Here is a 72089-nt window from a genome sequence, read left to right on the forward strand (position 1 = left end):
GTTGATACGTATTGGAAAATCAGAACACTGCAGTAAGACAAATTTTGTTTAATTTCTAACCAGCATTGTTTATTAGCTCTGCTGGTAACAGTTGAGTGATTCCAAACACTAATAGAAACCTGTGAGAAAATCCCCTTTTCCTGCAGCAGGATGGTAGCAAAGACACTGTAGCAAAGTCAAAGATGCTGAAGGATCCTGTGAGCAACCAGACAGTGGAAGGTGCCCCTGCTCACGGCAGGGGGTGGAACAAGAGGATCTTTAATGTCCTTCCAAGCCAAACCACCCTGTTATTCTAAGATCCGTAGGCTGAGACAACACAGTTGACAAGATATATGCAATTACAGGACAAAAATGGAAAGGTGAACAGAGCTGGAACTGGTAACTGTTTCCTCAGATGCTCAAGGAGAGCAAACACTCTCTGACATCATTATCTGATAGTCTTTGCAACTCCTTGTTTCATGCCTGACTTGACAAGGCATGAAGCCTCACACAAGTTGTGAGGCTGTTTCTGTGAGGAAGGACTATTAATGAAAACAAAGATTATTCTTGTGCACACCTAGCAGCAATGTAGATACACATCGAGTCACTGGGGGCACAAGGGAGAGGGAGCACAAATATTTGACAACAGAAGACAAACCAACTGAGTGTCCTCAAAGGAAGGTGACATGTCCTTTATCACCACCACCAGTGTAGTACTGAGATTTCACCATTGAGCTTTGTTTCCTGAGAGAGAGTGACCTTTGATAAAATCCAGAATATAAATACTTGACCAAGCTTTGTCTTGAAAATTAGTGTAATCAGGCATACAAGGGAGAAAGATCTGATTTAAGTAACACTAACACTTTAAAAGCTCTCTCCAGTGCCAGTCACACACCTGTGTTTCCTGGGCTTCAGTCATACTCCTTGCACCAAATCTAGCACTGGTGTATTTATTTGTAGATGAGGTTAAGATGGAAGCTTGTGCCTCTGTTTTCTTCCACAAACACAGACAATAAAAGTTTTACTACATGGTAGTTAACTCAGAGTTCAAAGCTTCCATTTTATGCATAGTGCATATATTAAGCAGATAGGTTTAATAAAGCCTCTCTGGCATTAATTCTCTAGCAATAATCATGTAGTAAAGTGAATTGGATCCCCACTGCAATGCAATGATGGCTGGTTTGTATTAATGGCTGTGCAGTATTAATAGCTATGAACACTTTCCTGAAGGACATGCCTTCAAAGGCCCCAAGAAAGCAGATAATTAAATATATTTAAGTGTGAATTAGTTTGCTGCATTTCATAACTCAAGGCTGAAACTCTTTTGCACTGAAGATGTTCAAGATCCAGTCTCTCCATGCAGAGGAAGTTAAATGAACTCTGTGCAAAGGCAGGCTAAGGCAATACAAGGATTAGGGTGGTTCAGAGCCTGCCATTGGGAGGAAGGGAAGATGGATTGGAGGAAACACAGGAATAATTAATGCCAGGGTTGTTTTGCTGACTTTCTCCCATCACAGCAATTTGAGGTCATAACTACAACCTCTGCCCATTTGTTGAGCTGGACCCAGCTCTGGGAATGGACAGTGAACCATTGACATAATTAGGCCATAATATCACATATTGGGCAGAATCTGACCAAGTGACACAGGAGTGACCTGCTGGGTTATCTGCATTAACAATGAGAAATAGGGTTTAAAATGGCACAGATGTCTGAAGGGTGGACAGCCTGTTTTGGAAATACATGATGTAGAATGCGTTCAAACGTTGTTAATCCTTTATGCAAAGATAAAGTAAATGGGCCGGGCTCGGTGCCAGCACGGGTGGTCTGGTGCGTAATTGCCCGTGGCACGGCAGGATAAGTCTTCACGAACACCTGATATCACCTGTGCGCGGTGTGCTCCCTCCCCCCAGCCCCGTTTAATTTTTGTTTCTCCATCTTCTCGGAGCGCAGGGCTTCAGCAGGAGCCCGCGATGAAGAGCGGAACGCCTGCCCAGCCCGCCACCGGAGCCGGGCTGAAAGCCGGCTGTGCCGTGGGAGGCGATGGGGACCGATGGGCGACGGGTTAATGGCCCTCTAGCTAAGGATGGGCGAGCGCTGCGCTAAATGGGGCAGGGAAAAGCGCTCCCTACGCCCCACCGAGCTGCTTCCCGGCGTTAGGCGGGCACCGAGCCCGCAGTGCCCCCGCCGAGGGCATCGCAAAGGAGCCCCGAGGGGCGGGCGGGACGGCGCGGCTCCGGCGCCAGCTCCAGCTCCGGCTCGGCAGCGCCGCGGGGGCGGGGAAAGGGAGGAGGGGAGGGGAAATCCCCAGGATCCCCGGCCCCCGCACGGGGGGACACGGCGTTAGTCCCCGGGACCCTCCCCCGGTGCGGGCGCTCGGCAGTGCCCGCCCCGCACAGCGCGGCAGCCGCGGGATGGCGGGGCCGGGGCTGCGCCCGGCGGGGCTCTCCCTCTGCTTCTCCCTCTCCCTCTGGCTCTGCGCGGCCCCTCGGGGCACCGGGAGGGCGGCGTGAGGCGGCACAGCTGCCCCGGTGCCCCCATCGCCGGGCGGGGGATGAGAGGCGGCGCCGCGGGGGCTGCGGGAGCGCGCCGGGACCCACCATGCGGGAGCTGGCGATCGAGATCGGCATACGGGTGCTGCTCTTCGGGGTCTTCGTGTGAGTACCCGCAGCAACTTCGCTCCGGTGCCGCGCGGTGCCCGGGTCCCTCCTCGCAGCGGGGCGGGATGTGGGGCTGGGATGCCGTCCCGCATCCCCTGCATCCCGTAGCCCCTGCATCCCGCATTCCCTGACCAGCGCCGCCCCGGGGGGCTCCGATGCTCAGGCGGACCCCGCGGGGGATGCCCGAGCGAGGGGCAGCTGCCGCCGCTCTCCTCCCCGCGGTGCGGGGGTTTGGAATATTGCAGCCGGGAGCCTTCTCCGCCCCTTGGGGTTTTGCCGGAGACAAGCGTGCAAAAAGCTACCAACCAAAAAAACCCCAAAAACACCGCGACCCCCAAACGTGCTGCAGGTTTGGTTCGGGGGGTTGTGGTTTGCGCTGTGAGGTCTCAGCTGGCTCGGTGGTAAATGCGCCCCAAAAGCTGGCTTGGGAAGCAGCGGGAGCCCCGCGCTGGGAACCCTGTGCCGGGGAACTGCAGCGCTGGGGCTGGGGCTGGAGCTGGAGCTGAGCTCGGAGCTCGGGCTGAACGGGAGATGATGGAACGTGGCTGGCTGGCTCTGGGAATGCTTATCCGCGCCCTGGTGTGTGGGGAGGAAAGTCAGGGAGGTCTGGTTGCCGAATGATGTGCAGCTATCGCTGCAGGAACGCTCTCTGCCTTTTTTAGCAGAAAGCAGTTCCGTGCTGTTTTGCCGGGTGTACTTCAGGCAGGCTTCCCCCTTGCCTTTCAGAGCGGCGCCCGTTTCTTTCTCTCAGGCAGTTTGTGTTCTGCGTGCATTTGAGCAAAGAAAAGTTCCTCTCTGTGTAAGTTTGCATGTCCGTTGCTTAATGTTTTAAGGTGAGCGTTGTCAGTCTTTGTGGCCTCTCAGAAGTATCACGGAAATCAGATTTTGTTGTTTGCTTGTTTGTTTTCTTAACGGTGGGGGCTGTTGGTCTCAGCTGCAGATGATATATCTATTAAGCTGTGGTACTGACTTACAGCTGGGGAATCTGAATGCTTTGATGCGAGTCTTTTCTGAACCTCTCATGGTTAATTAAGAACTTGCCCAATTTACTTGTGCTTGATTTTTTCCTCGGTGCTCATTTCTCTGGAATATTGATGCTAATCCTTTGATTTGCAACATGTTTCGTTAAGTGGAATCATCTTCATTTTAGGGTAAACCTTGATACCCTGAAAATCCTGTAAGGTACCTTTGATATCTGTCAGTTCAGTTGCATCTTACTTTGAAAGTAGACCTGTTCCTCTCAACAGAACTCCTTTCTGGAATACATGGACTTACAGGGTGAGCCAAGACCTCAGGATCTGATGCTACATCAGAACCTTTCTCTTCATTATGATTGTGTGTGTAATTCATCACCTGAACCATCATAGTAATGCTTATTACTATGATATGTAACTCATACCCCATTTGAAGGATCCTTTCTTGGTTATGCTTCTCCTCTGTCTTTATTTCCTCTTTAAAAGGTTCTGTACTTCTCACTGCTCTTTATGCTGTGGTTCTAAAATGCATTGAGGGGTAGCTGATGGAAAAGCTTTTGGTAGAGTCACCAAGAATGGCAAATGCCTATGGAAAAACCTCCAGCATTTTCATGTAGCTCGGCTCTTCCTCCTTGGAATTCTGGGGAATAATTCTGATGTTTCAATAGGTCATTCAGAGCATTCATTAAAAGCACTAAGCACTGTAGTATTCTAAATTCAGGTTGGTGTTTAGTTCCATGAAGAACTTCACTTTATTTGCTTGCGATGGTTCCGAGAATATAATCTGTAGTAAACCAAAAGAATAGCTTTATAATTCAGGTAATCTTAACACCCAAGTAATCCTTTGCTGTTGAAATAGTACTCAATAGTTCTCTGTTTTCTTAACTGGCAATTATTCATGTTTTGAGGCTATTATGTTACAGAGGTTTAAAAATGGTATTTCCTGTGGCTTTATACACAGCCAGTGCAAGGATTTTTATGGAGCATTGAGTTCAGTGAAATATCTTTTCAAGAATGAACTTTTACTGGTGAATTTGGAAGCCCTGGGACTGGAATCCAGGCAGCAGCTCTCTGAGCTGTACTGCAGAAGAGATTTCTAGGAATGGAAAGGCTGCACATTTTCCACCTCCCTTGGAAAGGAATGCCATTAACATAAATGAGTTGGGGCTTGGTCTGAGCTCATCCCTGTTGTGATTGCCAGCTGGGACCCGGATATTTGTCCACGAGGAACTGGACAGAAGAGAATTAGCTCATTCTGATATGGTGTTGATGACTTTGGGCCGTGACCAACCTTTGTGGTGTTAGAAGGCTGACCTTGAAGGTAATGGTTCCACATCCATTTGACAGTCGTGAACCATCTGTGCCTCCCAGATGTCTTTTAGCTTCAGCCTAACAATTCATATAACTCAGAGTAAGATACTGGCGTGTTTTGTACCACAGAATGCAAAAGAATCAAGGTGCATATCCCATGTTGTAGCCTTGCTTGGTAATAAATGTCATTCCATAAAAACGGAGGTGTGGGAACTCCTGTTGATGATTGCTGAAATGGAATGTATTGCCAATTGGGATGTGTTTTACAGCAACAACAACCATGTTTTCTATACTAAAGACTGGCTTTTTTTTTTTCCTCCAGTTGCCACAATTACCAACTTTAATCCTTCCACCAAAGGCAGAAACCTACACTTATGATTTAAGATATCTTTCATCGTGCAAATGCACAGCTTGAGAAGTACTACACACTTTTGATGGCTGTGTGTTGATTTGGTTGAATTCTGCAGACATCTAGGGAGGATAATGATAACAACTGACTCGGTTCTAGACGTGTTCTTGGCAGTTGCTAAGTGTTCACTTAGCTGTTAAAGACCGGATTAGGCATTGAAATTTAGCAACTCGGGCTTCTGTGCATTTAGAGAGATCTGTGCTGAAGGGCATTTTAGCCCTCAGGATTTACTGGTATTGAAGGAGGGATTAGTTAGGAGAGATTTATTAGAAGAACTACAGCTGCCTGAAATTGAGAAGCAGGAGTTAAACAAAACTCCTGCCCCAAACAACAAACACCCAAAACCCAAACACAAGTGGCTGCAGTCAAAAATATGCTTAATGCACACTTGACTGGGAAGGTAAATAGGTAATTGGTTGAGTACCTTCAGCAAAATAGCTCTCAAGGTACACGTTACAAAGTGCAAGGAGAGATTTCTGTTCTGCCCCGCAGTTTTTCTCAGTTTCTTAACTGGGTTTCTTTCTTCCCAGTTTCTTAAAAAATAATTTTAAGTTTTCAAAATATGTAGCCTTGCACCTTTTGACTGGGCTGAAGTGATTTGATGGAAGGTGGATGGTTTGCTACTTCCTAGGTGAAGAAAATTCTCATCCTATAATTTGACCATTATGTTGTTATTTGAAACTGCATAACAGAATATTTTTCAATGAAACCTTGGCTTTAATCAATTCTCACTTCATATCTTTGTTTAGGTTTTTGTTTGTTAATAAATATATGTGAGTACAGAACTGAATTTTTTTTTAGAAGTGAAATTTTTGACGTAAGGTTTCAGAAGTAGAAATGGTCTATTGTTTAATATAATAACTATGAGGATGTACTCTGTTTACAGAAAATATCCAGTGCTAATTTGAAGAATGATTGAATTTGAGTCTTGCATCTCTGTTTTCTTAATTTCTGTACTTATTCCTATGACCTGGAGCATCTTAAGATGCTTGATTAATGCTAAAACATGGTAAACGTGGCCAGTCTTTCATCTGATCCACGTGCCCAGTGGCATTTGTCACTTAGAGGATGATTGAGGAAAGCAAATTGTTTTAACTGGGTTTTTTTAATTAAGATAAGCCAGTTGTAAAAGGATTTGTGAGCAAGTCTTGTATTTTTACACAGGAGTGATGCCCTTAAAATAATGTTTTTCATCTGTCCTAAAAAGAATTCCATGAGTGGTGGCTCAGAGTGAGCCTGAGGGATGTCTTTGTTTCTTAGCAAAATACACAATGGTCTCTTTTAGGTATCTCTTGCAAGGAAAACTTTGTGCATCTGTTTGAAAAGTTTTAGAAGGCCACACCATTGTCTCTTGGTAGGAAGCTGGAATTTGGGTGTGCTGTGGTATATTTAACCCAATGACTTGTCAACCTCATATTGCTGATGTTTTGAGAGCTAATTGATTAAAAAGACAGTGTTTCAGGGATTTCTTCATCCAACCTCGAGCTCTTCAGGGCATGTGATGTGATTAAAATATGAATGTCATTTAGAGTAATTGGATATCTTCCCTACAGCACAGTCTCATTAGCAGCCTCCCTTGGGAATAAATGTTTATCTGCAGGTAAACACATGTGTACACCACACACATGTGAGTTTGCAGGATTGACTGATGCTGACATGTTCTGTGTGTGTGCCATGGTCAGATTCCGGTGTAAGTAAATAAAAGCTGTTTCTCTGCATGTTTACAATGTTAAGATTTTAATCAGGTTATGAATATGCATGCAATAATTTAGCATGGAAGGTTCTTTTAGGTAGCTCTCTTTGTCCTGGAGTGGTGATCTGGATATTGTGGATACGTTGCCCTTATAAATGACACTAAATATTGTCTTGTTAACACAGACAGAAAATCAATCACCTGAGGAATTTCTACAATGCTGCAGTTTTGCTTTGCTCTTCTCACAGCCTGTGCTTGCCTTTTCTCTCTCATGTTGACTGGATGTTTGGAGGATAGACTGAGCTGAGAATCATGAGGAGCTGGAGATCTGTAGGGAACACACACAAAATAGATTGAGAAGAAATCACCAGTCTGAGACATTCAGATTTATTTCCTCACTCTGACTCAAACCCTGCGAAATTACACAAATCAGTTGGTCCAAGGATTGAAAGCACCTTTTAAGCCTGGGCTCTATAGCTGAAGGTTTCAAAGTGAAGTAGGTGTTTGGCCACCTGAGCTTCTTGGTCTTTTTGTGTCCTGCCTTCTCAATTTGAATATCTGATAATTCTGACTTGGTTTGGAACCTGAGTTTTGGCTTCTGATCCAAACAGTTTTGGACTTCATTTCTGTGTACCCTGATTTCTCACCAAGAAAGTGAGAGTAATACTTCTTTTGCTCACCCTTCCTTCACTTAATTGATAAATTCTGTGTTGGGAGGTAGCCAACACCCTTGAACAACTTCAGAGCTTTTTCAGTGTTGGTTTTGTGGGAAATATTCCTCTTTTTAAATTTAGAAAGATGGCATAAACTCAAGGAACAAAGAAACAAGGAAGAATATATTCAATGCATTGGGTCTTTCTCACACCAAGTTTCTGGGGAAAAAGACACTTTTGGTTTAATTTCCATACATTTTATAGTTTCACAAAATCCCCACCCTTTTCAGATAAGTTTGATATATTCATTTCTGCCTAAAAAGGTTTATTTTCTCTGAAAAGGGGCTTTCCCTTCTTTCCATTGGCCGCTGGACATCCTCTGTCAAAAATTATGGATCTTCCTTTGTTCTTAGCTGAAAGAGAGAAGAGAAACCCCCTGTGTACAGAATTCTCACATGGCCCCAAAAGATTTTAATTTTTAGGAATTTTTATATTTCTCTTATCTGGCCAAAAAAGTCCCTGACACCCAGTCCCAGTCTGGGACTTGAATTTCTTACAACTTCGCGATACACTTATAAAAATAATATTTTTATTTCTCATATTTCATAGCTAGTAATGATACTAAGAAATGAGAACACTCAGATGTTTGCTAACCTGTTTCAAAATAGGTGCACTGTTGCAAACCATAATTGACATGTTAAAATGAGGGAAAATTTAGTTTTGTGGCACAGGTTGAAGTCTAGTTCACTGACTAGGGTTAACAAACAGTTAAGGGAAAGACCTGCTATAAAAAAAGACAGCCTCTTTGGTGCTCAGGATCTGAGAACACGTATCAAAGGTTGCATATTGAGCTCCAGTGGCAAGCAACAGACTTGTTCCAGTGCTCAGCAGAGTCTGTGGTACCTTTGAAGTGATGGGAGAGTCAGACATGGAGCTTCTGAATGTAGCTGATATATCACAGAGTAACCTGAATTTTAACTGTGTTCAGCACTGTGTCCTTGACAGGTTACTGTAAAAACAAAAGGCCCTAAGTGTTTATTCTCCCTGGTGGAATGTATGAAGCACACAACCAAAGAACCCTGTGCCTGTCCTGATGTGGGAGGCAGATTTGCTGGCAGGGCTCGTGACCCTGGCTGGGGCAGCTCATGAGGAACTGCAGCCCTGGGCAAGGACTCACGGAGGAGTTCCTGGAGAACTGGCCCTGGGACAGGGACCTCAGGATGGAGCAGGGAAGGAGCGTGAGGAGCCCTCCCCTGAGGAGGAAGGAACTGCTGAGGCAACATGGGATGATCTGATCACAGCCCTCGTTCCCCTCGTTCTCTCTCTGAGAGAAAATCAGAGTAAAGTTGGGAGAAGGGAGGGGTGGGGGGAAGGTGTTTTGAGATTTAGATTTTATTTTCTCATTTTCCTACTGTGATTAGACTGGTTTCCCCCCCCCCCCAGGCTATTTTGCCCGGGGTGGTAACTGTGGAATGATCTGCATCTGTTCTTATCTCCTCCCAAGAGCCTTTCGATGTATTTTCTCTCCCCCATCCAGCTGAGGGGAGGGATGAAGTGGCTCTGGTGGGTGCTTGGCATCCACTCAGGGTCAACCTGGTGTTCAGATACTTTGTCAAAGCTTCTGTTTCCATCATTTTCCTATTGTATTTATTAGGGTAGGATTTCACTGACTTTGCTAACAGTTATTCAGGAGAAAATATGCTTGTCTTTTTGTGCAGATTTTGGTCAGTGCAGAGATAAACTGTTTTTACAGACTGTTGTATCAATACTTTCAGATTGTGGAACAAATTTATTTCATTTGTCTTCCCCGAGTCCCGTGGGAGGGGGGGAAGGGAAGCTGGAAGGGGATTTAATGGCAGGAATTCTAATTGTCCTGCTAATAGGCTGGGATCTCCATGGCTAAACTCACAGCTGAATACACGCTAAAAAAGGATGTTATTGTAAATGCCAAAGCATCTGCTCCAGATTTTTTGAGGAGTAAATGGTGACTTTGTGTCTCTTCTTGTTGAATCCTATTTACTCACAGACTTTGACATGTGTATTTATTTGCTTCTAGCCCGATTGAAGGTGTTTTATAGTGAGAATGCTACTGAGACTGATGGGGCTCTCATAGGGGAAATTTTTCTTTAATAAATTGATTTTTATATACTTTGACCTAAGCACAGTCAAGATAGGACACAACTGTGTTTCTGATGGGAAAGACTTTTAATAAAGGTATGATCTTTTTGCTGAGAATGCACTCATCTGGCACAGTAAATCAAGATCTTTATGGTCTCCCAGTCTGTCACTGACTTTGAAAAGTGAGTACTTGGAAAGAGCTGGCAGAATTCTTGATGCTAAAAGAGGATCAAGGATTATATTTAGTGTGTCTTGTAACTTTTTTTGCGCAGTAAGGGCCGTGCTGACACTGAACAGGGGAGGCTTGAGTGCCACATCCATATTGGCAAGGATTAAAGGACAGAGTCTGAAAGCTATGCAAGAAACTCTGTCAATGATTGAGATGATTCTGTAAAAAAAAAAATAGATTAAGACTATTTCTCTGTTGAAAATCAGATTGCTGCCATCACTGGGTATTGTATTTGTTCGTTTCTCTGCATTACAAAACAGTTTTACCATCCAAATGGCTAAATATTTTCCCTGTTAAAATACCACTGAATTCTAATTAAAAGTGCCTATAGATAAAATGCATAAGTGGAAATTGTTTTGCTGTAGGGTAGAGTAAGAGGGTTGACAACTGGTGTTTTCACAGTAAGTGGATGATTAAGATTAATTATGTAGGTGAAGTCCAGAGAGCTGGGGAGGAGTGAGGAAGATGGTAAGAGTGGTGTAGAAAACATGTTTTTCTGAGAAAATGTAGAAATAATTGAGCTGATTAATCTAGAAATCTGAGGGGACATGGCAGTAATTTTCACATGTAAGCAGCTCCATAAAGATGTGTGGAGAAGGCAAGCTGGGAATTGCACAGAAAGAAAAGATTTTTCAAATAGTAACAAGGGAAACTTGGGCTGAACGTGGGGAAATACCAACTAATTGTGAGGACTCCAGTGCTGTGATAGATTGCCTGAGGCATGTGTAGAATCCTCCACCAATGGAAATTTTAAAAAGCAAGTTACACTGAAGTGTCTTGGGTGTATTTTACACCAGGTTTTGCTTTGTTGAGAGGAGACAAGACTGGGTGGTCTTGTAAAAAAAAAAATCAGCTTAGTGGCCTGAGGTTTATACTGCCTGAAACTTTCCCAGTGTGCAGGGAAAAGTTTAAAGACATTATAGCAAAATGTCTTGATTTTTGACTCATCACGATGGGCAGAGGAGGAAACAGCAGCACCAATATGAAGTTATTTGGAGAAAAGTTCAGCAAACACTGAACAGAAGCTGAGTGATGCCAGGGTCTGTGTGCTAAATATTCTGCATTGATGAGACTGGGGGGAAAATGAAATCCTAGATTAGGTGAAATGTTTTGCTCTGCAGTCTTGGCAGGTCAACATTTTACCCTGTTTAGAGTGCAGAGTTTTTCTGCTTCTTCAGGTTGTGTGATGGAGGGTAAATGATATAATGGAGGTGCAGATGATAGCTCAGAAATAGTTCAGCTCTGAAGGGTTTGTGGCCTGTGTGGTGAGAGCCTGGCAAGTGGCAAACAGCAGAGGAGAGGATCATTTGATAGAAAGTGTTATATTTTCATTAGCTGCCAATTTTCACTAATGGGAGAACAGATCTAATAGCCTGTCTGTACTCTCACAGCCTGCAGAGAGAACATTAATAGTTTCCTTCATCTGCTGTCCAAGGTGCTTTCCAGGAGTGTAACTGTTGTTATTGGACTTCAGTGAGTGCTACAAAATGCAAAAAGTGATGTTCTTATTCCCCATTATTCTAATTTACTATTTTTTTTTTAATAATTACTAATACTCTGGAACATTTAGTACTCACACAAGTTTTTTTTGGGCTGAGTGGTTTTAATATAGTTGGATTTGATTGTGAATATCATTAAGCAGATCGTGGGTTTTTTTTTTTCCTCCAGAGAAAAAGGAAGTCATTGCCTACAGCAACTGTGAAGGAAAAACTGGAACAAACTTGTAAATTTGTATTACATTTACTAAATAACTTGGCCAAAAAAAGTGTCTCGGAATTAATACCGAAGTGTTTTATTTTAAAATGCATTTTTTTATTTAAGCAAGTTGAATGGATGCCCAAACAAAATATTTCATTTCAGTTTGGGTTGAGACGGTCTGCTTACGTTTGAACAAAAATGAATGTTTTAATTTCACACAAAGAAGCTCTTGCTGGAGCCTTCTAGACTGGGCCTCAGCATTTCTCCTCTCTCCTGCTTCCTTATGAGCTCCTGAGTTTTTAATCCAAAAAAATGGTCTGAAAATGTGTTTGGTCACTTTTTTTTGGACAATTTTTTTGATACTGCTTAATCCTCCCTTTTATTGAGATTGCATCCCTCGGGTGTTGGTTCATTATTCAGATACGTGCTTAGTTGATTGAAGCATGTAAGATGAATTCTGGTTTTCATTTTAAGATCATGTACAGCTGCCAACTTTGACACTTCTAACAGCTACACCAGTGCTCCTACACTGAGGATTTCCTTTCCTTCTGCTTTCTCCTCCCCAAACACACATTAAAATGGCTTTTGTGGAATATTTTGTATCGCAGAGTATATTTAATAAAAACAGAGCACAGAGGCAACAGTTGATACCATAAATCACGTTTTTTATTAACTAAAATGAGAGATAATGCAACGAAAGCAGGAACCAATAGTCTTCACTTTGTTGGTACCTGTTATTTGTGTAAAACTCTCTGTGTGACAGCACTGCAGCTGGGCTGGGCTGCCTGAAGTTTTGCACACTGACACAGTGAGGAGCAGCTCTGACCTGTTTGCCTTGTGCTGAAGTGCCCCAGTGCTCCCTGTGAGCAGGGATCACAAGGGCTGAGCTGCTTTTTCACCTCAGGAGCAGCCAAACGCCAAAACAAAGATGTTTTTTGTTTCAGAAGGGTTTCTTTTATATTCTGCTGACCGGAAAGCAAAGATCACTTTCAATCTCAGGTCACAGAAAGTTTTAAAAGTTAAAACCAAGCCAAAATATGTGACTTTGAGTCATTTTGCAGTGATTTTTTTTTTTCCCTGTTTCAGTATAGCCACCCGTGGTTCCTGCTCCTCTGTTCAAAGCTGCAATGCAGCATGACCAGCTCTCCCCTCTTTCCTCCTTTCACCTTGCTCATTCCCAAATATTCCTCTTCTTTTGGGAAGATAAGACGGTTAAAAGGAGTGTCTAAACAAGTTAAGTAGTTTACTGCCTGGAAAGCCATTTCTATTCTCACTGAATGTGAGAGTTTTCTAAAGTCAGTCACCTCACAGTGGCAATAAGGATGCTCAGTGATATTTGCTTTCAAAGTGCTCAGCCCCTAAGCAAGGAGAACATATGGATTGGAAGGTTAGGGATTCTTTCAGGTGCACAAACTCCTTGTTCTTGGGCTGTTCATGCATGCACAGATAGTCCTTTCCCTTTCCTCTTAGCTTTAAATTATGTCACAAGAAGGAAATTGTTTACTTAGAGGGAGTTCAAATGCCAGAGCTTGAGAAAACAGTAGAAATACAATTTAAGTACTACTAAGAAAACTAACATTAGGTTCTAAAACTCCAGGCTGTTCTTTGTTTTTCAGCTTTTCAAAGGACTGTTCGTTCACTATTTCATAGCAGGTATTCTGAGGACATATGAAATAACATATAAATGAGATGTATAAGCTGCAGGCCTCCTGTTGTGAATCTGTATTGTTTTTAGTTTAAGATCTGAGCTTTTAGCTGAGCCAGGACTCCTCAGCTGTTGCCTCCTTGCTGATTCTTGTAACTCATATTGTTTCTTGAATTCAGAAGGCACAAGAAGGAAGATAAAATGAGCAGAAGTTTTGGGTCAGGTTTTAACCTGTTTCTGTTCAGATATAGATTCAATGTGGGTACCTATGGCACGAGTCAGGTGCTCTAGCAGATTTATGAATAGTAATTCAGAGACCCTGACTGGCACAGACTCTGGTTAAACACATCCTGGTTGAAAAACCTGTCTTGCATCATGGTTGGTTTTGTTGGATCAGTAATAGCACAGGTCACCCTGACTGGGGTCAGAGTAAAGAGAGTGGCCATTCATCTTTGGGAGAGCTCATACCCTGATATATGTCTGTAAAATCAATGGGGGTGTGAGGCAAATCTGGGAAACCTGCTAGTGAAGATGAAGAAAAATACTAAAAACCCCTTTTTCAGCACAGCTGGGAATTATGACTGCTATGGTAATATCTGCATTTGTAAAACTGCATCAGAATTTAGTTTCAATCCCTTCTTAATCAAAATGATTTCTCATATATCTGAAGGGCTAACGTGGGCATATGTGCTAATTAAATGTCACACTGCAATTGGTAGCTAATTTAAAATATTCAGATATATTTTCCATTGAGTCATAGTGACTCATCTGAAGCCAAACCTGCCCTCAAGAACCAGTCATCTACTTGCCAGTGATCTTAAATAAGAAAACCAAAACAATTGCTCTTCCCCTTTGTCTTTATGAGTCCCAGGATTTAATTCCATTGATGTTTGGCTCCTCTCTGGATAAAAGTGCACCCACTGAATTAAAAGTGGGGGAAAGCTGTATACTTTCAGATCAGAGTATCAAATGTTATAGAAAGTGGTATAAAGATTTTGGTTTTGGCTTCTCAAAAGTACAGGAGTTAAAAAAGATCTATGAACCTGCTCTGTTCCCACAGGTGTACTGGGCACTGAATAGGGACTGAATGAAAAATGCCTCCTGCAACCTTTTTTCTTGCCAGGACTCCTCCCAGCCTTTGTAAATACTTGTACCTACAGACAGGAGGTTACTGCAAATTAAGAGGCATCAGATCTCATTTCTGTGGCAATAAAAACCCTTCTGAATTTTCTTTTTTGGCTGTTCCTGCTGAATATTAACTACTCTGTATCCTGCAGGACACTCAAACCCCATAAAACTCTATATCAGGATTGTACATTGTTAATCAGAAATAGTAGGTATATACACTGCATGGCTTTGTACTGGGAAACAAAAGTTTTTAGCTGTGAAGAAGGTAGAGATAATTTATTGATGCAGCTGCTTCCATGTCAGTGTGAGTGTACATTCCTTAATTGATTTTAGTACAGCTAAAATGATGTTTGCAATAGCACATTTCCATAAAAGCCTATGAAGAATAAAACTAATAAGACATTGGTTTCTGTTCTGATGTACACGCTTTTGCATTCAGCATCTGTTGCAATATAAATTCTAATATATTTTTTAAATAACTCTTTCCTTTGATTTCTGTGGAGAAGTTAAAGCTCTTCCTTTCCTACCTGAATGTTTGCCAGCCAGCAGGGTGTACTTGGCATCTCTAAGTACCAGTCCAGAGCAAACTGGAGCATTAGGAGTCTTGCTTTGATACTGGCACTGACACTTCCCACTGGGATGGTTTTCCCTACCTTTGGGAAACAGTGGCAGAAAACATCAAATCTCTTGATACCCAGTGTTGTGCCTTAACCACGGGGAAAGTTTCTTCTTCTATCCAACTAAAGTTTATGTTGTTGAAGTTATATTTTTAATTCATGGCAGCTTCTTCCTTGGTGAAAGTGCAGTTCTTCATTAATAACTGAGTCTTGGCCCTTTTTGTGTACCCCTTCTTCATGGCTGAGGAGCTGTGGATTTCCCAGATTACTTGAGATATTGAATGTCTCACATCTCTTTCCTTAAGGTAACCTCTGAGCTGGCACAAAGCTGTCTCATTGTGCTGATGTGCACAGACAGCAGCATTTCAGAATCTGAACTCCTCCAGCTCCGTGGGGAGCAGGATGATGGGGACAAACCACAGGCATTGTTTCTTATCTCACCTCATCACTCTCTTCTCTGCTTCAGTTCTGTGAATTCTGCATTCCAGCCACACACCACTTCAAGCTTTTCATATTTTGTCTGTCTTTGCAGGAGTTTGTGAAATAACCACCAAGAAGTTACATTTTTCTTCTTTAATATTACCTGTAGGGAATAAACAAGCCTAGGTTTTTCTCATGGCATGGAAATAAGTTGTTCTCTCCAGGTATATCAGATAGCATGACATGAAAGGCATTTCCCACTATAAGCATGTTTCAGAATGGATAAGCTGAAGTCCTGGATTTAAATGTGAGCAAAGAGGATGTGGATAAACAGTGTTCAATGCAATGTACACAGCTGATGGATGTTTAGGTTCTGTTTAGCCTAAATCACTTGTGGGAAACCCCTAAAGCAAATTCTGGCTTTGAGGATATAATTTTCTTATCTTCTCAGCTGTGGTGCCTTTATGATGTGTTGTGTTTTATGGCTCTTCCTTCAAAAGTTTGGGGCTGTGAATCTGTTGTGTGAGGATCCCTCACTGAGTTACGTGTTGTGTAAATACACTGTAAATAAGCCAAGCAATACAGAGCCCTGTTGACAACTCCAGCACCCCTGACACTGCTCACAACCACACAGTTTTCGTGTCAGAACAACCTGTTGCACAATTGAACACGGCAGGTACACCATAAGAGCTTTTACTGCTAGATTTGAGACCCACTTTGGGGAATACTCAAAGAAATACCCGTGTTAGAAAGTGCAAAGTGGAGTTCCAGTGGCACAGTCCCAGCTGACCTGGGTCTGTGGGACAGGCAGCAGTGGCTTTGCTCAAACAAGAGTTCTGCAGGCAGGGAGTGGTGGTCAGAGCCCAACTTTTTATTCCACAAGCCCTCAGAGGTGCTTTCTAAGAGAGGTTCATGACCCCCTGCTCTCTCTTCATTGCTTGCTCCAATAAGGACTTGCATGCAAAGGCACTGGAGGATCAGATGTGCTCATCAACAGGTGGAGCTTAGAAAAGATCATTGGGTGTCACAATCTGTGGTGCTTTGACAAACACAGGAATTTCAAAAAAGGCCAATTTAGAGGGGTTGTTACAATTTGTTCTAATGTGAAAGGGAAGAGGAAGTTTTCAGACACATACAACTTGGTATTAGGGGAAGGGAAATATTTACAAGGTTTATTTACACACACACATATATATATATATAACAACTTAATTATTTCTTCTGCAGTAAAATAATATATTACATCAGATTAAGTTTCTCCTTTCTTTCAAAAAGAGTCCAAGAAGAAAGGAGAAGTAGTCCTTTTTTTTACTTTCAAACTATAGTTCTTCTAAATTAATTTCTTGTGGCACTGTTAAATATCTCTTATCTTGTCTTTATCCCCTGTTTTTACTTCATGGAAATCCTGGCACCCTCGAGTTCATGTTCCTTCTCTTCTTGCCATCCCATATGTACTGCTCTGTCCTCTCAGGGATTGTCACTTGGGAAAAGCCTTGTCTGCAAGGGACAAAGTAAAAGGCAAAAATTCCCGGTTCCCACTCTCCCCCTGCCCACCAACTGTGGGCTGTGCTGCTGAGGGCCAGGCAGTGGTCCAGATATTTATGTAAGGTTTGATTCATGCACTTACCACTTATTAGTCCATATTATCATGAAACTTCTGTGCACTTTTACCTGGGTCTGGCTGTGATGTGGTGCTTGCATGAGATGATCTTACAAGGGCTCCGTGCTGTTAAATGGAAATGAAGCTAATGAACCTGGGAATTGTCCAAAGCAACCACAGAGACTCGGGCACCTGCTGCTCAGGGATGTTTTTAATGGAATTAGGGCTCCTGTTTCCCTTAGCTTGCTTTGAAAGTCACAGTTAAAGGCTCTTGAAGTTCATGGAAGTCCTTTTATGCCCGAAACATAAATATCATCAGGCTGAAGTGTTCAAAATCATGCCTGTTAAACTGTTAAAAATGTTGGACAAATAGGTAGATCTGAAGAAAATCCCAGGCCAAAAACCTAAGACTAAATTTTTATGCACTAATACAAAGTAAGGTGTTTTTTTTTTACCCACCTGCTACCAGGGGACGTTCCGTGGCTGGGTTTGTAATTCCAGCCATAATAGAAAATGTCTAGAAATCAGCTGTCTTTATCTGAGGAATACAATAATTTCTAGTAGCATCCAGTCATTTAAACAAGCTTGTGCTGGCTCAGGAGTAGTGATAGACTGTGCTTTGGGTTGGGATGAAGGGACATAAATCACCAAGTGTCAGGCAGCTTAGAAACCAGGGTGTCCTCATGACTGTTTAATAGAGTACAAGGGGAATTGCCTTCAAGCTACTGAAATCTCATATCCAGTCACCCATTGGTGAAGCTTTAAAAAAGAAGGGAATTGTTCTCTTATGAGTCTTGGCATAAAAATTTAATTAGCTGTTGAGCTCTTTCAGAAGATTAAAAAAAAAAAGTGATTTCTTTTTATACAGTCACTTTGCTTTAACTGTTTACTTTCTATTTCTGTGTTGTTCACACAGATGGGATCTGCAGCCTTCTGCATCTGTTTTTTTTCTCTCCTTCAATAGTGATTTTGAAATTATTTTACCCAGTTCCAGGAATTTTATTTTTTTTTTCATTTGTTTCAGCATATTTGAACACTGTTCTTGGAAGACATTCAGAACAAAAACCAAAGAGATAAATGAATACATAATCAGATTTATATATGTAGTGGATACAAAACTTGTTACATCAAATAATAATAATGATTACTGTCATTGATAGATCTGTTGAAATTACTCATTCTTTATATGAGTACAGATGAGTATGTATTAATCAGGAAATCAGTCCTCAACTGAAATCAGATATTATTTCTATTATTTATTATAGTTCCATCTCATTAGCACACCTGTTATTTTGCTCTCAAAGGCATTAAATCTTATGACAGTGCATCATATCCAGGCCTGTGACCCTACTCAGCAACTGAACCCTTTCAACCAGCAGTTAATTGCTTCTCTGTATTGCCATCAATATCTTTAAAGACTGAAACCAAAAATAATATACTTTAGGACTCAGTTGAAATTTAGAACCAAAGTTGCTTGCATGGTCTAGGAATTGACCTTTATTTTTCTAGTTGAAGAGAGAAGTGTAAAATGAATTTTTCATACATGAAGTTGTTTATTTCCTGGAACTGTTCTTTAGAAATGTCTTCCACTTTCATGTCTTGCACAAGCCATTGTTTTTTTAAACTTTAAAAAAAAAAAAATCAAGTTTTAAACTTAAAAAATTCAAGTTTTCTTTCTGAAAACCACCGAAACAAAGCATTTTGACACTTCTGAAGCTCCCCTTGCACCTTCTTTGGAGAGCGGGGTCAGACTCTGGATTTGAAGGAGCTGAGTATAACAGCAAATATTCTCCTTGCAGTACCGGGCTCTTTAAGCTTCCAGACTAATCTTGTTGTCCATGGAGGTCAGTGAAGGAAAAAAAACCATTGTTACAAGTGACAAGAGTGTGTTTGATGTGGTTGGTCCTCAGATTTGTTGTTTTCCTTTAGGAAAGGAAAGGAGAGGCCAGTTGGGCTCTTTTGTACACTGTCTGGTGGGAGTCTGGCTGTCCTCAGGTGAAGGGGGTCAGAAAATCATAGGAAATTTGGAGTTGGAAGAGACCTCTAAAGGTGAGCCAGTTGCAACCCCCCATGGGCAGGAGTGTGGCTGGGAACTGGAGCTGATGCTGAGATCTGAGACCACAGTGAGAAACAGAGAGCAGCAGGTCAGCCCTCAGAAGGGAGAGAAGGAGGATTTCCCAAGACCCAGAAGACTGGGTAAGACTGTTTTTTAGGAAATAGCTGACCTGGCTGGATTTGAGGACTCATCTTCACTGGGGAGAGTTGCATATATAAGTATGGTTTAATTTTACTCTGCTTTAAAAATTGCTCTGAGCTTTTTCTCCTTACAGAGGCAGTTGATGTGCCTGTTACTGGTATAAAACCTGGTATTACAGGAGAGCTTTAAAGCCCTTGGGCTTTGGAAAATTTACACTAAGAACAGCTTTGAGCTGCTGCATTTCTGTGTTCTGGCTGGGCTCACTGGGTGAGACCAGTCTGCAGAAAACTGGTCCCTGTGTCTTCTTTCCACAGCCTTTCTTTGAGTGCCAATAAACCAGACCTGAAATGAGCAATGCAGAACAAAGGCCAAACTTCCAGGATGTCTGTTATGACTTCAAAGCCTAAAAAACTTAAAGAACAGTGAAGGACTTGGTGGAAAAAGGAATATGGTTTAAATGAAGTGAGACAAATTATGCAGCCATAAAAGGGTTTTGAATCTTAATACAGTCAAAGATCACAATTCCTGCTTTCCCTCTCAGTGTATGCTGAAAGGTACCCACACAAATAATTTACTTTCTATAGAGCAATGTAACCTCAACATTTTATTTTGATGCTCTTCATTTCAAAATAATACAGTTACAAAACCATGGGGTTTTTGGCTTGTTTGGATGTTTTTGGTTTTTTTTTGCTTGCTTTGTAAGAGAGCTAAATGACATAATAATGGAATTAAAACCAGTCTGTTTTGGTAGAATGAGACTTTTCTGGTATAACTAGATTCTTCTGAAGCTTGACAGCCCATTCTGTTTTAGGAGTAAGTCTCTTTTGGAGATACCCTCTAAAGTTATCTCTTCTTTCCATCAGTAGAAGGAATTGTTTGGGCTGCTTCTTTATCCCTGCTTTGTGATCCTGCAAATACAACAGTCATGCTTCAAAGTCTGAATCTTGGCATTTGAAAGACATTTTGGATTTGATATCTGGTATAAAATTTCTTCAGGGTAAAAGACCTGCTACATGATTTATCTAATCCCACAATGTTATTTGCACACTTCTCCTACCAGAAAAAAACAAACAACAAAGAAGGCAATTTATTCTCCACAGCAGTGTTTATGGAACTTTTATAAAGTTGTGGAATATAGACTTTTAAAAGCCATTTTCTGAAGGGTATATTTGTAAAGGTTGTATTACTAAAAATCCATGAGGTAGGATAGCAATGTATTAATAAGGATCATTCATACATATTTAACTTTGGGGGAAGTTTTAAATCAGCAGAACTCTTCTGGGGTTTTTGGTCATCATTTCCAACTGTGAAAAACTTGTGTCTTTAATTGCTGTTTTCAGTTTTACAGAGTTTTTGGATCCATTCCAGCGGGTGATCCAACCAGAAGAGATCTGGCTGTACAAAAATCCTCTGGTGCAATCAGACAACATCCCTACACGTCTCATGTTTGTAAGTACCAAAGGCTTGTTGGTCATTTGGTGGCTGTAAACTTAAGTACACTTTCGTTTGTTAAGCAGCAGGAAATCTTTTGGAAGCAGAGGATGTTCTTTTTAATTCTAAAGACAACTATTTACCAAACCAGGGATGTCCAAAATGACAAAACGTAGCAAATCATGGGGAGTTTGTAAAAAGCAGCATTGTCAGGTGGCTGAATTTATGACTGTTGATTTTTCAGTTTAAGAGTTAAGGTGGTTTTAGCTTAGAGGAATGCTAGAAAAATGAGTGGAGAAGCTTTTTCAGTTAGCTGGTTGGGTGACCTGACAAAACCTTGCCATGCTTTTATTAGGTTAACTGCTTAAATTCTGAAATCCAGTTTGGTTTAGGCGTGTTAGACACTGAGATACTTGACTCCAAAGAGTCTCTTTATGAGGTGACCATATATCCCAGCCTTCTAAGGCAGAGGCTGAAGACCTGCTTTTAAATTTGCCAACATGTTGTTTATATTGAATTAAGAAGCAGCTCTATTGTGGACTTTTTCAGCCTGGATGAATGAAAATATATGTTTTTCCTGAAATGGAAGAGAGCTGTGTAAAAAAATAAAACAAACAAATGAAAAACAAACAAGCAAAACCAAACCTCAAACCAAACATTAAATTGTTGTACTAGGGAAAGGTGAATTGAATTCTGTTGTTTTTCGTTATGCTGAGCATTACTTTGCTACATGATTTCTCTGATCTGTGTTTATAACTGAAGAGTTCAGGAGCCAACAGTGAATAATTGCCCAGAGTTTGCTGCAGATGGTGGAACTGTTTTTCAAACCAGTTGTGATAATCATTAGTCCATCCTCTTGTTCTCCAGGCAGTAGCCACTGGGAGGCACAATTTTGGGATATAACTGTAATACACTTCCCTGCTGAGCACTTCCCAAAGCCAGCTTTTATAAACTTCGTGGTGGGTGGGACTTCCAGGCAACTCTGTGTCAGCAACTTTGGCATGGTCTGTGTTCCCTTTCTGGCTCAGGTTTTAAAAATATCAGTAATTCAGTGAACAGCTTCTGAAATTAAGAAATGGAGCTAATTTCTAGATATTTTTTTATTTTCTAATTTATGTAATTGAAAAGAAGAAAAATCCAACTCTAGCACTGATGACAAGCTTTCATTATCTAAACAATTTCTCACCACTAGTGTTGTACTCCAATATTGAAATGTATGGCTGTGGCTCACCAGGAGGTGAACTGCAGGATTAATTTATATGGGGAGAGATCTGGATTGAAGAGAAATGTTGTGAATACTCCAAACCAAAATCCAGATTAGGCAGAGCTGATTCCTGCATGGGTAGCCAAGGATGGAAAGACCTGAGCCTTGTTCTGTCTATCAATGGATGTTCCTTGTCTTGGAAAGTGCAAGGCACTGCCAACTTCCCTTGAGTGCATGGAAGTGTGGGGGAGTCCCTGTAACTTCAGCACATCTCTGACTTGCCAGGATTTATAATAAATGAGAGAGATTTTTGTCCATGTTTCACAAAAACCAGGCAAATGTTGGAATATTTCATTGCTGGAAAAAAAAAAACCCCAGTGCTGAAATGCAGTGAGGAGAGTATTGCTCATCAGAATGTTGCCAACTCTGTTATAGAGATGAGCCATACAGAATCTTTTTGCAAAATAAAGGAGGCTTTAGCAAGCCAAGATTTCTTTGTGTGTCCATTTTGCTGCAGAATAAAAAGCACCTTCCAGCTAATGCTTTTGTGTAAGGAACAGTGATGTGCTGCAGACGTGAATAGTTCATTTCTCTCAAAAATTCACGTGCTTGTGAAATATGAGGAAATCTGCAGTTTTGCCAGGTTTCTGAAGATTGATTGGAAAGTGGTTTGGAACAAGCTGCCACTTGAATGCTATTCTGTGTTGATATTTTCTGCTGCTCCTGCATGTTCAGAAGATTTCTAACTCCATTAAACCACCACTCTGATGTTGGCCTTGGCTGTATTTCGACGTGTTTTTCAACAGTGGGATGCAGATATCTTTCTTCTTTCCTTTCCTGATTGGCAATCCTTACTTTTTAGAAAGAAATTAGCAATTCCAGGTTTTACTTTAACTTGTTTTTTGCATTTCACTCTCTGTCTCTGAAAGCAGAAATTAAACTGTTGCTGAGGATGGAGAGAAGTGAACGTTTCTGGAGCACTAACGTGGCATTGGCATCTGAGCTTGAATCTCACACACACTGGAGGCAGAAGGGAATTTTAACTAGAAATGGTGCATCTTTTTGCCAACAAAACTTGGTTTTACTTGGTATCTACATTTAGAAACTGCCTTTCTAAATGCAGATAAGGGGAACAGACTCCAGACTGTGTTTTGATGTGTGTGGCTCACTGGGTTAGATAATATTTTGCAGATAGAGGTGAGGGGCAGCTGCTGCAAGATGCAGAGCCAAAATAACAAATACAGTGCACTCTCATGTTGTTGCCTACTCAGATATTCTAAAAGCATAAAATGAGGACTGGGATTAATCTGTGTTATGAAGATTGAGTCACACGTCTTTTGTCATATCTGTCCTCTTTGTTTTTTATGTCAATGGGGGCTCTTTAAAAAGTAAGGCACTGCTCAGCCTCAGTAAAAATAATCTTACTTAAGCCCTGGCATTCCATGTGCCATTCACAGCTTAATTTTGGCCTTGTTTTAAAAAAAAAGAACAAAACCAAACAAACCAATAATCAAGAAAACAGTCATTTTCACTCTTCTTTAAGAGAATAAATGCTTTTGAAAGAGTGGGATTTATTTTTGAACAAGTGTGATCGTGAAGAGGTTTGTAGGGTCAAGAAAGGAATGGGTTAATTTAGGCTGGAACCAGCAAGAGGCATAAATACAAGTTGCCTTTCACCTCTGCAGCTGAAACTCTGAGACAGAAGGGACGATGGAAGGGCCAGTTGGGAACAAAATCGTAATTCCCATGGCAGGCTGGTAATGAAAAACTCCCTGGTGCTGTGCTTGGGACAAACTGATGTGTCTCTCTGGAGAAAGGCAGTAAATACCTGCTGTGGGAGGCCAGACTGCAGCATGCAGCCACTGCCCCAAGATGCCTTTTGGCTCCCATTTACAGTGAATCATCCCAGCCCAGACTGCTCTGTGATAACAGAGCTGCTGTTCCTGGAAACCAGGGGGGTGCTTTGATGCACAGATGCCATCTGAGGTTCCTTGGAGGAGGAATCCTGCCCTGCAGTACTGACAGTAAAAGAATAAGGTTCTGCTTAAGCAGTGACTGTACTTGTAGGTGCTCAGGTGTTGTTTTTCTGCTTTGGAACAAAACCAAGCAGTTTGCTCCCCATCCAGCACTTGCAAACAAAAGAATCATAAAGACACGATCTTCCCAATGCATTCAAGAATGGCAGTTAAAAAGGAAACAAAAAGTAAGCTAAAGAGCATTTTAGAATGCTGGGAAGTTGGTGCTGAAGTCTGTTGTGTTGAGGAGGGTCCTGCTGAGCACACAGCCTGGGTGGGCAGCAATGCTCAGTGTGGAAAAAATGTACAAGGTCTGTGTATGAATTCTGTGGGCCTTATAGACTGTTACTTTTTCATTTGAGGAGCTGACACTTTAAATGCAGCTCTAGGCAATTACAAATCAATTATAACCCACGGCTATGTTAGAATTTTAATGTGTTCAAAGACAAATCATCCCATTTTATTGAAGGTCAGGAGCTGGATAAAGATCATTCAGCTTCCCCGTTTAAATGGAGCTAACTGAAGCTAATTATTAATCAGCTGGACTGAAAGGGGATTGCTGCTCTCACACATGGTATTTGTTATCTCTTACAGGCCATTTCGTTCCTCACACCACTCGCAGTCATCTTTGTGGTGAAAATAATCCGTCGAACAGACAAGACTGAAATTAAAGAGGCTTTCTTAGGTAATGTATGTCATACTTCAAAGATGGAAAATGTGTGATAGCTCTTGGAGATTGATTCCAACTGTGGTCTAAGCCTTGAAGAAAACCTGTCTCTGTTCCCAGCCCATTACAGTAGTTTTCTGTGCAAGCCATCTCACAAAAGCCTTTGTTTTCAGGTGTGTTTCTGATGGACAAATTCTGTGCCTTAATTCCACAATCCAGCTAGCAAGGGCTGGAATTCGATCAGCAAAGGCAAGTCCATCTGAGACACTGCTCAGTTGGATATTTTTCTGTTACACCCCATCTCTTACTTGCCTTAATGTAAATTAAGGGTTTGATTGGAAAGTCCTGTGAGACTCAACTGCTTAGTGTAGGAAGTTACCCCTCTCATTGTTTCCTTTGAGCTTCTCAGTGAATTTACTGTTACCCATTGCAAAATCTGTGATCTTGGCTCAGCTTTTCTAATTAAAAGCTGATGTTTCATCTTAAACTGCCCATGGAATTAGAAATGCACTTTATCCTGGGCTGTGAACTGCAATGGCTTGTTTTGGCTCACGTCTAATTACAGCTGTGGGCAGAAAATTCCAGCAGAGGAACAGGTAGACAATGGGGAGGGTAAGTCTTAAGCTGTTCCAGCTAATTCTGGCTCTTCATATCCTTTGAAATATTAGTGATACATGCCCAAATCTTTTTTACATAGATATTGCCAGAGACCAATATTGACTAAAGCACTTCCACTGGCAGAAGATACTTTGAGGCACTAAGAACTGCAAATGTTTTTGTTGGCATTATGTTTGAAATATGCATCCTTCTGAAATTCTGTTTTCCTGGCTAATTTACACTTTAATTTATTGGCCCTTACATACTAAAACCAAAGCAATACTCAGCCTTGCCTTAGCTAGACAGGATGTAAATGACATTATGTATCTGCCTGTGAAAAATCTTTCTGCACAAGGCTGCATTCCCTCAGCTCCTTCTTTCTCCAGCTGCTTTAGCACAAGTGTGAAACGATCCCAGTTTTGTTTTGGCTGCTGCCACTCGTTTGTAGTAAGTTCTGAAGTGTCTTACAGTGATATTTTCCTGACAAGTCCATTCAGTAGAAAAAACCCTTCATTCATAAAATGCACACAGTCACAGTTCTGAGCTTCACCTTCCCTTGTGTAAAGAATGAAAGGAACTTGGGGTAGTTTCTCCATCACTTATTCTCACCTTTTTGTTCTAAAACCACTTTTTTTTTCCTGTTGTTTTGCCTTCTGATTTGATACCCTCTCTAATGTCTAGGAGAAAACTTGCCAGCTTCCCCAGCACTCCTCTTGCTACACAGACTTGGAGGAAACACCAACCTTGATGTTCTGTTCAGTTTGTGCCATAAGTGTGGAACTTCCTGTGGCTTATTTCTGTTCAAGTGTGCTCTGCATTAATAAGAGTCAGTATGTTAATGTGTCTGGTGAAGTGAAGGTTCATTAGCTGTGGTGGAGCTTTGCTGATTTGCAGAGATCTGACAAATGATGTTCATAATGAATGATCAGGAAGTCCCTCCAAAGGAATTTCTCTGGGCATGACATGTAGAAGAAAGAAAAAAAGTTAAAAGCACATGAAAATTTTTTGCTCCTCATACAGCCATTAATGCAAAGAAGGTGGTTCAGTGCACCAGGGGTAAGGAGGAGTTAAATTCCTACATGGAGATGCCCCTCAGCCTTCCCCTGCAAGTGCCTAAATCTCTTACTGGCTGGATTATACAATGGGCAATATGAATATTTCCTAAAGGGAACAAAATGAGAGCAAATGGAATTTATCATCCTAACAGTCACACTGTCATTTGATCCCTTGATTGTCAGCATGAGGAATATGCAACAGTGCAAGTGTGGTTCAGTCAGGGGTACAATGAACAATCAAGACAAAGCTCAACAAAAAGAGTAAATTATACTGCATGTCTTCCAAAGTATTTTTTCAGAAGGGGAATTCAGTGCTGTGACCTTGCTGGTCACATGCATTTGACTCTGTGGAAGATTTTCCCCATGCAATTACCATCAAAAACTGAGACAAAACAACTGAGGAAGGAAAAAAGAGCATGGAATTGAGTGGTCACTGTGAGCAGAGGTGGAAAGAGGAAGACTTTCTTTATAATATGAGTGTCTCTAGGATTGAGTTGTGCTTTTATTTTTGCTGGCAGCTATTGCTGTAATCTGAGAAAACCCTTATTTTTTGCTTTGACGAAGGACCTACTTTTTTTTTTTCTTAACTTTAAAAATAGAATCTATAACACACATTTTTATGATCTATAGCATCCTCAGGCAAAGATTTTATGGGTGAGTGCTGCTGAAGTGCAGCATCTGGGGCAGCAGCCCAATGAGAAAATAGCTGATGGAGCTGTCAGAATCCAAAGTTACATTACTGGAAATGTTTTCCTGGAAATTAGAGATTTGCCTGGTAACTGTTTTCCTAATGGGAAATAAAATTCAGTGGCCCTTGTTTTGTAACAGAGAGCTACGGTGAGGACTGCAAAATTAAATCAGAGTCTATGTGCTAGATCCAAGTGCCCCCGAAATCTAGGCAGAGATCTCCACAGGCTTGAGATGAGGCTCTTCAGAAAGTCTACAGACTTTGCTTTGCATGCAACAACAAATAAAAAAGATGATGCAGTCCTACCTGGTAGGTAGGTTCCTGTTTATTACTCCAATTTTGTTGGAAAAATTGGTTAATCCTGGGAGCAAATGTAAGGGGAAAACATTGAGATTTTTAATCAAAACATCCACATCCTTTTGAAAGGAAAATAAAAAAGTCATCCAGTTCTAGTTTTAGCCAAAAGTCAATTCTTTAGCCTGAAATTGGACTGTTTAATATATATATATATATGAACACACATACACATATATGTTACATATACAGGAATTCTCCTTGACCCAAAGAGCCTAAGATTTCCACCTGGTAAATTACAAAACTAAAAAATTGCAAACCCCCAGTGCTTTATTCTCTGATTTTTTTCCCATTTGGTGGTTTATGCCTGTGCAAATGGCATAAGCCAGGAGAGCTGGCTTTGTGTGGGGAAATGAGATTTCTCAAGAGTGAAAGCAGAACAAAATAAGTCATGATTATTATGAGGCTTTGGGGTCTATTCTTAGTCTGGGTAATAAGTAAAACAGAAGGCTGCAGAGATCAGTCAGTTTTCAGTCCAGCAAAGGTTTCAGTCTGGGAATCAAATGCTGTAATGCTGCAATGTATTGCTTGGTATTTAGGTTGTTATTGTTCTGTTTGTTCATTCTGTTTTGTAGCTGTTTCCTTGGCTCTAGCTCTGAATGGTGTCTGCACAAATACAATTAAATTAATAGTGGGAAGGTAAGTCTTGTCATGTTATAAATGATAGCTTTAAATATTAAGATGAATGGAGACAGGTTGACAACTACAATACGTCTTAATAAATAGCTGGCTGCTGCTCCAAAAGGTGTGGGGATGGAATAGGCCCCTGAGAGGTTGTTTTTTATGTGGTGCAGGTGTTGTACAACTCCATTCTGTGACATCCCACTGGGGTAGGAATCCATACCCTCGTGTTTTGTTATTTTTTTGAGGATCTGGCAGATCCAGACAGGTGAGGAGTTTGAAAGGAACGGTGTGAGCTGAAAACAGTCCATTAAATTGGCAACACAGAAGGGAAGAGTCACAGCATGTGGGAGTTGAGATGCCAGTGCCCCTTGTCTGATTAAGTGGAAATCAGTTGAGTCTCTGTGTAACTCAGTGCCTGCATTTTGTGAGAAGCATATTAGTGAGTGTGGGGTTTCCAGGAGACACCAACATCCACCTTGAAGTTAAGCAATAAATGAACTCCTAGACAGACTGGTTTTTTAAACATAAATTTGAAGAAAAATATAACAAACAAAACTCCCCGAAAACTGATTTTTAAGGTATTTTTTGGCTCTTTATCAAATTTTGAATAATTTCAGCTGAAAAATACATATTTGACTTGAATTCATAGACTTTAATAGAGTCCATTGCTGCTTTTGTTGTTGACCTGTTTTGCAACATTGAGGGAGCAGTATTTGGTTTCTGATGAACCCTCTCTGCTATGGTATTGATGCCCTGACAGTAATGGTATTTGGTGCTTTCATTTTAAGAGTGTTTTTGAAATAATTCAGAATCCATTTTGCTCATTTTTGCCTGCACCCCAAGCCAGCTGGTGGCTCTCTCATCTTGTCTCTGAATCTGTGATTATTCCCTTTACTTCTCGGGGGGGTTTATTGGCTCAGGATCGGGATGACAACAGACAAACCAGCTCAGAGCTGGGTCACAAGAAACTCAGAGGTTTGTTTAATGCACTTAGTCAGCATCAAGGCTGGCATTAGAATTTGGTGATTGTTCTGGTGCCAGCCTTGTAGCCTCAGTTGTAGTCCTGGATGTGTTGGCAAGACTTGTGAGAATTTGTGAGTCATTCCATTGCCTGGCTCTGTCACTGGGGTGCTGTGCAAGGTTGATCACCAGGCAAGAGCAACCCTGCATGGGTGTTTTTAGAGACAACTCCCACTTTCATGCTGTGCTGGAAGCTTCCCTGTGAGAGCCTGCCTGCAAAAAACGTGACCTTGAGTTGACAGACATGGTTTAGTGGTGGATTTGGCAGGGTTAGGTTTGCTCTTGAACTCTGAGGTCTTCAGGGTCTTTTTCAACCCAAATGACTCTGTGATTTCTGTTGCTGTGTTAGAGCTGGAGGGAATGAACTCTGTATGTAATGAGCAGTAAATGTGATAATCACTTTGAGGTTTATCTGTTACTACAGCTTTTATATTTTTAATATCCATGGTGTTTTTTGTAGACCGCGTCCCGATTTCTTTTACCGCTGCTTTCCAGATGGAGTCATGAACTCGGAAATGCACTGCACAGGTGATCCAGATCTGGTGTCTGAAGGCAGAAAAAGCTTTCCCAGTATCCACTCTTCCTGTAAGTTCATTTAAATGCAGTACCTCTTCCGTAAAAAGCTGTCCTTTCTGTGCTTTGGAGTTGCTCTTCTGCTGTTCAGTAATTAACCTGATTTTGGCTGGAGGGGTCTGCACTTCTGACTTTGCTCTCCACTCAGAAATTTCCTTCTGGAAGTCAAGTTGTGAGCCTTTCTTGCCTTGAGAACCACCTGAGTTCATTGGGAGCCCCAGCAGGACTGTCAGTAGAGTGAAACCCTGTTCAAGGTTACAGAACACAGTGGGGTCCTGAGGGGTGTCTGTTCCCCAGTGCAGACCCCTGAATGCAACCTTTGTCTATATAGTACATATTTATTTTGTTGTATTCCATTGAGGTAGGAAGCAGGACATTACTTGTCACTTTTGGCTTTGAGGTGCTCCTCAGGTTAGGTCTGATGGTTTGATCACTAATTCCCAGCTTATCCTTTATCCTGACAGACATTTAGGTGGCCTCATAAAAACCTGTCTGTCTGATTTAATGAGTTGTATTAACTTAGATGTTTGCAAAGGTTCCTTCCTCTGTCTTAAAGAGTTTACTTCCAGCATGTTTCATGTCAAGTGTCTAATAAAACTTCTTTTCATCAGTAAAATAACTTGATTACTGTGAGGTTGGTTGGGTTCTTTGGCCAGGATTGTTTGTTGCCTTCTGGTGTTCTGCTGCTGAGAACTGTAAGTTGTATCTATGGAATTTGTTTTTCTGATCTTTTTTCAAAGTAGTAACTTCAAATTGCCTAATTGTGCAGAACTATGTTATGAACAAGTTGGGTAATGAGATGAAGGAAATTGTGAGTTAATCTTGATTCCTTTTTCTTGTTTGAGTGCTAGAAATGGATAAGAGAGCAATAAATGTTTGTGGATTAGCTTTATAGTTCTAAACCACAAACCAACTTAGCTGTCTCAAATTTTGTTTGTAAGCTTTGATTACATTAAAAGGACAATATCAACTGCAGCTGCTTGAACTGCTCAGCTGTTTGAAGACTGATGTTGTAATACCTAAATCTCTGACAAGCCTTAAAATCCACACATATTTTAGTCTCATAACAGAGAAGGAAACCCTTAATTTGTCTTTAATTTGACAGTCTGGCAGTGCTAACCCCTGCTCCTCCTGTGCAGCAAAATTATTTACATAACCAGGATTGTCAGTATTATTGTATCAAGAATAGTTTATAGTTGTGATCATACGTTTAGTTTCTTGCTGTTTCCTCATCCCCACTAGATTAAAGATTGAAAAGGGAAAAAAATATGATGGAAAGCCTGCAATTATGCTACCTTCCCAGACCTATGGAGCAATGAGGATGTTTGGGATATAATAGTTCATGTGTGTGAATTTTTCCATAATTCTGCATTTTCTTATCTCAGTCTTAAAAAGCTGTCCCTCCTGTCTTCTTCACATGTAGGTGTTTTTAAACTTTCCTGTCATAAAGTCAGTCCAAAATTTTTTTCATGGCTCCTTTCTCCTCCCTTCAGCATAAGATTGCCACTGCATCAAATGCAGGAGTTTGATTCTTCACATTTGTCATCCGTTCTCTGTGTGTGGTGGAATTCATGAAAAAGCATCAAAAAATATATATATGGGGGTTTTTTTGTTTCTGTTACTGTTTGAGGGATTTTTTTTTTTTTCTATTTTCATGACTGCAGAAATGTAAGTGGGGAGGATGAGAGCTGACATAAACTATAATACCTCTCTTGGAATGATAGTTCCAAGTAGTCCACTGCAGTTTGGTGTTTCCTACTTGAACACACGAGGAAAATAAATCACCAGTAAGAGCTACTGGGCAGCTCATAAAGCAAAGTTAGAGGCTTCAGTCAAGAGCCATTTTCATCTTCAAAGCATTTTCTCTCAAGGCATTTCTTGGATAGGCTGTCAGTCAAATGGTTTTTTATACCAGAATCTAAACCCTCATCCGTGCAAAATGAGGCCCTTAACCAGGAAAGTCTGGGGTGCTGTGAATGCTGTGCTGTAAGGATGGGACACAGGGGTGTGTATGGAGAGTGACAACACTGATGCTCTCAGATGGCCTGACCTGACCCTGGGTACTCCTTAAAAATGTTGTGAACTACCTGTTACCACTTGGAGAGTCACAGAATCATAGAATCACAGAATCAGCTGGGTTGGAAGGGACCTCTGAGATCATCCAGTCCAACCCTTGATCCAACCCCGCTGTGGTTCCCAGCCCATGGCACTGATGCCACATCCAGTCTGTCCTTAAACACCTCCAGGGATGGAGAATCCACCCCTTCCCTGGGCAGCCCATTCCAATGGCTGAGCACCCTCTCTGCAAAGAAATTCTTCCTAATGTCCAACCTAACCCTCCCCTGGCACAGCTGCAGACCCAGCCCTCTTGTCTTGCTGAGAGTTGCCTGGGAAAAGAGACCAACCCCCCCCGGCTCCCCCCTCCTGTCAGGGAGTTGCAGAGAGTGAGGAGGTCTCCCCTGAGCCTCCTCTTCTCCAGGCTGAGCCCCCCCAGCTCCCTCAGCCTCTCCTCACAGCACTTGTGCTCCAGTCCCTTCACCTTTGCCCTGAAGGAGGGTGTGTTCTCCTTATTGGAGCACAGATGATTTTCTTGGCTTCCTCTCCCTGTGCCAAGGAGTGCACATAAGATAAATCAAAAAAGTGCATGGAGCACTCACTCCTGTTTTGATGCCAGCTGTAATTCCCTAAGCTTTTAACTGTGATGATTTTGGCTTAGAATATGAACCCAGATCATCCTTCCAAGTTGGTGACTCCGAATTTTGGGTACAGAGCTCTAACTCAGAGGAGCAAAGACCTGACCTGTCGCATTTAAACTGAAACTTTGACCTGGATTTCACCTGTATAAAATGAGGGCAGACAACCAGTAGCAAGCAAAAATGTGCTGCTAAAGTAGTATGTGTTTATGTTATAGTTTAATGAATGAGTCTTGACTTATTGCCAAAACCAGGACAACTTCATGGTTAGATCAGACCTTAAATATTTGTTTATGTTCACATGTTTCTAGAACAGTAAGGAGACCAAAAATTAAAGGAACTAGACAGCATATTGTCAGAGAAAGGGGTGTATCCAGAGACCTGTTTCATACCTCAGATCAATAAGGAAGAGACCATTCTGATGTAAATATAGATTTGCAACAGCTGCAAACCCCCCAGTGTGGTTTTCTGATCTGTTTGCCGTGTAAACAGTCTCTGAATGGCTTCTCTCCTGAAGTTTTTTTAGAAAAAATGTAGCAACTCAGCAATACAGAATTGCTTCAAATATTGTTCAGTAAAATGGGCTGTTCAGGTTAAAAGAAAATCCAAACTCCTAGGCAGGCAGATATCTTCTGTGCTGCCATCTCTGTAGTAGTGAAGTCCTTGTACAAGCAACTGTGGGTAAATAATAGTAGCACAACGCATTTTATTTAGAAACACCAAAAATCCTGTGGGAATGAAATGCCAAATTCTTGACCCTGTTTTGCTTTCTTAGAGGAAGTGATTAATTTATCATGATAAAACTCCCTTTAGGCTTTTATTCTGCAAACAGATTGCAATTGCCAGTCTTGGCTTCAGCTTTGTTTAGTGCCTATTTTAAAAGTGTTATTTCTGAATTGGTCAGAACTATCTCAGCTATATTTTTCAGTTAAGGAAGCTGCATGAGACTGGTTTTGGTACCTTTGTACCGAAGGAAAAAATAGTGGCTTGGTGAGAGTTTAATTTAACCTCCTTGGAGCCTGTGCTGCTTATTATTTGTCTCTTCTCCTTTTCCTGGCTGCCACTGAGAAGAGTTGGGATGAATTTCCCCCAGTAAAGGGCTTTGCAGTTCCCTGTGTTGAACTTCAGGAGATCCCAGAAAGAAAGATCCCAGTTGGTATGAATGGATTTCACATCAAATGACTGGAAACCCAACTCGATAAAAAATTAATCACTTGAAAAACACAGTGGCTGCAGAGATAATTGAACTTAGAATTTCCTGTTGGATAGAAGAGATTTATGGGGGGGGGGGTGTGAAATCAACTAAAAATTAGCATTTTCTGTGTAAAAGTGCTAGCAGCCAAATAAATAAAATAGTTGTGATTTTATTTTTGTAGCTGCAATTTAATTACCTAAATTAGTTTGAAAAGTTTACTTTTCCCTAAATTGTGCCATTGATTTTTTTATTTTTTTTTTTAAAGAGAAATCTTTATCGATTCTAGAGATTTCTTTTTACATGGAAAAAAAAGTAGAGTTTTGAAGAAATTATTTTGTGGTAACATCTCAATTTTGTCTGTACAGTTCCAGAGTGAATGTTCACGGAGCTATACAAGAGCTCTTATTTCTTGTGTGGGTGTTTTTGTTTTTCTTCTTTGTGTTGTTACCTCAAAGAGGTTTGTAGTGATTACTGTTTAATATAGCTGAAAAAATCAGAGAATTTAATTATAAATCTGAAATGAAGAATGTAATCAGTGTGGGGACAATAACAGTGGTATGTTATGTTATATGTTTTTTAATTACCTCCTTGATGAATGAGGGTGTCTTGGTCCACTTAAGAAAATAATGGCCTTTTAAAAGAAAATTATTTTCTCTGCCTTTTGAGTCTAGTTTAGTCTTATCTCACAGCCCTCACAGATAAGATGCTAAATAATATGTAAAAACCCAACTATTATGTATTGTTGACCCCATTTTCCTAAGGAATTTTTGTTTTCCAAAGAAACAGTTCCCGTCACTGTTTATTTTTTAATAAATGGCACTTTTTGTACAATTAAAATCTAGGTAGTAATATGTCAGTGCAATTGCAGCTGAAGTTTGCAGTGGCCAGATTGTCATGGTTGTAAGTGGTTGTAACATCCTGAAGAATTGATTTTCCCCAGTTTCATTGTTCAGGATGAGCAGGTGTAAACTCGTCACAAATCAAAGTAAACATCCATTTCCAGCATAATCTTGCTCTGCTCAAAAAAAACTATGCCAGAACTGCACTGCCTGAAGAATTCTAATCTATTAATAGTCAGCATTACTACATCAAAGAAGTTTTCAGCAAACAGGGTTAATGGGAGCAGTGGTCTGGGAATTAGGTTCTTAACACCTACTGTGCACTTCAATAGGCTGTTAAGGAAACACTGCCAGTGGAGCAGGTTACACATTGTAGATTCTGTTTGTATTAAAAAGAGGATTGTGCACTTCATAAGAGTAGTGATGGCCTAAGAAAGGAAGTACAAACAGCAGTAGGAAAAAAGTAATTGGTTACCCTTTTCTTCTGGCGTAATAAATCGGATTAGATCTTCAGGCCGGTCCTGAAGAGTAATTTCCTGCTTTCAGTAGCCAGATTCCATTATGAATAACAGCAATAATTGCTCATTCTGTTGTAGCAAGCTTAAATGTATATAGGGAAATTTTTTTCTTTAGAGTTCCCTCACCCTTTCTCTGAATAAAGACAGAGGAATCCCAGCTGATTTTTTTCACCTCAAAAATGTTTCTTCCTTATGAGGAAGGTCCACTCCCAAATCCTACAGATATTCCTGCTCTGCCTTTCCCCCTCAACACTGACATATTTCCCACAAGTGGAGTTTCTAAGTTGGCTTCTTAGGACTGCTCTTTCTTAAGGCTCTTCACAGAACAAAAAGTCTCTGCTAGCAAACCAGCAGTTCTGTTGGGGTTTGGATTTGCTGGTTGTCACTGAAAACAGGTGGCAGTGGGGGAAATGACCATGGACATCATCAGCCTCATCCCTTGCCTTGTCCAGGAATGGCACTGTACCCAACTTTAGAGCCAGTTCCCTTATCCAGAAGAGAGAAGGTGAATGCTGAATGTCTCTTCTTCATCCTTTTCCCAAGAATCAACAGTTAATTCCCACAAGCTCTCACTAGTTTAAGTATAAACTGGCTCAGGAGCCAGGTTTTCAAGCAGCTATAACGCACGTTGTGATAAACAAGGTGGCTGTTTCTCTGGCTATTTTCTTCTATGAAAATATATCTTTTCTATGAAAAGATAGAGCCATGCAGGTATGTTATCCATCTTTGCCAGTGCTTGCCACTTATCTGTCTGAGAACTCAGCAAAGGTGGGAAGAAAGGCCCTTATCCTTCCCTCATTTCCTCTGCAGACAGTAGGCTTGCTGCCAAGCCAGGTAAGAGCTCTTTGCCCCTCACCAGCACCCAGCCTTCTTCATTAAAGTGACTAAAACAGATGAAGGATGAGGTGTTACAGGTCTCTGCTCTCTAGAAAAATTCATCAGAGCTTCTTGAAGAAAAGCTGAAAGTAAAATGTTATTTAGCAATACTAAAGACTGTGTGAAAAATCAGAATTATGTCAGTTAAGCCTGTTGCTTTCTTGGTCTCAGGACTGAGATTTGCTGTTTTACAATCCTCTGTAATTTGTGATTCACACAGAATACCAAAGAGGGATCTATGTGTGCTCTTCATTTTGTTTGTTTATTTGTTTTTCCTGATCTGGAGGCCAAACCATGCAGGAAGAGTAGAGTGAGACTTCAGAGGAGAGGAAGCAAAAACATGGAATCATCTTAAATCCTGAGTCATTAGTGAGGAATACGGTGAATGACTGTATGGTTCTTCTTCAAAAGCTGGAGAGCTGAAGTTAAAGAAAATGAACTGGAAATATGAGTAAATCTCTGAGTTTAACTTCAGGAAACCAGTTTTTCCAGCAGTTACTGCTGTTCCTTGGTTATTATAGCTGTTCAAATTGCTTTCATTTGTGTAGGGAAGAAGCTTAATTACCTCACAGTCTGATTTTTTCTTTTCTTTTGCCTATCTTCAACTTTTTAAGCTGAGTTTAAGGCATATGCTTGATTTCCCAGCCTGCAGAAGACTTCATGGTGAAGCTGTAGGCTTCAGCTGTATCTAAAGATCAGATCATTGTTCTTCTGCCTGACCTTTTCAGTTAAAAGGACTTGGAGTCACACCAGAGATCTAAAGATCAATTTTCATCTGCGAACTGCAGTGACAGCTCTTCTCTGCAGTGAAATGGGGCAGAAAGCTCAAGTCTGATTGAAAAATGGATGGCTGGTAGCTCAGAGGAGGCTGGCACATCAGGTTCTGACCATTTTTGGGGAAGAAGCCTCACTCCAGCACTGGCAAATGTTGAGATTCCTTGAAATTCCCGTTGCAGCACAGCACACATCCCACTCCAGGATCCATTCGATGTGGTTTTGTGTGGCATTTCTGTATAAAACCAACCCAAATATAGAGATGTTTCTAAATCGGGGTGGTTTTAGCTCTTCCTTAGTGATGTATCTTTCAGGCTGGAGTTTTCTTTAAGGTGGATCACCTCAACACTGGGCTGACTGAGGCAGCACTTGGGGGGTAGGACAGGCTTGGATGAGAAGCAGGTAAATAGCCCAATAAATTGGTTTGGTTGCATGTTCATTGTATTCACTGCATAAACACGTTTCTTTGCTCTCTTCCAACTTTAATTTCAGGTCAAGGAAGGATATCCCTTTATCCTTCTCTGCAAAGAGGAAATCAGAGAATCGTAGGACTGGTCAGAATTCCTGTTTTGAGAAGCAGAAACTGATATTTGTGTGGGAATTTACCCCCAGTCCCTTCAGCTGTGAAACATTTTGATCAGTAAGGACTCCCAAAAGCAGTCCTTGCTCTTCATCTCGATAGGGCAGTTTTTTCACATCTGTGGAGACATAAATCAGAATATGTATGAGAGCATTCTGGCTAGACTGGAGCTGCTTGGAAGTAAATCCAACCATCCTGTTTCCAAGGGGACTTTAAAACTCCCCAGGGTTGTCACCTTCATGAGCTGGGATGGGTGATCTGTCTCCAAATGCTACTTGCTGCCTCAAAACCCTTTTGAGCAGCAAGAGTGATAGAGTTGACTCATGTAAGATCGTGTTCTGATGAAAGAAATGAAGTGAAAGGACGGGGGAACTCCAAAGAAAAAATTTCCTTATATACATTTAAGCTTGCTACAACAGAATGAGCAGTTATTGCTGTTATTCATAATGGAATAACCCTGAGACAATCCAGAATTATTTCAATAAAAATAAGAGTACCAAGTGCAATTTTGCTGTAAGCCCAAGAAAAATAGATCAATAAAAAGCCTTGAAATGGAATGATAAAGTTAAAATGCTGGGCACCTTTCTTTAGAGGTGGCTGACTGATTTATCAAATGGCAGAAATCTCAGTCACAATGTTTTCTGAAAACATTAATTTAAGTCTCTTGAAAACAAGGGGATATTAAAAGTGTCTTGAGATAAAAGCTATGAGATAAATACAGGAAATCAAGTTGTTATTTATGCCAGAAAGAAGAAAAAATCTGCAGAAAGCCTTATTTGGATTTTGCTATTACTGTCAGTTCTACATGGAAATCACAATCTATTATAGGTAAGTAAATAGGTAATTTTTTTTCCCACTTCCTTCTGCAGAGGAGTGAGCAAATAATGTTCAGTGTTTCATCTGATGAAACCTACAGGAAAATATTTATGCAAAATGTTTTTATAACTAATACAGCTTTGTTGCAATCAGTGGATTTGTCTGGTGATTTGAGACTTTTGGTTTGTCTTTGTTTCAGTCTGAACTAAGACAGTGGGTTTAGAAGTCTTTCAGTCTGGGGTGTTCCTACACTTTGTTTAAGCAACTAGAAACTTTTGGAGAATGGTTCTGTTGGAAGTTTCTGGTTGTGTTGAAAGGCAGTGCAAGTTGGATTTGTGGATGAAACTGCCAGTGGATAATAGCACGGGAGGTCTTAAAAAAATTACGTGCAGGGGAGCTGGGGGAAAGGAAAAAAATCTTTGGATTATTTTACTGAGGGAATTAATCAGAAAATAGAAATCAGAATGGTTGACCAGCTGTTTATGTTATCATAGCATTTCCATAGACACTGGGGACTAAATATGATTTAATATGACCGGTGAGTCATAATAAATCGTATTTTTAAAAGTATCTAAATATCACTGAATATTTAATACATCACTTGCTCAGCCATGCAAGAAGTTGTCTATCCTATGATAAGCCAGTTTATTCTTTACTGTATTAGCCTGTCTTTGCTGATATCCCTGGGATCCAGTGACAGGACATGGGGGAATGATTCAAAGCTGTGCCAGGGAAGGTTCTGACTGGAAGCAGGTCATTGTCAACAGGATAATAATAAATAAAATAAATTTAAAAATAAATAAATTAAATAATAAATTTGCTTTAACTTTTGGTCAGCCCTGCAGTGGTCAGGCAGTTGGACTAGATGATAATTGTGGGTTGCTTCCAACTGAAATATTCTGTTATTTTTTATTCTGTTCTCCACATTCCCTGCTCTGGAAACGTTCCTTCATGACTTGCTTGAAGTCAATAAGTTTATGTGGGTGAACGCAGCAAGATCCTGTCTGGAAAAATGGAACTACTGGTTGATGTAAATAACAAAATGGTCAATAGGTAATGGTTAAAAGATATTTATTTGTGCTATCAAGCAATAAAATATAATATCACTTTCTGGTGTTGTTTAGTATGGCAGGGAGGCTGGAATCTGGGTGAAAACAGAGTATCACTGTGTTCAGAGAATGCCTCTTTGCAGTAGGGTAGGTGATGAGCAGGAGTTAAATATGAGAAGCAGGATTACAATTTGGATATGAATATTCATGGCTCTGGCCTTGATGCTGTTACCAAAAAATGTTCTGTGGTATACCTTGGAAATGTGTATTTATCTCTAACAATTTTAGTCCTCAGAACTCGTTCACCTCCCCATGTCTGCATTGTTTTGGATGTGTCCTATTCCTCCTTGGAAAACTCTGCTTATTTAGGCAGAAAGAATTCTAAAGATTACTCCTTGATTAGGTTTCTATCTTTTGGGAGAAGAAGCGAAATCTCTTGATTTTTTTTTTTTTTATTATTATTATTTTATTTTAAATTTTTTTTTTTCTTTCTCTAAACCAGTCATAAAGTCCCTGACAGTCAACCCAGGGGTCTCCTTGGTGTGAGCTGTCATTTTAGGCAGGAAAAAACCACTGCAACAGTTCTTAAAACAACCCGACCCCTTTGCTGTTGACTGGCTGATTGGCTAATATTTTATTTTCTCTTTATCTTGGCAGTTGACTGCTCCACTCAGTGTTGTGCTCCCCCTGAGGAGTTGTCTCCTCTGGTGATATCAAAGCTGATTATGCAGTTCATGCTCACACCAGATTTGCTTGATGAAGCACTAATTAAATGAGTGTAGTATTTGTGGTGTTTCTTGCTGTGCCACTAAAAAGAATAAAGCTGATAGGGAAATATTATATCATCAGAGGGAGGGCACAGGTAGTTCCTCCTCCCCTTTTCCACTAAATAATTAAAATTAGTCAGCTGTAAAAATGAAAATATTTTTACATTTTTAAAAGCCATTCATTTGTTTGAAAAATTAGACTTATGTGCTTCGGAGTGAAGAAATTACTGAATTTCAATAGAATTGTTTGCTATCCTGAGATAATTCATACAAAATATTACTTCAGTACATGTAATTATAGTTGGGTATCTAAATTTGAACTGTTAATTATCTTTAGCTAGCAGTTTCATGGAGGATAATCATACTTCCTTCAGTTGAAAGTGAGGATTTTAAGTAACAAATGAGCTACAAACCACAGGTTTTTGGCAGTAATTGCTGCTACTCCCCTATTTTCAAGATAAATCTCTTAATTAACAGCTGTATGGCACCGTCTCACTGAGATGATTCACCCTTTTATAAAAGAATCCAGGGAAATAAGAAACGGATTTCTTAGATAGGCAAAGAAAAAATAAAATAAAATCTCCTGTGGGGTTTATTGGGTTGTTAATTAAAACTCTGTGGAGCTGAATTAAGAAACACAACCAGGAATGGTTGTGTTTAATGCTTTTACCTGCTCTGTGACATGTTTACCTCTCAGTGCTCAATAACAAGGGCTGTTGGAATTCATGAGGGGCTTGTGGGATGATCTCCTTGGAGTTCAGTTTTCCTTGTCCCTTGTCCTGTCACTGTGCCTGGATTTAAGGCCTCTCTCCTTCCTTTTTTATGAGCTCCCTTAAGATACTGCAGGGCTGTAATGAGGTCTCCCCAGAGCCTTCTCTTCATGCTGAACAACCCCAGTTATTCAACACAACAGCTTTTTTTTTATGCTGTTATATGCCTGGATATTTTCTCCTCTTTTTTTACATGATTAAAGAGATTAATCCCAGACGTGCTGTGTACTCCAGAATGGAGAGCAACTTCAGTTTTGCTGTCTTCAGGGGACCTAGACTGAATTGAAAATGCCCAACTTTAGAGTCCCTTATTCTCTCCAGAGAGTTTTTTAGAAGTTTGGAGCCCAGCATTGAGTTCAGTGACAGAATAATGTCACTGTGCAGCCACTCACCCCTTGGTGTCCTGCTTTACTTTGATCCCTGAGGTGTAGTTGAACAAAACTTTAAATCATTTACCTTTTTTCCTCCCCAAGCTCTTCTTCTTTACATAAAACCCCCAGTGATAAGTTCCTCTTGCAGATGGTGGGTAGATCAGGCTTCATTGCTCTGCATTTTGCAGTGTTGCAGGAATAGATAACGTTTTGCTGTGTCTCACAGCATGAAAAGAGAAGCAGAGATGTTCTGTATAACTCTTACTGCTCTGGCTGTGCATGGTTTTGGGGTTTCCCTGGTTCATGCTGAAAGTGTTCAGGGGGATTATTTGCAGGCAGTACTAACAGTGGTATAATCCAGCAAAATCCCTGCACCTTGTCAAGATCCTGATCCTCCACTGTTAAAAAGTTTCCATCCATGAAGATGTACTTCAGATTGTCTTCTAACTGTATTTTATGTGCTGGTCTGGATGACTGTGCCAATTTCCTTCAAGTAAATTTTAAGTTAAATGCACACCCTTGAACGACTGATACAGATACTTGGCAGGGTGAATGGAATGACGAGTAGGATAGGATCCATTGTCAAGGCTGCTCCATGCCATAGGTATGGCAAAGGAAGCAAGAAGTTACCCTGATCCCAGTGGATGGGACTTGGTATATTCCAGGGTTGAATTGGAAAAGAAAAAATTGCTGTTGGCAGGGATTATTTGTAGTTGGGTATCTCATAAATGCCCCATGACCGTAATTTGTATTGGAGCTGGAGAGACAATGACCCAAAGCTGGTGGCTGGATACTGTGTTTGGGCTGAGTTCTGGCAGGAAGAGACATGTATTCTCTCATTATTGATCATTGGCAGGTTGTAGCTGTTTAATTAGCACTGACCTCTTTGAATTAACCTGGTAACTCTTACCTCAGTTTGATTTTTTTTTTTTCTCAAGAGACTGGAGGTCCAGTATCAGGACTCTATTTCATAAAGGGATGCATGTTTGGTCTAACAAACAAATTCAGCCAGCACTTGATCTTCCTGCTGCCTGTAAGGAGAAGAATGTGTCAGCCAGGGACCACACCAGGGCAACACCATCATGGGGGTGCTCAAGGATCAGTTCCATCCTGATGGCATTCTTTATCAAATCTGGGGTAAATTCATTAGTTGGACCTGATTTGACCAAGTGTGTTTGAGAAGCATTGAGATATTGGCAGTGAGTGAAGAGTTAAAAAAATCCTGGGCACAGAAAGGGGTTTTTCTGGTGTGATGCACTTGTGTGACTAGGGCTGCATTTGCAGGGCAGGCTCATATACCTTATATTAATACTAAGGCCTCTTCAGTTACTCTCTGAGTGTTGACCCCTTCTCTTCAAAGTTATGAATCTTGAACTGGTTTGGGCCTTTCTTTACCGTGTTCTCAGAGAAAGGGGATTTGTTCAAGGTTTCTGTCAACAGAAATGGCAAAGTAGGCTGTGGAGCAGGTTCACCTCTAGGATTTTTTGTAAATAACACCATTAAGTGAACAAATCAAAACTTAGTTCTCATTGCTAGCAATGAGATGCACCCCGAGACCACTTCAGGTATTTCAGGTAAAATGAAGTGTCTTGAAAAGTGTATTAAAAATATATCAGAAAATAACCTAAAAAATGTTCACAAGAATTCACTGGGACAGTCCTGCCAAAACAACCTAATGACTAACACTCTTGCTTTTCAGATAATATAGGTCTGTTTTTGTTCTAACCCATCTCTGTCTCCAATAACTCTTTTTTGTTTCCCAAATAAATCCCTGCATACATTTGTATTTCGTGATGGACTTTTCATGTTGCTTCTGCTGAACTGTCTTTCTTTGTGAAGAGAAATTAATAAAGCTAAGCCAAAGGGAAGGTGATTGACTGTCCCACTTGGAAAAAAAAACAAGAAAAATATTTTGCCTGTGATAATAAGCTCAAAACACATTCTTTGGGAATTGTACTTGTATAAAATGCTCTTTGAGTTGAATTTCAGCATTAAAATTTATGCCCTCATTTGGTATCATACTTTTTCCTTCAAGAAAGATAAATAGTTCAGTTCTTTGAACAGTGTGAGACTGAAAACATTTGCCAGCAGCCCCAGCTACAGGAATTACACAGTAGGCTGCTGTGCAATTCCAGAGATGAATAGCATGTGTTTGCACTTGGAAAATATAGAGTAATCACTGCAAGTCTAAAGCATTACAGACAAAGAGATGGATCATTTTGTCTGATTCTTCTATAGGCCATTTGAATGGTTGCTTTGCAGTTTTATAATGTGATGCCACTTAAGTAAGTTGAGGGGTTTTTTTCTTCAGCTCCAAAACTGCTTAGTGGAAAAAAAGACATTTATTGTGTGCTTAGCAAAGCATCCATTAAAACTTGAGAGGCTGAACATCCTCGTGGGGTAGTTTAATTCTCAGAAAACACTCACAAAAGCAATTACATTTTTTTAAATGAATAATTTACTTGAGGTGCTTTAGATCAGATTCTTGTTCACAGTTTCTCACTTTCTGCATTTTAACTTGCTAATCGTTTGGTCTGTACAGATCTCACCTGGACCCCTTGTCTGGAGGGAATCAATGTCAGGATGGGGCCTGCAGTGTCTCCAGATGCTGTCAACTTTTTTTTTTTAAAGAATATGATAAAACAGCCTGAACAATTGATTCTAATGTAGTTTTATTTACTCCAATAATCACAGTGCCCAAGAGGGAGCAGTTTTTTACATGCTACAAGCAGCAATATGATATAATCTTTTATCTCCTTTAAGTTACTTCATAGCACCTATTCCTGTAAGACTTAAATGTTTCCTTTTCATTCCAAAATTCCCTTCATCTCTGTTAATTTCTTAAAAAACCACAGCTGGCTTATTTAGAGAGAACAGTTCAATGACAGTTCACAAAATATACAGCATTTTGTCAAGCCCTGGCTTTTCTTAGGAGAGGTTTTCCTCTGTCCAGCAACTCGTAGTGTTGGTACTTTGATTGGAGTTAGCTACACCAATGGTTTAAAATATCTAATTTCCCTTTACTATATGTTTGAGTCATTCCTTTCTCCTCTTTCACCACTTCAGATAACTTAAATATTTGTGTCTGGAATTTGCACCAACATCTATGTTGTGTAAAAATTGTTTTAAACTAAATCAGACCGATTTTCTTATTTCCTTCTATGTGAGTGTCTCCAAAGAGACCTGGTTGGCATTTTATGTTGTGGTCTTGCCTCCTTTCTATAAACAGAGTCTTAATTTCTTTCTGGAAGAAACCATCTTAGAGCTATTTCTGTAGATGAAGAGTGTTGCTTTGCTGCATCTTTGGAATCTTCTTATGCAAAATGATAATTTTTATTATGGCAGCATGTAATAATTTAGGGCATTTGATATGTGTATGTGTGCATTTGCATTTCCTTGGTGATATAGTGAGATACTGACTTTAGCTTTTAGAAAAAGGACTCATATATATTCTACTAATTGCCCAATTCTTCAGGGTAAATAGCACCTTTAAGCCCAGGATTCTTGAAGAGTGAATTTTTGCATCTCTGCAGATGTTAGTTCCATAGCCACAAGCTGGAGCATCATTATATTACTTTTTTCCATCTTATATTAGGTGTAAATTCCCCTAGAGGAGTGGTTGTGAGTCTCTTCCTGACTTTTGGTTCAGAGGAACACATCAGGCATCTAAGACAAAATCCTCTTTTTGTCTTGTGCAAGTCTCCTGAACTTCCATATTCCTTCCTGAGCACCTCCTGGAAATGTGGCAGATCCTGACAAAAACACCCCACAAATTCTGGGGATTTTTTGTTGGGTTTTATTTTTTTTTAAATATCACCAGATTTTCTCTAAAGCCTATTTAGCTAAATCTGCTGCTACTGAAAATTGCTAATAAAATTGCTTGGTAAATGCCAGTAACCCTGAATATGAGTCTGTGTGAACTCAACACCTACTTTGGGCAGTATTTCTTTAAGCCCTCTAAATTGCAAGGCATTATAGAATTGCCTGAAAATGAAACCACAGAGCAATTGATTCTTCTGCCTGGGAATGCTGTCTTCAGATTTTAATTCTGAAGATCTAAAAAAATAATAATAGCCTGAGATGAAAAATGGAAATACAAAGACAAAAGTAATTCTTGAGAAGAAGTATTTGAAAGTATTCATTTGATAGTGCATATCCAAGGCAGATTTCAGTTGGGTCACTCCATTTACTCAACTGGAAGATGGAATGATGCAAAAAATCCTGTCTTTGCAGTCTCAGGTGAGTTTAGATGTGTTTCTAGTTCCAGAAGTCTGCAACCCCTGTGTCTGCTCACACAGATGTGAATGTGTTTTATTAGCCATCCAAAAAACCCCACCCCAAAACCAACCCTGTAAAGAACTGCAGATTTTTGATACAAAAGACAGTGCCCCAAAAATCACCTGGTGCAACAGGAAGAGCACAGACAAGAGCAGAATTGGTTTTTGTCATGGCTAATATGACACATGTGAGAGGCACAAGAAGAAATGTTAATTTGTTGGTTTAGGTCAGTCTACACTGGGCACTAACAGTTGGAGAGGATGTTTGAAAAAGGAGGAGGGTATTCCAATTTTCTGAGCTGTGTTAGTGTCATAAATTAATTTTTTTCATGGTGGGTATGGCCTGGAGCTTTGACTGTGCATCTCACAGCCTTTTTCTGTGCATGACATGCTACTTTTAGGAAAATACATTAATTTCAAGAATTCTTTGAAATGTCAGAAGAAATTATTTCTTCTTGTTCAACAGCCTGAAAGGCAGAGCAGGTTTGCACAGCTCTCAAAGGTCTGCACACAGGAAGGTGGCCCAGTCTGCAAGAAATCTTTTATTTATTCAGGATTGTTAACATTTCAAAGTTTGCCTCCCACCGTCTTCTGACAAATATGGAATCAGCAGTGCTTGAAAAAGCATCTAGAAAACAACATCTTTGGTGTGCTGGTTTGATGATTAATCTGCATTCTGTCTGGCTCCACCGCAGCCATGCAGGGCAGTGATTTATTTGGGTGTTTGAAGAGGAAATGCAGATCTTTAGTAGTTGCATCCAGGCTGTGGAATACAAACTTGGGAAAGCACTCTGCTGTACTGGCAGCTAAAAATGACCCTCCCGTGGATTTATCAGCAGAACACAGAGGGGTTGCTTTACCCACCTGACATTTGGGAACCTGAGGTGAAGGTTTCTATCAGATTAGAAAGAAAGATTTACATCTGCCCCAGCACTGATAGTGATTTTACAGTTACACTGGCTGAAAGCAGAACCAGAACAGAATTATATATTATGTATTATGAATGTCACCTATTTCCCCTTATAGAGTTCCTCAGATATAACAAAGATAAAAACTATAGTCAGAAAAAAGAGAAAAGATTTCAAATGGTTGGATAAATATGCCACCCGTTACTTCTTATAGAGTTGCTTAGATATCACAAAGATTGAAAGTATAAAGGTAATCAGAAAAAAAAATAGTTCAAATTCTTTATGATAAATATTTATGATTTTGCTCTCTTGTGGTTTGTGTGCTCACGTTCTAATTTTTGATCTCTGGAGTCAAAAGCAAAATTGAGTATGAAATTTGTCATTGTGATTGAAGAAAAGAGATGTGTCTCACATGTTCAGCTGCAGCACTAATTTTCCTTCAGAAAAAAAAAATTCAAATGTTTGGTTCTTTCAAGAAATAGAAATGCATATTAAAAAATAATAATAATAAAAAAATCTATCCAGTATCTCTCTGGAAGGTGAGGAGCCACAGCAAGGAAGAAGTTCAGTACAGAAACTTGGGGCCTGAGTTCTCTCATCACTGCCAGTTGTGCATGTTCTATAGAAACAGGTTAATGGAACCTAAAAAATCTCATTTAAATGTAATTCAATTACAGTACAAACTGTCTGAATCTTTTTCTGCTTCGAACCTTGACGTTTTTGAGTAGGTCTGAAATCAGGAAAGATGTGCTGAAAGTTGAAACCTGAAAAAGCTTTTGTGACTCGAGTTAAAAAATTTGCTTAAACGTTTCATTTAGTGTGCAAATAAAATTGGGCATTCTTTTCACAGCTGATGTCTCCCCCAGAGGAAGAAGGCAAATTGCTGAAGGGGAAAAAAAAAAATAAATTAAATTTCTCTTGCTTAGGTGAATGTCTAGAGAGGTACCACAGGGTTTGCAGACGTGTCAGACGATGTGAAAGCTGAGTGTGGATGAGAAGAAAGTCAATTTACTTTGCAGTGTTCACTTGCCTGGTTGCTTGCATTGCTACACTGATAACACCCCTGCTGTGGAGAATATAAGTATGTCCTGGATCTTGTGGAAAATGTGTCTTTTCCCATTCAGCCCCTCAAAAATGGGGTTTTGTTAAAGGTTGTAAGGTCGTGACTGCTTTATTAAAAAACAAAACAAAGCAAGAAGGCAATTTGCTGCATCCTCTTAAAATACTAAGTTATAACAGCATCATTGACATGGTTACATGGGAATCATCATTTCAGTTTTGAAGCTCCCTCATTTTTTTGCAGATGGGTCTTCTCAACTTTATTATCACCCTGGAATGTCCAACCCTTCTCTGCAGCAGAGGAATCCTGCTGTCAGACCTTAAAGGACCTCGAGGGTTAGTATTGTGCTGTGACAAAAAAAAAACCCTGTAGTGATGTGTTTTTTCTTTATCAGTTGCATTTTCAGGCCTTGGCTTTACCACCTTCTACCTGGCTGGGAAGCTGCACTGCTTCACCGAGAGCGGCCGGGGCAAGAGCTGGAGGCTCTGTGCAGCCATCCTGCCTCTCTACTGTGCCATGATGATTGCCCTGTCACGGATGTGTGATTACAAACATCACTGGCAAGGTGAGCCAGGCTTTTTCCAACTTTTTTTTTTTTCAAATTCTCTGCGTTGTTTCTTTGATTTGATTTTATTTTATTTTTCGTTACATCGAGACGGTTAAAACACGACGGTGTGGGTGGATGCTGAGGTTTCCTAGAGAGGTTGAGTTAACCAACACTGACCTTCACAGCTTCAGGTCTCTGCCAGAGCACCCTCTCTTCCCTCACAGCAGTCACTTCCCAGATTAAGTGTACTTGTCACAGAAAGACTGTTGTCTCAGCCCTTTAAAATTCAGGTGTGAGACATAACTGATGTAGAAGACTATGGAGGTCAGTGAGCTGTCACAATCCCAGAGGAGGCAGAAAACTGGAATCCTTTATTGGGTTCACAACTTCATATTTAAAGGGTTCAAGGTTTACATTTTCAACAGGGGGCTTGCATATTCCTTCTGTTACAATAGGGGGCTTTTCAGAGATGAGGTGAGGGAAAAACCAGGTTTGACAAATCTTGGGGTCTTAGGAATTACTTCTCATGGGAAAAACCCACTTTAACTTGGGGGATTTTACAGGGGGGGGGACAGGTAACACAAAAGGAGAGATAAAACACAATGGGTCTTCTGCATGGGTTGATCAAATCAGGGTATGGTCTCTCTGGCTTGGGCAGGGCATGTGATAACATCATGCAAAGAGTCTCTTCCATTGTGCTGGAGGAGGCAGGAAGAATCCACAGCAATGAAGTTACTAAAAAGGGCTTTTCCCCAGCTTCTATGACTCAAGGTTTTCTGTTTAAACCTAGCAGTTTCTTTTCTCATATCTAAAATTTGGAATCCAACAGAAGACTCTGCCATTTATTAGTTAGACACTTATATTACTGAGGTACAATTCAGAAAACACTGCCATCTGTTCTTTCTTCTGCCATTTCTTGACCCTCTTTATTGCCATCTTTGTACCTTCCCACCAAAGCCACTCTGTCACTGCTCTCCTCAGCTGGACAGAAGAGAAAAAATGCAATGAAAGGTTCAGGGGTTCAGATGGTTCAGGGGGGATCACTCAGCCACTACCAGCATGGGCAGAACAGACTTGACTTGGGGAAACTAGTTCAATTTATTACCAGTCAAATCAGGATAATGAGAAATAAAAGAAAATCTTGAAAACACCTTCCCCCTCTGCCTTTTTCCTGGCTGGGATCAACTTCACTCCCAGTTTCTCTCCTTCATGCCCTCCAGTGGCACAGAGGGATGGGGGTGGGTGATTTCCAGGGAAAAAGACCCCTTCAGTTTAAAATCCATACATTTTATAGTTTCACAAAATCCCCACCTTTTTCAGATAACCTTAATATATTCATTTTTGCCTAAAAATGTTTTTTTTTTCCTCTGAAAAGGGGCTTTCCCTTCTTTCCAATTGGCCACTGGACATCCTCTGTCAAAAATGGTGGATCTTCCTTTGTTCTTAGCCCAAAGAGAAAAGAGAAACCCCCGTGTACAAAATTCTCACATGACCCCGAAAGATTTTAATTTTTAGGAATTTTTATATTTCCTTTATCCGACCGAAAAAGTCCCTGATACCCAGTCCCAGTGTGGGACTTGAATATCTCACAACTTCACAATACACCTAAAACCCCCATATTTTTATTTCTCATTTTGGGCTGCCCGTTCAAGGGAAATGGAGCAGTGTGAATGAATGGGAAGAGGATGTACAGGTTTACTCTCCAGTTTTGGACACGTGTTTCCAGCGTGTGCTGTCTCTTGCCAAGAGTAAGAATTATTTATGTGGCGAAACATTGGCTGTGAGGAAGGTTATTATGGCCTGGTTTATACACCACAGAGGAAAAGTGCACCCAGGGGGTTGTGACTGTTGCTCATCACAGCTGCTGGGGTTTTGTCTTTGAATTTTAAGGAGATGGAGCTGGAAACTCAGCTCTTCCTGAAGAGCAGTGCTGGCAGACAAGTTGTCCTGCAGGTCACCTGTGTTTTTCCCTGAAAAGAACTGTGTTCTCAAGGGAGGGAATAGTTCACTCTGGAATACACAGCACAGAACCTCAGGCCTTGACTTCTCTGCTCAGCAGAGTCAGCTAATTGTGTTAAATTATTTATGGTGCCTCTGTGCTGGAGCCTTTTCTGAGCTGTGGGGAATGAAAAAGGACCATCAGTTTAATGTCCAAGGTGAAAGATGGAGTGGAGAATCCTTATATTAAAAAGCCATTGAGTGGACTCAGAAGGTTAATATTATGAGAATTTTATGAACTCTTTTCAGTTTGGCTGAAGAAAGTAATATTCCAGACCTTAGTGTTGATATTGGTGAATATTAGGATATTTCATTGTGAATCCAGAATGTATTGACTGCTTTTTAGTCCTTAAATCTCTCTATAGACTTCTAATTCTGGAAATGTTAGTTTACTCCTGGAATAAGCAGAAATAAAGTTAAATGTTCTTTTTCCTTTATGGGAAAAACAAACAAACAAACACCCCCCCCCCCAAAACCAAAACAAAAACCCAAACAAACAAAACAACAAAAGTAATTTATGGCTCCCATGAGCTCAAACAAAGACAGAATTGTTGTCTTCAAAAACAGGAGTCAAAATAGCTGCCTGTGTGTTTGCTCCTCACCCCCAGACAAGGTCAGTGAGCGAGAAATCTTTGGCATAACTCATTTGTGAATCTGTATTACCGTGGTGCCCAAACTGAGGCCCAGAGTTGCATAATTTGCATGTAAATGTTTTGAAAGAAATAAAATCCAGGCAAGTTCGCAGCAAGTCTTAAAATACCAGGGAACTTGTAGAGGACTGGCAAAAATGTGGTGTTTCTCCATGATTGAAAATAGTAATCATAGGCTTGACTTTATTGCTAAGCAAAATAAAAAAACAGCTGGAACAATATTCAGTCAACCACAGTTAAAGCAGAGTAATCTGAGAATTGCACCCAACCCAGGTTTATAGAAAATTAATCTTGTCACAATAACTAAATTTTTTGCAAGTTGATTGATGCTGAAACAGCGAAAATTGTTGCCCTGGGTACCTTCTGTACCATGACAGTTTGATAGGGACAGGCTGAATGGTACAAAATGCCCTCTGTGTGCATAGGGCAAGATTCTATCTGCTTCCAAATACTGTGTGCACACAATCACCTTTTAAAATCTTGCTTGAACCTCTATTACATCTGTTTGTGATAGATTTGTTATGTCCTTTTGTGTGTAGAAGGATTAGAAGGGATCTCCTCTTACTCAACCGTGACTTATAAACACATTTCTTAAATTTATCCATCTCAGCATTAAATTTTTCAGGTTTTCTGGCCCTAGCTATTCCTGTTAAAAGAAATCTCACCTCTCTGATGAGAAAAAAAATACAAACCATTTGTCACCCACTGAAAATTGAACCTTGTTCTAATGCCTTTGTTCTAATATATATCAGACTGACAAGCTAGGGAATTTAATCTTTATTTAACGACTTTAGACAAAAATAATTTGTATTGATTTAGCCTTCTTTGTCACTAAACTCAATGATTCACCATTTTTATTACGCTGTGGTTTCTTTGTAATTGAAAGGATGGAAACACAGGTACACACAGATGATATGGTGCTTAATAAGTCTGGTTAAAATAAAATGTGCTGCCAACTCATATTCCAGGCAATGCCTCTTGTTCATTTCCATTTATTGTTTGTGCCCAATCTGAGGCTTTCAAAGACAGGCTGTATTTCCAGTGAAATTTTCCTCTGGTTGTTTGGAAATAAAACACAAATCAGAGGAGTATTTTAGTAAGAGGCAGAACCTGACAGCAGAAGGAATCTTCTTACACTTCAGGTGATATTCTGTTCCTGTAGAAAACTTAAAATCACCTGTGTGAGAGAGCTGCAAATATCTCATACAATGGCCTTGTTTTATCTTATTTTATTTTGGGTTGTTTTGGAAGGAGTATGGGACAGTAAAAAGCATCAAAGAAAGATATTCAGAAGGTGTTAAGTCAGTTAACAGGCATGTCAATCTTTGACCTTTCAGGTGCTTTTAGTGGGAATTCACCCAGCCTGAAGTGGTTGTTGAGAGCTGTCCTTCTCAGGGGCCTTGCAGGAGCTGCAGGAGAAATGAATTGCTGTAGCTCCAGTGGCCCACTGCCTGGAGGGAGAGAATTTTCCACTTACATCCTGCCTGCTGCCTGGAGAATCCCTCCTGGAATACAAACAGTCATGAGCAGATCTGGCACTTTGACTGCCTTTTTTCCTGGGGGTGCTTGGGCAGGGGACAGACCGGGGTCAGTGCAGTAGGTTGGGGGGGACCTGAGAGCAGGAGAGCTCTGGGTGGCAAACAGCACGGGACAGCTGTGTTGTCATGGGTGGAAAGCCTGGCTGTGGGCACTCTAACTGATGGCACACTGGAAGGAGATCCATGGGTTGCCAACCCCCAAATGTTGGTCAGCAGTGCTCTGGAGCATCATGGGTGTTTTATGCCCCGTGGAGGCCACCCTGTTCCCTCTGTTCATCTCCCAAAACGCAGCCAACCACCTACATTTTAGGTATTCAAAACGTTGGAGATGTCCCCACAAAATACTGATTTTATGTGTCCTGTGTGACTGTGGTATTTGGCTCCAAATTCTTTGTGAAAACTCAAAGTTCCCATTTTCTGGGTTGAACACTTCCACGTCAAGCAAATGTCTTCTGTTTACAGCTGTCACTTCTGGCTGACCTTTCCTTCTGCTTTTGTTGCTCTTTTTGTCTAGATGCTTTCGTTGGAGGGATCATTGGCCTCATTTTTGCTTATATTTGCTACAGACAGCACTACCCCCCTCTGGGTAACACAGCTTGTCATAAATCTTACGTCAGCCTGCTAGATCAGAACTCTGTGAAGAAAGAAGAGCGACCGACAGCAGACAATGCTACTGGGCTGCCTCTGGAGGGAATAACTGAAGGTCCCGTATGACTTAAGAAATGTGCAGAATGAACTCTTAGCCTTCTCACATTTCCTCCAAACTGGTCTCTTAACAGTGTTTCTTACTGTGCTTTTTTTTTTTTTTCTTTTGTTTCTTTCCTTTTTCTAAAGAGAAGTTTAAATATTTTATTTTTAATGCCATAATGTCATCGTACTTTCAGAGTTAATTTTTCGGTTCGTATTGGCTTGTTGTTGAATTACCTGTTTTCAGTCTACTGCAAACAGATAGACTACTTGAGGGAAGGGGAGAGAATTACAGACAATCCCATATGGAGAATGGTTAAGAGAGTAATTTTAAGGAGATGTGGTTTAGGATATAGTAGATCTGGAAACAGATTTTTCTGAAATACTGACTCATCTTCTACACAGTTCTGGTCGTCTTCAGCACTCATTGATTTTGATGGGTGGTGAGTACACATAGCACTTTTCACCAGGTGTTCAGCATCTGTTGGGGCCAGCCATTTCTTCATATAATTGGATAATTTAGGGCATCATCCTTATGTTTATCTTGTTGCCTTCTATCATAAAAAAAAAAATCTCCATATGCTGGCAAAACTTTGCATTAATTGCCAAGTTTTGACAAGGTCGTTCTGAGCTCCTAATGCTAAAGGAGATGAAAGGTATGAAGGTATAAATGTTTGAAGAGCCAGGCTTAGTGCATTAGTAGTTCTCCAGGATGATTGTCACATTCAAGAAATTCCATGCTGTTCAAATTATCAACTTACAGTAACATATATATTCATAGGATGGACTAGAAACTTGGTATTACATCATCAGCAATTTTTTGAGAGCTCATGCAGTAATTACCATCCAAACAAATTGAAAGAAAAGAGCAACAAGCTGAAGTCTTTAAAACAAATGTTTAAAAAAAATCCTAAACCTGGGAGAATAAGGAAACACAGAGTTTCCTGTGAACCTGGTGTGCCATGTTCATCCTCGTGTGGTGACTCACTGCAGCATTGGTGACCTGAAGAAATGCAGAGATTTTCATTTGTGACTTTGAATGCTCGTGGTGGTTTCCAACACTGTCACATGTCCAGAGGAAGGCTGGAGACAGTTTTCTGCTAGTCCCATTCCACATTTGCAGCTCATCGTGGTGTTTGGGAAGGCTGGCTTGGTACCTGAACTGAAACTCAACAAATCAAACTGCTGGTGGTGTGGAGAAGGTTCATAAGCGTGGGGCTTGAGTTAATTTATTATTAGCAGGATTCTGGTGTGATATGTGTATGCACTATGCAGCACACATCACATTCCTGTGAAATGATGTACCTTTGGATGGCAGAATGTCAGATTCCAGATTTTTTTCCCCTTAGGTATCCTGTGAAAAAGCAGGCAAATGTTCCAGCCCACATCTTGGCACTTGGAGCTGCTGGTTAAAGAGATCAAGAGAATGTTGACCAACGGCCATTCCTACGGTGCTTTAGACTGGAGGAGACTGCTGCCATAACCCTAATTTATGTGTTCCTGTTGGAATATGCATTGGCCTTGTAGGCATTTTGTGATTCAGACAGCTCAGTGTCTTTATGTAAGGCTTGCCATTTACTTTTCTCAAAGCTAAGCTTTGTAGATTTTTTTTTTTTGAGAAGAGCTACTTCCTGATTGGCAACACTTGAATTTTTATAGAAAGCAAGTAAATTAGAGTCCCTTTAAAAGGAAACATAATAATTGTGTACAAGAGGATGCAACCTTGCTATGTATAAACTTATATGATATTTGGAAATAACTATAAATAGGAAGTGACATCAGGGAACAGAATGTACCAGGCACGAACCCAGAAGTGTTCTGTAGAAATCAGGCCTGATCTGCTTTAAAACTGATACCAGTTTGACTCTGCCAGTGAGAGGTGGGATGTTTTACTGGCAGTTACAGAATTCTGAACCCTACAGCAGAGACATTACCCAAACACTGCTGTGGGTTTGCTGGTGAATACAAATTCCCAAAACCAGCAACAGCAAAGCCAAGTTATTCAGCATTTGCACTGGATTTAACAGAACACTCCTCGAGTGTAATTGAGGTCTTTAATTCTAGAAACCCACACAGCCTAGTGGAGGTGTAATCTTTCTGTGAAGTTTTTAACCCATCCTGCGGAATTCTGTGACAGATTTAATTTTCTGTTACTTCACCTGGGAGGATTAAAGAAAGCCCTGGAGGGAGGGGAAGGCTCAGCCATCAGCTTTTTCTTTCAGCAGGAACCCTAAGTCTTCCAGGTTATATGCAAATGTTAAAAAAAAAACAAACACCCTTCAATCAAATTAGAAGTTTAATACTGATGCATAGAGCATTTTGCATGTTTTTATATAGATCTGGCTTATTCTCAAAATTGAGTGGGGCCTCTTAATTGTGCTGTACACAGTCCTAATGTTTTAATGGCTTGGGATACAAACAAGCTGTCTTCTTTGGGATGGGGGAAGCTTATACAGCCCTCAGATGAGTGATGGATGTTAAAAGATTGGATATGAAGCGTAACACAGCATAAAAACTTAAATTGCAAGAGTAATTGGTGAACTTGGAAAAGCAGTAAAGAATAACACGTTTGAATGGGAATAATTAAATTGAAAGTCATAAAATAGACGATGTAAAAGCTTTGATTAAAATGTAATTAAAATTATGAAGGACTTAATGGAATGAAACTTGTGGAGGGATCTGTGGGTGCCATAATCACCAGTGCAAAGTCAGCATAGGGAAGGCATTTTTGTGGATCAGTGTATTTTAATCTCATGCTTTCTCAGTGTGAAGGAAATGTAATGTTGTAATGCACCAATAAAACAACACATGAATGTGGGTTTGTACATCTGTGTGTCACCGTTTTTTTGAGAAGAATAGAAGTTAGCAAGTTATTTTCATTAATAAACCACGTAGAGTATTACAAAAAAACCCCAAGCCCTAAAGTGACTGTGTTATTGATAAGCAACAAACTGATGCCATTGAAATGGGACAGCATTCCTCCTTTAACCAAAATATGCTCTTCAGCTTTCCTCCAGGAAAAGGGAGAGTGTAAGCCTGCAAGGTTGAAATTTTGGAATATTTAACCAGGCATTGTGTTAGGAAGGAGTTGGAGCATTTATACTGATTCATTCAGATTTTGTTGTGTGCAGTCCAGTCTGATTTGGCCCTCTGGTTTTTTTTTCCCCAATGCACAGAGCCAGTTATTTCTATTTAATGTGAAATAGAACCTCATTTTCTTTCTTCCCATGGCAAAAAGTACTTTGTTATGGATTGTGACAAAAACAGATGAAAAAGCCTCACTTTTGTTTTATGGTACTAAAATTCTGATGACTTCAGTCAACTGCTCTGGATCACTAAGCATATCACATCCTGTAGGTGGAATAAAACCTTCACACAGTTTTTGCTCACACTCTTACATTTTTAGGGGTATAATTAGCAAAATATTGCAACTAATTTTTCTGCAGTTTGTGCTTTGCCAGCTGAGACAGGCACAAGTGAAAGCAAAATAATATCAATATTGATCACTGGTAACTGTGCATTCAGTAGGATTGGTTATCTTTAGAGAATCTTTAGAGAATGCTGTAAAATAAAATTTGAGGCTATGCTAATATGCTTTCATGTCTCAAATGCACACAATGCATTCAAAATGAACAAAATTATATAAGAAACACCAGTATAGCTAGTGGATTGGACACAAAAGATCAGTTAGAAATAGTTCCACATGAGTTAATTTAATTGACTCTACTTCAGATAGTTAAAGCACCTACTAGGGTTTTATTCCCACAGCTTACAGTGCATTTTAAAATTACTAAACAGGACCACATTGCTGAACAGTTAGGATTAGTACCCACAGGCATAACCTGAAGTCCTATTTCTTCTTATTCTTACCCATTTTACAAGATATATACTCATCTACTATCTTAGAGTACACTCCAGACTCATCTGATAAGCAAAATGTCTACATTGCTGTCCTGAGAGGCTAAAATTAAATTAGAAGTTTCCACTAGGATGCACCCAGTTTAATACAGTTTATTATATAGAGAACTCCTGTTCTACAGGTGTGCAAATCATTCCCTGCTCAGGAACTTGCTCTGAACAGAGAAAAAACATTATCATTTTGCCATTAAATTAAAACCTAACCTGTATAAAATTAAAATGACAAGACTGGGTGGATAACTCCTGATACACTGAATTGAACTGGGATTCCTTTTACAGATGCTTGCCATGCTGACTGAATGCTACAGGGTTTTTGCTTAAACTTGCAGAAATAGCCCCGAAAATCAACATACAGACCATTCAGAGCAGACTTGGACTTTGTTTGGACCCAGACAACTAAAAACATCTGAGCTGCAGCAGATGTGTGCTGAAGTTCCTGAAGGTGTGCCCATTGACATTTTGCTGCCAGGTTCTGAGCAAACTTCCCAAGGGGAAAACCAAGAGGCATTTCTTTGGGATGAGCCACGTCCTTGGTCTGTGTAGCAAGGTGTGAATGGGGCGTGAAATGGAGAATCCTCCCTCGGTTCTTCCACTGGATAAAAGCACAGCCCTGCATCCAGCCAGTCCATGAGTACTGCAGGATGTCAGGCATGAAATGGGATTGAACCAGCTCTGTGAACCTTCAGCCTTTGCCCTGAATTCCTTTGTTAGCTTGCCAAAAAAACTCTTCATTTCACTGGGAGGTTTGCAGCAGTCGTGCATTATTCTGTAAAATACTGGTTTTTAACATGGCCTGAAACAAGTTTATTTCTAGGAGTAGAGGGGGCTGGGCACAAGAAGCTCTGGTTTTTATATATGGTTTGCTTTCATTTGGCCTCTTGTTCACAGATGTAACTGTGCTTTTTGGTCACGTCCTGTGAGCACCTTCAGGTGCCTTGTTTTCATCTCCAGAGCAGCCTCTGTGCTGGCAATGGGAAGAAGAGAACTGATGGTGACTTTTTTTTTCTCCTGGATCATGTCTGCCTTCTTCCATTTCATTTCCAGGCAAGAACCTGTGCCAGAGCTCCTCTGTGAGCAGGAAAACAAAGTTTCTCTTCCTCACCAGCCCCAGCTGTGGCTGCTCTAAACAAGCCCATGTGAGGAACCACTGTTCCTGGAAAATACAAGGAGTGGGAAAATCTGGAACATCTCCACTTCACATGGATAACAAACGGAGAAACTGAGACCTGTGAAGAGCAGTGGTGATAGTGGGGCTAAACATAAATTAATAATAGGAAAACACTGAAGTAAAATACAGCTTGAAATGTTGAGAATCAAATACACATGTGCAATAACCTATCCCAGCTTCATCCCTCACGCAGACATTTATACCAGAGTGGGAGCTTTGGTATTTGGGGTTAACACAGCATCAATATCTGTAACTTTCCAAGTCTAATTAATGTACTTGCATATTATAATCATCATTCACCCACAGCACAGGGTGCAGCTCTGGAGGGACTGGGTGTCGTTACAGAATGGCCCAGCTGAATCCAGACAGGCTTCCACAGGAGAACTCTTGTTGCCATTGTCTGATACACAAAACTTCTCACTCTTAAACCAAAAGGCACTTTTTAAGAATTTTTAAGGCTTTTGAAATTCTTAGTGTTGCAGGGAGAAAGGGTAACAAGTAAAGAGAAATTCCCAAATGCCCTTTCACTTTTAACTTCAAGGGATTTGTCAGCCAAATTCACAGGTGGACCAAAAGCAGATTTGTGCTCTTCAGATTTCTGGTGTTGCAGGTTGAGCCAACTCACAGCTGACCTGTGAGATGCTGTGAGGGACTGGTGAGCCCATTTCTATCCTCTGGCTTTTTCATATCTGGTCACTGCAGCAGAATGGAAACAATCTGTGAAATAAAGACAACTGCCACCATGGAAAAAAATTATGCAAGAGCCACAGCTAAGGCCCTTTTTGCCACTATTCTAGTTACCCTCATTCTCTAAATGACTTTCTGACACCAGTCAGAAGATTAAGAGAGAAGAGGTGCTGATTAAGATCCATGCCCATTACATAATTGCTGGAAGAGATCTAAGCAAGGGAAAGTTTGACTTGTTGGCCCCAAGAGCCTTTGCCTGTTGCTGGACACACAGAGGATGTGACTCTGAAGGCTCCCAGGATTCATATCATTGTCAAAAATCTCCTTGAGCTTTTTATTCAATTCCTTCTATCAGCATCATTAGGAGAAAGGAGTCCCCATTTTACTGAGGGTGAGGTTTACAAATCATTTATCAACAGACTGTTGAATAAGTGTCTCCTTTCTGTATTCTATTCACATCCTTATCAGCATTACAGAGCATTTGTGTGTACAAAAATCCATTTCATCTTCATTTCCACTCCCGCAGACTGAGGGTACAAGAAAAGATTTCAGATGCAGGTTGGTATTGAAACCAATATAACACTGTAAAAAAAGGAAAGGGAAAAGAACATTATGGCAATGTCACAATGTCACTCTGATCTAAGAGGTGTGAGCTTGTCTAGGCAGTGATTGTGCTGGAATTTGTATCTGCAGCTTTGTCCAACAAAGGTAAAGCAACTTAAAACATGCTCTGGATCAGTGTGTGTGAAAAAAAACTGGAGCTGGCCTGCACAAACACATCATTGCACAAAGCAAAAGGCTGGAAATCGCATTTCTGAGGCTTGTTTGGCAAACAAAAATTCCGTTTCATAGGCATGTAATGGGTTAGGAAATAGTTTTAATTTAATGTGTTAATTAAACTCATAATTTTAGGCATATTTTAATGAAAAAAAAACCATGCGCTCTCACTACATCTCAGTGTATGAAACCTTTTGCCAACATGTGGAGAGAATTATTTCCACCCTTGCTCTTTCAAGGCTTCCAACTCTCTCAAGTCAAGCAAATTCCCACAGTAACAGGGTTATTCTTGAGTGGGTGATTTGTTCCTTCCTAATTTGTTCCTTTCCTAATTCTATCCTGGGCTGAGAAACCTTCCCCAAAATTTCCATGCGAGTCTTCCGTGCCTGTGAATTGTTCAGATGGGAAATAGTTTCATTTTTAATTTTGGACCAGTTTATTTTTAGCGTCAGCTGGAATCCCCCCTCTTTAAATACTGAAAGAAAACACCTGTGCTGCTAAAGCCCAAAAGGGATGAGCACAGCTGATCTCAATATTCAGTGCAAGATAAAGGGGAACAAATACAATCCCAGAGAAACTGAGCCTCCTGCACCAAAATTTGGAGTAAGAGCTGGCAGGGAAGGAACAGGGAGCTGGCTGATGGTGCAAGAAGAGGTGCTACAGGAACTCATTATTGGTAAGTGGATTTACATTTTCCATGAAGAGATGAAAACAGCCTCTGTTATATTTGGTATTTCCCAAGGTAAATGGGAATAAATGAGTTTGAGTGCCTTCCAGCTTTGAATTTGTGAAGTTTAAGCAGTGCTTGGTTTAATGCAAGGAAACTGTAGAACAGCTTATGTGTTATGGATAAAGGGGGAAGCAGAAATATTGACCTTGTTTCTTGATGGCCCTTAGTTTGTGGAAGGTTTCTGCAGTGGAGAGAACCAGAATTGATCACCTAAGGAATTTTTTTATCTTCATTTTTTGAGTTTTTTCTGTGAACTGCTAATAAATGGAGATACACCAGCGTTTGTGGTTTCCAATCTGCCAAACAAAGGGCAGCTTCTAACCCAAGGTGTACTGGCTTATAACCAATCAATACTATTAATCTCTTCCTTCCTCACTTTTATGGGATAATTATGCTGAAGAAGTCAATTACTTTTTTCTGTGTATATTTATTTAATGCTCATAGTAATTTCTTAGAAGGTATACAGAATTATTAGGCAAGTAAATACATATTTTACCATTTATGTTGTCCTTGCAAAAATAAGAGAAAAAGTTACACCACTCCTACAATCTTTCTGTAAAACCACAGTCATGACAGGATGGCTTAAGGGGTTTAATGGCACTGGTAATGGCTGTCCAATAAAAACCATTTATAAGGCAGTAAATGCAGCTATGAAGAAAGGTGCTGACAAGTTAAATCGTGGAAAGGGTGCCTCATTAGGTTGTGATAATGCACTAAATAGTGGAGTCAGTGCTATAATTAGCATTACTGCTCAGGATTGTGTGTGATGTGCAATACCCTCTGACCCCAGAGGAGTGAGTGAGATATTAGGGACTATAATCTTGCTGTTCCTCTGCGAAGTCTTTGCTGAAGTTCACCTGGGTGCATCAGAATTGTGAGGAACTTGTTTAAAGACCAGAACTAACAGGTGCAATGTGATCCAAAACAATCCTGTGACATGAATTTCAATGCGAGGAGAGGCTGGGACAAAAATACATCTTGTTGTCAGCTGAAGTAGATTAAAAGCTTTTCTGTCACTTCCCCCATTCTGGTGAATTTTTTCAAATTTTCACTTAGTTTCAGAGGAAGGCAAGAGGTATAATTTACTCTCTGGGTTTGTTAAAGGAATAAAGGTTAGGTTCAGAGGGGCTGGCTGATCACACAATGTTCAGGTGAGTGGAGAAAGATTCAGACACTTTCTTCTTCTGGCCCTCCCCTCAGTGTAACATCACAACTCACATTTTATGGTCCAGTGAGGTGCTCTTAGAAACCCCCCGTGCTTGTCTTGAGGCTAAATGGTTTATTTATGTTTTGGGTCGCTTCTAAACGCTTCCATTAGTGCCCCTGCTGACTTGTGCGAGGTGATGCTCCTACAAAGAAAAATAAGTCTCCGAGCTGAGCTTTTAGGTGTGAGGGTTTTTTAAACGGGCTCTCGGTGTCTTTGGTGTGCAGTGATTGCTCACTGTTATTAAACAGTGATTCCCCGAGGTCGGAGGAAGTGAGATTCCCCTGCAAAGCGGTGGTTCTGACGATTCCAGTTAAATGATGGTTTCTTTTTTGCTTTCAGCAGTGCAGGTTATCCAGCTGAACAGTCCAGATTTTATCCAGAGAAGCTGGAACTGGCTCATATAAGTGGGGTCTGAGCCAAGTTTCACTCAACATCAGGCCCTTAAATGAGGCTTAGTGGCTTTGGGCTTTTTTATAGCCACCAGACAACTCTGTGCTTAGGCTACTCCAGAGGAAGTTTTAAACCTCCAGCTGCAAGTGAATCCCTGATAATGAAAAGTTTATACTAAAATAAAAGTGGTTACTAGTGATTGAGAAATAAAACTGTCCTTTGCTCACTGCTGAAATCAATTTGGGCAATATTGGCATTAATACTGTGCATTATTTTCTGTGAATTTGTCTGGGGTAAGGTGAGCTGGCAGGCACAATAGAGCTCCTAAAAAAAAAAAAGTCCTCATAAACTCAAAATAGGTCTTTATGGGAAATAAACTTCCCTGAAGTGTAAAACTGGGTCAGTCAAATTGTTCCATTTCTCCAAATCTTAATATCAATTATTCAAACTGATACTTGAGCTCTGATTCAGGCTTTCACTCTTTCCTACTGCACAGTAAATGCAGAGGGGGATGGATGTGCTGAACAGGGCTTGGATCATTTCTAATTATCTGTGGGGGTTGTTTTTTTTCTTTTTTTTTAATTCTTGATAACATCCAGTGAAGCACATGAAAGGGCTTGAGGGATGAAAGTAGTTCTCATCTTTCCTTTCACTCTTCTGGCATTAAACTCCAATAGGCAGGAGCTGTTTTTATTTTTTTGTTCACCCTTTGTTCAGTGCTCGTTAAAACAAAGGCCATTGAAACAAGTTGCCATCCCAGCTCTCTGAGGTTCCCCCGTGGCTCTGTAAGAGCTGAGCCTCAGCTCTTCATCTGCAGTGCTGTAATGGCCAAAACAAAAAACTTTCACCAGTTAACACTTCCCAGGGTCGCAGTAACCAGATGTCAGAGCAGCTCATTAGAAATGTGATGTTGCAAAAGTTACTGACTTGCAGGGTTTGCTCTGTGAAATGTAAACCCAACTTGACTCGTTTTTTAGGTAACAATTCTTTTTTGAGGCCACACAAATCGGCAGCAAAGCTGTTTGCTGTTCAAATCTGACAGAAATAATAGTTAACGTTGAGGGCTCTTCCTCCCCACAGAAGTGCTGTCCTAGGAAAAAGCAACGAAATTACTTCTTTTTCTTATTATGATCACATTTTTAAAGAACTTACAGTTCTCTTTTCTTGAAGCTTTAGAATGGGTTTGTTCCTGCTGGTATTGGCAGCTGTTAACTCCCAAAATAGTTTACCCACTTTTCAATTCTGTAGCTGCTCTCCATGATCAAGCTTTGCCTCCAGTCTGGGAGAATGTGGTTGAAGTGCCCTTTCCAAAACCTCTTCAGATGCCTTTTGGTGCATTTTTCTTGGTAGTCAATCTAGTAAGTGCTGGAACAGGGCAAATCAAAACAAAGGGTAGATTTAAAGAAATTTTAACACCACCACAACAATTAAAATTACCCTGCAGCCTTGGCAAGATGTGAAGTTTCCATGAACCCTTCTATGAGCAATATGCCTGTAATATTTAAAACAATTAAGTATTAATGCTTAGTTCTAATTAGAAATATTCATATTTTTATTAAGCACTGGGTACTAAATAAAGTTTTCTTTCAGGTAGTTAAAATCCAATAGGTTAATTATTGATCATACATATTATACTTTCCTCCTCCTTACATTTTTTGCTAAGTGCAAATCTTGATTAGAATCTGGACACGAAACTGGAGTTGCTCCCTGCTTTGTTTGTGGATTTCTTTTAATTTTGGCTGAGAGTTTGGGGTTTTTTTCTGCCTCTTATTATTTTCTTGCACAACTGAGAGCTTTTCACTGTCAGATGACTGTGCTGTGACCCTTCTGTCCCCTGAGTGTGTCTGGCTTCGGGGTCCCTCCTTATTTTACTGAGATGGGATCACAACAGAGGATTGAGCTAAAGGAACACATTTTATTGAGATGGGATCACAACAGAGGACTGAGCTGAAGGAACACAATCAGCAGCTGACTGAGATGCTTTCAGCTGAGCATTTTGCTTTTGTGCAGGCAGTGACTGCCTTCATTTTGATTGCCTTATCTTCATGCAAAGCACAAAAGGGAGATTCGGGTAATCTTTGCAATCTTTCAAGGCAGAGGTTTATCTTTTCCAAAACTCAAGCTGGGGAATGGCTGGGATGAGCCCCAGAGGCTTCCTCAGTGAAGGGCTGTTTATCCCCTGTACAAGAGCACACTCCAGCAGCCCATCCCTGAGACAGATGGAGATTAATGCCATTCACCTGACAGGCATGGGGAATTTATTCTGGATGCAGCTGCCTTCTGTTCATTCCAGTTCTTGTGACTCCTGAGACTGCAGGATGTCAGAAGGTCTGGTTTCCCTTCCAGATTTCAGGGACTTCACTGACCACAGAGTTATTTGTCATGGATACTTTATGGCCACGTGCAGTTACTCATTTCTGCAATAGTCCCTCCTTTCTGTTTTGATGAGAGAAGCCAAGGAGTGTGGAAAAGAGCAATTTGTACTGTGTGCTATAAACCTTGAGCCTGGAGCTGGGAAAGGGATGTTCCTTCTTGGGAGAAAAGGACCAGAGGCAGCTTGCACTTGAGCATGCACTCTACACAGCAAATAACTGGAACATGTCCTTCACCGTGTAAACAACCACTAATGACCTACTGAATCTCTGCCTGCTCCAAATTAATGGCAGCTGATTGTTTCACAACTTAGCAAGTCAGGGAATTGGTTACCTGTGAAACAATGAGAAGAGTGATTCTTCAGGATGCAACAATTTGAACTCCAGAGATCACTTGCTTGGATTTGTCAGTCCCATAGGTGGGGTTTTAAATGTAAGATTAAATTAATTTGCAATGCTAGATGTAACGATTTTTCTGTGAAACACATAGGAATGTGGCTTTCTGCACAAAGATGAAACGTTGCCATCAGCATTAGTGACCCATAAAAGAGGTTGAGGTGGCACCTCCTGGGTGGGTTCCCACGGAATGCCAGTTCATTACATGGGTGAAGGATGGCAGTGACAATGTCCTTAGTCACCAGCATCATTAAACAAAGTCCTGCTGTGAATGGAAGCCTGTGAGACACTGTGTTATCAGCAGGTGTCTTCCCTGGGATGCTACCTGGGTGTTCAGGAATGTATCCCTCATCCCATGGGAAAACTTCTGTAATTTCTCTGCATGCAACAGTGATTAGAGACCTACTCTGCCTTGAGATAAGCAGGAAGGACTGTGGTGACATTTTTCCCTGCCTCTGGCCTTGATCTGAAGCCATTCATTAATTTAAGTCACTTCTGGAGAACACCTTTAATATTTCAAACTTCACGCCTCCCAGCACAAAAATATCTCTAAACTGTTTTATTGATGTATTTGGGATCTTTCCCTTTGTGTGTGCTGCAGGACAAGAACACCTGGAAAGCTGCAGACTGTGACACTAATAAAATAATCCTGCAAATTTTTTTCCGACCCTCAAGCCTTGCAGGCTGAATTTGGGTCAGTCATTTGCAGTCTGGCCTTGGGTGGATAGCTGGGCTGTAATGACTCCCTGGCTCCCAGCTGCAGGCCCATTCAGGATATGGTTAAGCTGCCTTCTTTTTGTGTCTCTAGCTGTTGGCCAAAATTAAAATCAGAGCAATGTGGAAAGTGCAATAGTGTTATACAATGTGACTGCAGCAGGAGATCAGACCCTGAGACTTCATAACATTTGGCAAAGCCTTAAATGAGCAGAAAACACAATATCAGGAGTCAAGGGAGGATACTAGGAAAGTGGCAGTTTCCTTTGGAACCCTGGTTTAATTTTGCAGAAGTAATAGAAAAAAATTCCCATCTTTGTCTCACATAAAAATAAAAAAAGCACATACAGAAAAAAATAAGGAGTTAAGATTTCCATCACACATGATGTGAAAGCAAGTATTTCAGGACTTCCACTAAATACAGTTTGTGATTTTCAGCAAAATGAAGAACATCATGTGGGATCAGTTATATTTACTCTGAGCATAACTTTAAAATCTGAAAGATAATGAAGATTCATTATAGAATATTTTATTTCTGAAACAGCCAAATTCATTACTGTTATATGACTTTTAGACACCTAAATAAGTCAGGTTTCTTACACCTGAATTGTTGTACAAGCTCTAAAACAATGAGGGACTACAAGTCTTACAAGGAGCCAGCTTCATTTGTTGTGCCTCATTGCAGCTTAGTAAATCTCTTCTTTCTTTTAAGTCCTGTATTGAGAGGATTGAAACAGTGTTCAGGGCACTGAGAAAATGCCCTTGGACATATTGAAACTACAACAAAAAAGTCCACTCCGATTCCACAGTGAGACTGCCATCCTTAGGTGACCATCCAATCTGCTACTAATTGATTCTAGGAGGTTATAGATCTGACTTCTGTGAAATGCTTATCTGCAATAACCTGATGTATGTATTATCCTACATCTATATCTTATTTTCTCCTATTAAAAATTACATTAATCCATACTTTGCATGACAGAAAACACTGCATTGACTCATCAACTATGTAATTTCTCCACTTTTACCTTGTGTTTAAGGAGGGCAAGATACTGCTAGTACAAAAGCAAATAGCTATTTGCATAAGCAAATAACTGTTAAAGGGAAGGAAAATTTATCAGCTAGCATTAGTCACAAAATAGGGATTGGATCTCCTGGAAACAAGTCTTTGCTTCCTCAGCTCAGTTAATTTAATCTTTGATATTCTACTCGGCAAAGTTCTCCCCCCCCTTTCTTTTATTTATTAGCATAGCTACATTTATAAAGATCCCCTGTTTGTAATTTATGCATCCCTAATTAATTTTTATCTTGTGTATTAAATTTCATAGAACCTAGCATGTTCCATTTCTTCAGTTAACCCTCCCAGGCAACATCAGTACTTTGCACGTGTCCATCAGAACAGAGTGTTTTAAAGAGAATGTTGCTTCATAAAACCAAAATTCAGTGTTCAAAGATTCAAAGACAGACATTTACATGGCAGCAGATCTTCTGGCTTGCTCTGGCTACAATTCTTGCAGTGTAGCTGCACCAACTTCCTGGAGTTTGTGTCTCTTAGAGTTGAAAAACCCAATTTAGCATCTTCTACACCCACCTTGGGGACTGCAAAGTGGCTTCACCTAATGCACTGCACATATATTAGGAGAAGCAACTTTGTGTAGCCATCAGGCAAGTTTGGATAACCTGTCCTGGTGCCACTGATGAGCACAGCTGCCTGTTTTTGAGGTATCCTGTGTCAGTCCCTGTTGGAGTTGGGACCCCCAAACCAAGCAGTGCTTTGTATGCTTGAGGGCATGGAGTGGCAGGACAAGAGGGAATGGCTTTAAACTTAGACAGGAAGTTTAGAGTGGATAATGGGTAGAAATTCTTCCCTGTGAGGTTGGGGAGGCCCTGGCACAGGTTGCCCAGAGAAGCTGTGGCTGCCCCATCCCTGGAAGTGTCCCAGGCCAGGTTGGATGGGGCTTGGAGCAACCTGGGCTAGTGGAAGGTGTCCCTGCCCATGGCAGGGGGTGGAATGGAATGATCTTTAACATCCCTTCCAACCCAAACCATTCTGTGATTCTCTGCTCCCTCTGTCAGCTCTCATTGCTCCCAACATCAATTCTGGAAGAGCTCTCCCATGACCCTTCCCAGCCTGGGCAGTGTCCAAGGTGCCAAGCATAGCTCAAAAATAGCTGCTATGAATTTGATATTCTTTTTAATATTTTTAGGGGTACCATCCATACCCCAGTGATGGGCAGCATTTGGATATTTTCATTCTCCCTCGGAATTTTGACCTTTGTAGGCAGCAGGTTGTGTTCCCTGGTTCTGACAAACAGATACAACTGGGTCTGTAAGGAAAGGATTGGGTCCTCTTTCTTTATGACCAGGTAACACACTGCAGTAGGAAAGTCAAGGGCTGCATAGTTCTTGGACCACACAGATCCAAGGTCTGGTCTCTTCCTGCTCTTGGAATCCATCCTTGCTGTTAGAATCCATCCTTCCTCTCTGCATGGGATGTTTAATTCCCCTGCTTTTCTAATGAACCCACCCTTTTCACCCACATGGCAGCCAACATATTTTACTAAAGGTCCCCCTCAATATGCACTGAGGTCCCATGTTTTGGTGAGAGCTCACTCTCCCTCCTCCTGCTGTTGCCTTTCCATTGCCTGAGGCATCTGCCCCATCCTGGGACATGGCCCAGCATCCAACACCATCACACAGGCAGGACACTGCTGTTCTCCAACTGATAATCACTTACATGAACCATTTGCTGCTTTTCATCAAATATGTCACAGAGCAGTCTCTCTCTTTTATTGCCTTCCTCAGAACTAAGTGCTCCCAACCCCAATCTTGCTTTCTGCAATTTAGCTCTGTCTGCTGCTTTACAACACACCACAGCAGATGCTTTTTGCCTTGCAGCTCTGCAAAAGCTGGTGAAAGAAGTCAGTGTTGTCATTAACCCCTCTGATGGCCAACTGTGCTGCAGCTTGTCTGTTTTGGGAATTTGTGCTTTGCCTGATATTTTTGTCAAATTTTTGGATTTCAATACTTACAACACTGTCACTTGCCTCTTTTGTTTGGTTGGTTTTCCTTCTGCTGTTATTAATGACTTTCCCCCTATGTAACTGTTCAGCTTAAACCTCCTCACTGAGTATTTTTGATTTTTCTATTGCATTTATAGTCCTCAGTCTGCAGAGACTGATTGGGTCCTTTTGCCTTGCAGGTGTTAATTGCCTGGTCAGGAGCTGATTCTGGACCATATGCATTTCTACATGGCTTTTTCCATTTCTTATCATAGTAAGGTCCCAGAAAGGACTCACTTAGCCAGTGTTGTAAAATGTTTTCCATTCAGTTTAATTAGTGAAACTGCAGAAAATACCATCAACTCCATTTGAAGGACATATTTTGTATGCATCACGTGAGTGTGTGGCTCTTAAAAGTCCTGGAACAGAGTTTCAGTGTTTAAACTCATCTTCCTGAGTTAACTGAGTACTGTTAGAACAGCAAGTGCCTCAAAAACAAATATTGTTAGAAACAAGTTGTCTTTTGAGTGGATTTCTTAGCAACTGTAGCTCACAGGTGCAGGTCCTTACGCTTTTTACTCTGGTGAGGCCCTGGCACAGGTTGCCCAGAGAAGCTGTGGCTGCCCCATCCCTGGAAGTGTCCAAGGCCAGGTTGGATGAGGCTTGGAGCAACCTGGGCTAGTGGAAGGTGTCCCTGCCCATGGCTGGGGGGTGGAACTGGATGATCTTTAAGGTCTCTTCCAAGCCAACCCATTCTGTGATTCTATTTACCTCCTCTTTTCTTCTATTCTTCCAAGCCATTAACCTGTTTCTTCTACAGTCTTCTACTCACAGCGTGTTTGTTAATGAGATTTGCTTCTGGAGGAAGCAAAAGGACACTGACAGAGGTTTCCACGTGAAAACCTGAATTCCAGCTGCTGCGTTGGGATGAGGTGAATAAAATGCTTTGCACAAGGCACTTGCCATTTCTAACTTTCCTGCTCGTCTGGTTCTTCAGTAACCAGGGTTTCTACCCTGAGGATCGACTGACTTATTAGCAATAGAAAGATGAAGTGTTAGATGAATCCCTACAAAACAAGCCTTATGTGACCATCTTACCTCAGGGAAGTTTCCTGTAACAAGAGATAAATTGATCCTTTGCTAGAGTCCTATTTTTAACTGATTAATAACAACTTGAGGTTGCTGATTGTGTCAGAAAATATATGTACTGCAGCAATAGTGTGCCTGGCCTTTCTGGCTGCATCTGATGACAAAATATGTTTGTATTACCTGGTGGTTAAGTGAAGTTTAATAGCTCTTATTACTGTGCCAGTCAATTATGAAATGAGCAGAAAGGCTTACTGCAAATCGTGTGTTCGAGGAGAGTCAACTAATTAATCCAATTATCTACAAGCTCTCTAAAAATGTCTTATTGACTGTGGTTGTTGAAGCATCAACTCAAATATAAGAATTGCACACACGCTGAGCTGACAAAGCCCCCTCCTTTCTGGCAGTGCAGATTCCCATTCCCAGTGTTAACCAACATGGGGCAAAGGGGATGTGCTGCCCCTTCCTGCTCCCTGTGGGAAGAGAACAGCACTGCCCAGCACTGGGTTCCTGATGATGAATGGTAAGCAGATAAAGGAAGCACCCACCCCAAAGAAAAGATATCTTGGATTAACAGTCTGTTTGCTGATATTTTTCAACTGACACAGTCAGTTGTGGATCCCACACTGACTGTCAAGCCCTGCATGTGTGGCTTTGGCTCACTGAAATATAAAATGCTGGGTGAGAAAGCAAATACATGGGGTTTATTCTGCTTCATAATGATAAAACTTGGATGGGACAGTCTAAAAAGCACAGCCTGCTGGCTTTTAAACTGTGAAGCTGTCCATTTTCCAGGCTCCCTCCACAATTTTTGTCATCCCTTTTTAGAGGAGTAACAGCATCTCTCAGGGCAGAGAAGTGACCTTTACTCTAAATGAGGCCTGGAGAAGCTCTGTAGGACAAACAGACACCAGTCAACTCTTGATTTCAAGCAGCTTAAACCCTGAGGCTGCTCTGAGCTTGGAAAAAATGCCTGACAATTTTGGCTCTATGTCCTGGCATAGCCAAGGAACAAGAGGACAAACCTCACTGGGAGGTGTGTTGGATTCAGGGGCAGCCACTGATCTTTCTGCACTTGGCAGGTTCCTTCAAAGCGTGTTTTGCTCATGGTTTTGGAGCCAGAAGAGCTCAATAAAGAGTTGCCACAGAACAGACCAATAAAAGCAATAGCCAGTGTGAAAATGCAGGTTTTCAGCATAAGAAGCAATGAATAGTAATTTAAAAGTGACCCTAAGAAGGATGGCTGTTTGTTTCTTCTCTAGAAGAAGGAACACACTAAAAGTCATTAGCTCACTGTGAACTTAATAAAGGAACTAAACACCAATGAATATGAAATTAAAATTTTATATAAATGCACTGGAAAATTAGTTTTATTAGCTTAGTTTTACGGCTTAATTAGAACAACTCCTTTCCCCTTGCCAATAATGCTAATTATAGAGATCTTGATATTTTAATAAATACACTTGATATGGAGATGTTGGACTTAAGGAATATTATCATAAAATCAGGAAACAGTTATGTGGGGAAAATGGTCTTAGGGAGAGCCCTAAACCGTGATGGTGTAGGTGGTAGAAGTGGTATCAAGTGAGCTGTGATGATTTGCCCAGCAAAATCCAAGAATATCTCAAAGCTTATGTGCTTAGCCCAAAATAAACACAGACATCTTTAATAATCTACAAGAGCATATTTAAAATCAGAAAAGGGAACTGGCAAAGTGCTGAAAGCCAGTTTCACAAGGGAGCTTTTAAAAAGCACCTGGAGCTCTTGTGAGTGCAAAATTTAGGCCCTTGGAAGCCTCTGTCTACATGTTCTAAATGGATAATTTTTCTTCTAATGACACTTGTGTTTGAACAGGGAGTTAAATCCTCCTCAGCTCTTTTGGACGTGCAGACAGGGACTCCAGTACAAAACAAACAGAGGTACCTTCAATTTTCAGGCTATCGAGAATTTGAACTTAACACTCTTTCAAATTTAATTTCTTACAGTTTGGGAAAGGCCTGCATTAAATAGTTAACTTGACTGTGTTATTTCCTTTTAAAAGTTTTCCAATCTGAGAGATATTTGAATTAACAATGTTTTCTAATATTTTGTTTAAAATTTACTCTTTTTTTAAAAAAAAAAAATTATCCAGGTTTTAGCCTGTTTTAAGCAGCTTCTACAGTGTATCTGCCACAGCCCTCTCCTGATAACCCATGTCATACAGAGCTGTCAAACTTTTAACCACTATTTTTAATAAGGATCTGACTAATGTGGCTCAAAGCCTTGGACCTACATGTTTTATTTTGAAAGAAGTGATGAGGAACAACCAAGTCCTGAAACTCCTGAAGCTGATAGAAAATTTGGACTGGCTCAGAATATCTGGGTGGATTTGGGATTTGTGTTGCAAATACAGATCTGATCTTCATCTGTGTTGAAAAAAAAAAAAGAAGCAACTTTTCCTTCCGCCACCTTAAAATAAGCAGGAGCTTTAAATCAGGTAATCTGATCAAAAAATTTAAAACTGAGGTGGACTCACAAAGCTGAGCTGGGTGGCACACATAGCAGATTCACCAGCACATTTGAAATGGAAAAAGACCTTGTGAATTTACTCTATACTTTAGTCAGTAAATGGAGAGATCAGAATGATACTCCCAACTTGCAGAGTCTGTGCTGCTTCTGTGTGAGGGAGGTAAGAGGGCAGAGCTCTAACCCAGCCACCACTGCTGTCCCCAGGATCAAGGCAGACCTTGCCTCTTTTTTCCACATCCTTGCACCTTTGTGAACTGTAAGAGGTTGTGGGTATGGGCAGTTGTAGGGGAGTCTGAGTGTAGCTCTGGAAGTGATTTTCAAGGACGTGCCCATTTCAAGTGCTGTGGTTCAAGCACTGCAGTGAGATCTCCCTGTGCTAAAGGCAGCCAGGCTTGGATCCCACTGGAGATTTAATTTGCAAGATCTAGGCTGTCCTAAAAGACTATAACAAGAAGTCAGAGATCAGAACCTAATGGCCTTATATTTGAACTATCCTGAGCTTTTCAAAGCTGCGTGGGTTCATCACGCTTCCATCCAGCCCCTGGCAGTTCCAACATGCACTCACTTGGCAAATATGTTACTTGAAATGAGAAAAAATGGAGTTTAAGCAGTTACCAGAACAGATTCACACATGAGGCTGAGGACTGTCGTGGCTGGGTGCCAC

At 40.7% G+C, this 72089-nt stretch overlaps 1 protein-coding gene across 2 annotated transcripts; it reads left to right on the forward strand.

Moving 5' to 3' along the window:
• Positions 1-2445: 2445 nt before the first annotated feature.
• On the forward strand, positions 2446-55295 carry PLPP4 (phospholipid phosphatase 4). Of its 2 annotated transcripts, XM_027746491.2 has the most exons (8): positions 2446-2634; positions 20670-20778; positions 24574-24664; positions 27916-27979; positions 29445-29569; positions 47445-47615; positions 52298-52486; positions 53820-55295. In XM_027746491.2, exons 1-8 carry the CDS (start codon positions 2579-2581, stop codon positions 53828-53830), a joined length of 816 nt encoding a protein of 271 aa, XP_027602292.1. In that variant the 5' UTR covers positions 2446-2578; the 3' UTR covers positions 53831-55295. The 2 variants fall into 2 exon arrangements, with proteins under 2 accessions (XP_027602292.1, XP_027602293.1); XM_027746492.2 differs by lacking the exons at positions 24574-24664; positions 27916-27979; positions 29445-29569; positions 52298-52486; positions 53820-55295 and having other exon boundaries at positions 47445-47570.
• Positions 55296-72089: the final 16794 nt, after the last annotated feature.

The sequence above is a fragment of the Pipra filicauda genome, unplaced genomic scaffold, assembly GCF_003945595.2.
Source record: "Pipra filicauda isolate LSUMZ 115617 unplaced genomic scaffold, ASM394559v2 scaffold53_size3534045_pilon, whole genome shotgun sequence".
NCBI classification, from domain to species: Eukaryota; Metazoa; Chordata; class Aves; order Passeriformes; family Pipridae; genus Pipra; species Pipra filicauda.

Excerpts from the sequence above, each read along its gene's own strand:
- PLPP4 (XM_027746491.2), top strand. The coding sequence starts at position 2,579 with ATGCGGGAGCTGGCGATCGAGATCGGCATACGGGTGCTGCTCTTCGGG. Across the intron at positions 27,980-29,444 it reads ATTAAATTAATAGTGGGAAG|ACCGCGTCCCGATTTCTTTT; the intron begins GTAAGTCTTGTC and ends TGTTTTTTGTAG. Across the intron at positions 47,616-52,297 it reads TTACAAACATCACTGGCAAG|ATGCTTTCGTTGGAGGGATC; the intron begins GTGAGCCAGGCT and ends CTTTTTGTCTAG.